Here is a 60948-nt window from a genome sequence, read left to right as displayed (position 1 = left end):
GGAAGACCAAAGTGTAGATGCTTCAGAACTTCTGAGAAGAGGAACAAAAATCCTCACAGGAAGAAATATGGAGACAAAGCATGGAACAGAGACTGAGGGAAAGGCCATCCAGAGACTGCCCTACCTGGGGATCCATTCCATATACAGACACCAAACCCAGACAATATTGCGGATGCCAAGAAGTGCATGTTGACAGGAGCCTGATATAGCTGTCTCCTGAGAGGCTCTGCCAGAGTCTGACAAATACAGAGGCAGATGCTTGCAGGCAACCATTGAACTCAGAACTTGGTCTCCAATGGAGGAGTTAGAGAAAGGACTGAAGGAGTTGAAAGGGTTTGAAATCCCATAGGAAGAACAACTATATCAATCAACCAGATCCCCCCCCCAGAGCTCCCAGGGACTAAACCACTCTCCCAAGAATACACAGGGATGAACCTATGGCTCCAGCCACATTTGTAGCAAAGGATGACCTTGTTGGGCATTAATGGGAGTAGAGGCCCTTGGTCCTGTTAAGGACCAATGTCCCAGTGTAGGGCAGGAGATGGGAGAAAGTGGGTGGGTGGTGAGGGAACACCCTCATAGAAGCAGGAGGAGGGGATATGGGATATCTGACTTCTGGAGGGGAAACTAGGGAAGGGGATAACATTTAAAATGTAAATAAAAATATCCAATAAAAGAAAAAAAAGAAATTAGAGATAGCAATGTTTGCAAATATATAAATAAAGAAACCTTAAAAGTGGGATTGTGAGATGGCTTAGTGGGTAAAAGTGCTTGCTGCTAAACCTGATAACCTGAGTTCAATCCACGGGTCCCACATAGGACAAGGAGAGAAAAGATTACCATAAGTTTTCAAACACACACACACACACACACACACACACACACACACACACACGCATGCACTTTTGCTCATACAGGTGGGGGGAGGGGGTAAGAAAAGTAGAAAGAAAAAAGAAAAAGGAAGGAAATAGAGGGGTGAAGGATGAAAAGGGAAGGAAAAGAAATTTCTGCTGCACGTAGAAATATTAGTATAGTCACTATCGTAATCTGTATGGAAGTCCTCCGCAAACTTTTTTTTCCCAATATGTAAGTCTTTTATTGTCCCCAAAGAGCCAAAATTGTACTGGTGATCAGGATCTTGTTTCTGGAACTAGGAAACTGAGGTCTCATTCATCGGCCTGCTGCACAGTTCCCTTCTCAGAAACATAGATGCCATCCAAAAACTTTCTGATATTCTTGTTTTTAACTGTTTAACTGGCTTGCTTAATCAGAGCCGCTGAATTTGAAACAAGTTCAATATCATTTCCTTCAAGGATTAGTTCATCCTTCTGGGCTTGAGAGACAGAATAAGCCACCACACCTGTACTCATCCGAACCCTGCGGATGTATTTTTCATCCAAGAAATTTTGGATTTCAACCAAAGACCCATTCTCCTGAGTAACGACATTGATAGGGAAGTGAGCATACACAGACCTCATCTTGTAATGGAAGCCCAGTGTCATACCCTTGATCATGTTCTGAACACGACTGCAGATGGTTCTGACAGTGGCCAGTTCCTTTCCGTTACCCCACCACTTGTCAACACGGAGCCTTTTCTTTTTCTTTCCAAGAAGACTCAGCTCTACATTGATGTGATTGAAGTCCCTTCGCAGAGTTCCCTGGGGCCCTTCACAATGACTGTGCGCCCTTTCAGACTGATGTCGACATTTTCCGGAATGTTGACAGTCTGCTGAGAATGGTCTTCGTTCTCACAGTAGATGGGGCAAAGAGAGCCCTCCACAAACTTAAAACTGGAAACTACCTTACCATCCAGCTACACTGTCTTTGGATACATAAAATCCCCCACCCCTCACATTCACTGCTAAACTTACAGTGCAGACTCGGTTTCAGGAAATCTTGCTATTTACACTATGTCTCTATGCTCTTTACTCCAGATGTTGGCAAGACCATGATGAAGATGAACTGGCTGGAGCCAGTCACTTCAGTTAGAATAACAGCAGCACTGGAATCATCCTAAAGGTGTCAATCTTAAAATAGATAGTGGTACAAACCACCTCAATAAAGCAGCCTGTCATTCCACATGAGCTAGTTTCATTTTCTCCTCCAAATTTCTTTCAGTCCTTCCATCACACCACACTTCCCCAGGCACAAGGAAATGGTCTGTGCTCTCTTGGTGAACATGCATCAAAATGCTTATGGTTTCACTCCCATTTGACGGATGCCTCTGGAAACAACTGTCAAGCTCTCAATTAAGAATTAAAATCTAGAAATAATTTCTTTGTTTTATAGACAAGGAAAAGAATTGCATAAGACTTTTAATAAAAGACATTTAGAGATAATATGTACCTGTTTCTGGTAATGGTTGAAAACATGTGTCCAAAAGTCATTTCTTGATAAGGTTATTTAGAAAATGTAATATCCATACGATCAAATAAAGCACAGTAACTAAATGCTAAGTGGAAATTCATTCTCACCAAAGAAAAGAGAAGTGAGAAATCGGAGACCTTTCTCATCATACCTTGAGTGATGTGCTATGGTGATTTTGGTGATGACCAATATAATTCTACCCCCATTCTTTTTCTCTCTTTGTCTAAACAATGTATATATTATCATTAATTTCTCAGTACAGTGTAGAGTTGCAACAAGATTATAAAATCAAAGCTAGTCAAACTCGAGAGATAATAATTGAGCTTCTATTTGGAAATGAATTAACTCTTAACTGAAAGTGTATTGAATAGAATCACCTACCTAGAGTACAACCATATTGTATTGATCCAGTGAATTAATTACTTGTTGATCTCCAAATATTCTATTCTACATTGAGAAATGATGCATATATTTAATGCATAACATGATGTTTCTATATAAGTAAATATTGACTAGTGATTCAAAAAATCAAGATAATTATCATCACCTGAAAGTTATGGGCAGGAGAGAGAGAGGGAGAGAGAGAGAGAGAGAGAGAGAGAGAGAGAGAGAGAGAGAGAGAGAGAGGGAGAGAGAGAGAACTCAAGGAGAAGGTTACATTATGGGAAGAGGGACAGTAGTATACAAGTGAAATCGAGATGGAGAGAGAAATCATGGGGGATAAAGATTTTAACAGAGAGAGGAGTTAGAGAATGGGGAAGTGAGATAGGTGGAGGTAGGATTAATCAAAACAAGGTTGGTATATCAAAATCTACTGTCTGGTAGCTCAATTTAAAAATGTAAAAGAAAGAAAGACACACCAAAAGGCTAGCCAATGCCCATCAGAGATGTAATTGATCTGTCTCACATGTGTCATATTGCTATGTGAATTATTGATTATGGGGGAAAGCCGCCCTCAATATGGCCACATAGCTAGTTGTGGTGGATAACTAAGCCCTTTGGTTGAAAACACCATAAACCTTGAATTTAAGATATAGAGAAATTAAGCTGTAACCAAGCTCAAATCTTCTGCCTTATTGTCTAGCACATAAGGTATGATATGGGCTGTGAGGGGGCATGAGAATAAAATTATGATCTTATCAGGTTGGAAACTCTATGAAATGTAATACTAACCCATCAGGTAAGATATGCCTATTTGTGTAATAGTGGTGCAACCAATAAATTCCTTATTGGATCTGAGTCCTGCTTTACATCAGGGAATCATGTTGAGTATTGTAATACTGTGCCTACTGGCACACACACCACACAACTTGTATCCACCTAATAGTGAGCCATGGATAGGGAAAGAACAAGTCAATGCCACTTACTGCTAATTTATGGATAACAGATACCAGGAAATGGAGAGGCATAGTATCCAGTTACATACTCACTAGTAAACATGTCTGTCTATGATAAATAGAAGTGTTCTAAGTCCAGAGAAACATAAATGACCCTGTGGCTTAAATAGAAAATAAATGATCCTTAATTTGTGGGACACAAACAAAACAAAAAGTAATGAATGTAGGAAAGAGATTTGTAAAGATGGGAGAGGCCTGGTAAAAGTGGAAGGGAAGTAAGAGAGGGTGGAAGGGAGAGAGTAATAGATAAATGAATTTATTGTATAAATAAATTATCAAAGAATAAAAATTTTGATGACAAAGCAGAGCATTAAGATATACTTGTTGAGATAATTTCAAATTTAAAATACATCATTATTAGACAAACTTAGCAATAGGTAAAATGTGTTAATTTTTTTCTTTTTGGTGCTGCTACAAAGCACCATAACCAAAAGGTACTTATGCAAGAAAGAATTTATTTGGGTTTATAGTTTCGAAGGATAGCTTCCATAAAAGTATGTTAGAAAGCATAACACCAAGTGGCAGGCATTCTGGTAGGAACAGAACTTGACAGATCGCATCTTCAGCAACAGATATGAGATGGTGAGAGTAATCTGGGAGTAGACTGAAGCTATGGCTTCTCAAAGCCTATGCCCAGTGATGCACTTCCTCCAGCTAGGCTACATCACTTCTCCAAACAGTATCACCAACTGGGCACCACTTGTTCAATTAACTGAGCCTATGGGAGACATTTCTCATGCAAACCATCATAGACTCATTCATTTTATAGTTAAAGGTATCTTTGACCCAATCTCTCCTCTTACCCCTCTAACATCTTTGAAAAATTCATTTTGTTCCAAGTTCAACTACTTTTAACATCCCACAAGAAGCATATCATGCAATATTTGTCTTCCTGTGTCTATATTACTCCCTTTGGCACCAGGTAATCACAAATGGCAGGACTTCCTGTTTCTAAAGGACAAATAGTATTGCAATGTAAAAAAATCGATGGGTTAATTTTAACCTTCAATTTATTCTTTGATGGGTCAAGGCTGTTTCATATATTGGCTATTAGCATACAGTAAGTTTTTAATTCACCGAAAAAACAAATTGACATTCAAATGCTTGTTCACTTGAGAAAATGTTGTCTTGATCTTTCAGCCAATGGGAAATAGGATCACTATTTACACTGCTTTTGTGATAACTTTAGAAGTCAGCTCTGAATAGTTTCCTCCTTCTTGTTATTTTTAGTGCAAATAGATTGGGCTTTTACCCTTAGAGAACTGAGATTTGACTTGACATTTTGAAGTATTTAGGAAGTGGCTAATGATCATACATTGAATGGTGTGGATATAAAAATTGCTTGGGATATGAGGGGAAGGCTGGGTGAATTTTCCTAAATCATTTGAAATTTCGGCAAATTATAACATGTTTGGTCTGTTGTATTATTCAGTTGACTAGAATTAATATTTAGCTTGTAATTCGAAGAACCTGAGGTTGGAAGAAAAATATTTGAGGTTGGACTTTATTTGTGTGAAATTTCTTTTTATGAATTGTGAAGTCAGCATGAACACATGAGCTGAATTCTAATAACAACACTCGCTCCTCTCTTCCCACTGATTCTCTTCTCAGACCGTTTTCATGACCAAATGAATGGATCACAAGCAGTTATTTGTATTTTTACACATTTAATGTGTGTGTGTGTGTGTGTGTGTGTGTGTGTGTGTGTGTGTGTGTGTGTGTATGTGCCGGTGTGTGTGAAAATTCTACCGTGCATCTTCTGAGATGAGATCTATGCTCTAAATGCAGTTACTAAGTAAGGGCAAGTTTATCTTTCTTGTGGTCAGACATTTGATGTTAACTGCAGCAAGGAGGAAGAATGTTGACACTGCACACAATGAAGCTGAATTGACTTTCCTAAGCTTATAGGACTCATGACTTTCCTGTTTACACACGAATGATCAAAAGAAATCAGAACTAAGAGGCAATTTCTATAATTAATTGTTTTTATTGAAATGATATTTTTCTAGGAGTAGATTCTTCAAATGTCACAGTAGGCTTAAAGGGAAAAATGCAAGAGACAGGAAGGGATTAACTTGCTTTTCAGCTTTAGCATACCCACCCTCCCCCTCCCACATCAGAGTCCTGTTGGGGCTAAATTCTCAGGTAGTTATCTCTAAATCACAGAGCCCCATTTCTCTGTAGCTTCATATTTTGCTTAACTGCACTGTAACTCCAGTAAAAAACCAAAAATCAAACAACAACAAGAACAGCAAAAACAGAAAACAAACAAACAAAAAAAATAGAAATCATCATCAAATAAAACACACAAAAAGTTTTGTTTAACTTCCCTCCACTCTGTGCCTGGCACTATAATCTTTCCAATAACCCATTTCTCCTGGGAACAGCACTGCTCACCCTTCCATGGATCTGCAACTCAAACTCCCCCTTTAAACCAGACTAATATAGATGCAGATGTACACAGCCAAACATCAGACAGAGTATGGGGACCCCAATGGAGAAGTTAGGACAAGGACTGTAGGAGCTGAAGGGGTTTGCAATCCCATAGGAAGAACAAGAATATCAACCAACCCGACCCCCCAAAGCTCTCAGAGACTAAACCACCAACCAAAGAGTACACGTGGCAGGGGGTTGGAGGGGGGAACCCATGGCTCTAGCTGAATATGTAGCAGGGGATTGTGTTGTCTGGAATCATTGGGAGGGGAGTCCTTGGTCCTGTAGAGGCTAGATGACCCAGGATACAGGAATGCTGGGATGCTGAGACAGGATTTGGTGGGCAGGTGGGGGAGCACCCTCGTACAGGTGGGAGGGGATGTGGATTTATGGAGGGGAAACTGGGAAGGGGAATAACATATGAAATAAATAATATAATCAATAAAAAATGAAAAAAGAAAAGCATATTTTAGTTGGCTTACGATCAAGTGGATTTTGATAAGTCTTCTTAATATAATCCTTAGTTTTAGTGAACATTTTTATATGTGTAGGAAAATAAAATTATATATGTATCTTTTACCATGTATAAAAATTGATTCAAACCAAATTAAACACAAGAAGAGAAGACTTGCTACCCTAGATTATCTGAGGGAGGAATAAAGAAAATACTTCATGATGTTTAAATGCATAAAGATTTTTTTTTTGTAGAGGGATTAAAGACACCAGCAACAAACCAAACCAAGATTATATTAAACTTTTAAAAATCCACAAATGATAGAGTGAAAAAAGTAATGAGACAACATGTAAAATAAGACATAATAATGTTTTACATCCATACTCTTATGTTTGCTGGTACAAATTTAATCTATACTATATACATGTTTATAGACATGAGGTTTGTTCCCTTTATCCCAGAGAGATTTGTAAGATTAGACATTATTTCATTTCTTAGATATTAGTTTTTCATCAGTGTAAGAAAATACCCGTCAGGAAACTTGAAGAGAAAAGAGGTTTACTCCACTCAGTTTGAGAAGTTGTGCCACATTGGAGCAGATGGCCAAGACTAGTTTTGGCAGAAGAAAGAAGTTGTGTGTCCACAGAGAAAGGCAGAAAGAAAGAGAAGTCGTTGGGGGATACTTTTGTGGTTGCTTTTGGTTTCCTACAGATAGTGGGACTATGTAGCCCTGATAAGCCTGGAACTTGCTATATGGACCAGGCTGGTCTCAAACGCAAAGAGATCAAACTCAAAGTGTTGATCATCTACTCGACCCTTTCTGGGGCAAGAGCTGTAGTCAATGGTACCTGACACTCCATTAATTCTTGCTTCCAGTAGCTTATGGTAAGCAGGAAAGCTGAGGTTTTATTGCATGGAACCTTTGGGAACAGTGAGAAGGTAAAAGATACCCCCCCTTTTTTTAACCAGAGGAAAAAATTTATTGTTACCTTCCAAAAAACCTAAATCCTCTTTGGTCCAAAATATATTTGCAAAATACAGAAGGGTACTATGGGAAAAGCAACCAATTGCTTACCTAGTATTTTATTTATTTGTTTGTTGTTTGTTTGTTTGTTTATTATTTATTTATTATTGGATATTTTTATTTACATTTCAAATGTTATTCCCTTTACCAGTTTCCAGCCATAAGCCCCCTTCCCATCCCCCTTGCCTTCTTCTATAAGGGCCTTACCCAACCACCCTGACATTCTCTTACACTGGGGTGTCCGGCCTTGGCAGGACCAAAGGCTTCTCCTCCCAGTGGTGCCCAACAAGGCCATCCTCTGCTACATATGCAGCTGGAGCCATGGGTGTGTCTATGTGTATTCTTTGGGTAGTGGTTGAGTCCCTGGGAGCTCTGGTTGGTTGGTATTGTTGTTCTTATGGGGTTGAAAGCCCCTTCAGCTCCTTCAATCCTTTCTCTAATTCCTCCAATGGGGAACCCATTCTCATTTCAATGGTTTGTTGCTAGCAATTTCCTCTGTATTTGACATGCTCTGGCTGAGCCTTTCAGGGATGGCTATATCAGGCTCCTGTCAGCATGCATTTCTTGACTTCATCAATATTATCTAGTTTTGGTAGCTGTATATAAATGGGCTGTATACCCAGGTGGGACAGGTTCTGAATGGCTATCCCTTCAGTTCCCGCTCCAAACTTTGTCTCATAGCCCCTCCTATAAATATTTTTGTTCTCCCTTTTAAGAAGGACTGAAGCATCCACAATTTGTTCATCCTTCTTCTTGAGCTTGATGTGGTCTGTGGATTTTATCTTGGGTAATTCGGGCTTTTGGGCTAATATCTACTTATCAGTGAGTGCATACCATGTGTGTTTTTCTGTGATTGGGTTATCTCACTCTAGATGATATTTTCTAGTTCAATCGATTTGCCTATGAATTTCATGAAGTCACTGTTTTTGATAGCTGAGTAGTACTCCATTGTATAGATATACAACATTTTCTGTATCCCTTCCTCTGTTGAAGGGCATCTGTGTTCTTTCCAGTTTCTGGCTATTATAAATAAGGTTGATCTGAACATAGTGGAGCATGTGTCCTTGTTATATGTTGGAGTACCTTTGGGTATATGTCCAGGAGTAGTGTAGCTCAGACCTCAGGCAGTTCAATGTCCAATTTTCTGAGGAACCTCCAGATTGATTTCCAGAGTGGTTATACCGGCTGGCAATCCCATCAACAATGGAGGAGTGTTCCTCTTTCTCTACATCCTTGCAAGCATCTGCTGTCACCTGATTTTTTGATCTTAGGCATTATAACTGGTGTGAGGTGGAATCTCAGGGTTGTTTTGATTTGCATTTCCCTGATGACTAAGGATGTTGAACATTTCTTTAGGTGCTTCTCAGCCATTTGACATTCCTCAGCTGAGAATTCTTTGTTTAGCTCTGTATCCCATTTTTTAATAGGGTTATTTGGCTCTCTGGAGTCTAACTTCTTGAGTTCTTTGTATATTTTGGATATTAGACCTCTATCACATGTAGGATTAGTAAGGATCTTTTCCCAATTTGTTGGTTGCCATTTTGTCCTAATGACAGTGTCCTTTGCTTTACAGAAGCTTTGCAGTTTTATGAGGTCTCATATGTTGGTTCTTGAAAAGATACCCCTTTTAAGTCAGTAGCATAGGTTACATTTATAGTTTAGGCCTGGTTCCAAATGCACATGTCATGTCATAGAACTGTATCCCACAGATTGTTTAGTGATAGTCTTTGACAACTTTTATATCTTAGCTCACTGTGCCTTTCTTATTCTTGTTTTGACTTCTCGCACTTTCTGTAAATACAGTGTATCTACCCACATCACACATACTTGGTCATCACTGGCTCTGCAACAGTAGACTATTAAGTATTCTAAGTCACAACACAGGGTGGAACACTGTCACCCCTTTCATACAGCGATGTTCTTGAATAAGAGCTGTCATGGTGTGTAGCACGTCATAAACAGTATTTTTAACCATTTCTCACTTAGTCTTATACCTTATTTTGTGCCATTTAAATCAAAACTTCAATATAGTTGTGTATTTCCTCTAATGTATTTTTGTATTCTGATACCCACAGAACAGAGTTCCAGACGTTCAGCTGTTGAGCTGAAATATATGAAAACATCTAATTTTAATAGCTATTACTAGTGGATTCGCAAACCACTGCAAGTTATTTGCATTTCATATTTCTTTAACCATACCTATGCCATCAATATGTGTGAATACTGATCACTTTCAGGATTTCTGTCAGTTGTTAGTGAAAACTCTTCAGAGGCAGTTAGTTACTAAGTGGCCCTCAGTAGGTGGAGATAGGAGGGAGTGATGGTGAATCTTGATCCTTGGCTTGATTGTGGCTACTGAGGCAACCAGCTCTGTGGACTGAGCTGCTGCCTAGTTCTCAGGTTTTTCAGCATGCAGGCAGTTCTTAGACTACCCAGTGCCCGTCACTTTACCTCTCTTTGTTTATCTCTCTCTGTGTCCATTCCTCTCTCTCACTCTCTATCTATAGCTCTCTCTCTCTCTCTCTCTCTCTATATATATATATATATACATACATGCATATATATATATATATATATATATATATATATATAAAACTGAGAGATATGGAAATAATGTCTCCTTCCAACTTCCAAACCTCACAGGCATATTTCATTTTGAAAGTGAGTTTTTCACGAGTTCATTTATCAGCAAGCAACTGATAAAAATCTAACTCTTTCTCTAAGCCTGAAGTTCCCACTTGGGGGTTAATATCCATATGTAGGTGAGGGCAGGTGCACGATAAAGCAAGGTCTGTGATTGGACAGTGAAAAAGAAAGGTGGGATGAGAGAGATGGGACAGAGAGGACCAAGAGGGGAGAAGAAAGGAAGATGAAGGAAGAGGACGACCTAGATCTGTGTGGCTTTAAATGGTCACAGGTATCGAGGAATGTCTTATAAGTGATGGATAATTACACAGCAGAGAGCTAGCGAATGTTTCCTTAAGAGATGTTGATTACAAGAATGGTTGTATCAGTCTGCAATCCCACCAACAATGGAGGAGTGTTCCTCTTTCTCCACATCCTCCCCAGCATTTGCTGTCACCTGAGTTTTTGATCTTAGCTATTCTCACTGGTGTGAGGTGAAATCTCAGGGTTGTTTTGATTTGCATTTCCTTTATGACTAAAGATGTTGAACATTTCTTTAGGTGTTTCTCAGCCATTCGGCATTCCTCAGCTGTGATTTCTTTGTTTAACTCTGAACTCCATTTTTTAATAGGGTTATTTGTCTCCCTGTGGTCTAACTTTTTGAGTTCTTTGTATATTTTGGATATAAGCCCTCTATCAGTTGTAGGATTGGTAAAGATCTTTTCTCAATCTGCAGGTTGCTGTTTTGTCCTAACCACAGTGTCCTTTGCCTTACAGAAGCTTTGCAGTTTTATGAAATCCCATTTGTCGATCCTTGATCTTAGAGCATAAGCCATTGGTGTTTTGTTCAGGAAATTTTCTCCAGTGCCCATGTGTTTGAGATGGTTCCCCACTTTTTCTTCTATTAGTTTGAGTGTATCTGGTTTGATGTGGAGGTCCTTGATCCACTTGGACTTAAGCTTTGTTCAGGGTGATAAGCATGGATCGATATGCATTCTTCTACATGCTGACCTCCAGTTGAACCAGCACCATTTGCTGAAAATGCTATCCATTTTCCATTTGATGGTTTTGGCTCCTTTGTCAAAAATCAAGTGATCATAGGTGTGTGTGTTCATTTCAGGGTCTTCAATTCTGTTCCATTGGTCTATCTGTCTGTCTCTGTACCAATACCATGCAGTTTTTATCACTATTGCTCTGTAATACTGCTTGAGTTCAGGGATAGTGATTCTCCCTGAAGTCCTTTTATTGTTGAGGATAGTTTTAGCTATCCTGGGTTTTTTGTTATTCCAGATGAATTTACAAATTGTTCTGTCTAACTCTTTGAAGAATTGGATTGGTATTTTGATGGGGATTGCATTGAATCTGTAGATCGCTTTTGGTAAGATGGTCATTTTTACTATATTAATCCTGGCAATCCATGAGCATGGGAGATCTTTCCATCTTCTGAGGTCTTCTTCAATTGCTTTCTTCAGTGTCTTGAAGTTCTTATTGTACCGATCTGTTACTTGCTTGGTTAAAGTCATACCAAGGTATTTAATACTATTTGGGACTATTATGAAGGGTGTCGTTTCCCTAATTTCTTTCTCGGCTTGTTTCTCTTTTGTGTAGAGGAAGGCTACTGATTTATTTGAATTAATTTTATATCCAGACACTTTGCTGAAGTTGTTTATCAGTTTTAGTAGTTCTCTAGTGGAACTTTTGGGATCACTTAAATATACTATCATATCATCTGCAAATAGTGATATTTTGACTTCTTCTTTTCCAATCTGTATCCCCTTGATCTCCTTTTTTCGTCTGATTGCTGTGCCTAGAACTTCAAGAACTATATTGAATAAGTAGGGAGAGAGTGGGCAGCCTTGTGTAGTCCCTGATTTTAGTGAGATTGCTTCAAGTTAATCTCCATTTAGTTTAATGTTAGTGACTGGTTTGCTGTATATGGCTTTTACTATGTTTAGGTATGGGCCTTGAATTCCTATTCTTTCCAGGACTTTTATCATGAAGGGGCGTTGAATTTTGTCAAATGCTTTCTCAGCATCTAATGAAATGACCATGTGATTTTGTTCTTTCAGTTTGTTTATATAATGGATCACGTTGATGGTTTTCTGTCTATTAAACCATCCCTGCATGCCTGGGATGAAGCCTACTTGTTCATGGTGGATGACTGTTTTGATGTGCTCTTGGATTCGGTTTGCCAGAATTTTATTGAGTATTTTTGCGTCGATATTCATAAGGGAAATGGGTCTGAAGTTCTCTTTCTTTGTTGGGTCTTTGTGTGGTTTAGGTATAAGAGTAATTGTGGCTTCATAGAAGGAATTCAGTAGTGCTCCATCTGTTTCAATTTTGTGGAATAGTTTGGATAGTATTGGTATGAGGTCTTCTATGAAGGTCTGATAGGTTTCTGCACTAAACCCGTCTGGACCTGGGCTCTTTTTGGTTGGGAGACCTTTAATGACTGCTTCTATTTTGTTAAGAGTTATGGGTTGTTGGACATTGAACTATCTGAGGACCCGCTATACCTGTCTTGGACATATACCCAAAAGATGCCCTAACATATAACAAAGACACATGCTCCACTATGTTCATAGCAGCCTTATTTATAATAGCCAGAAGCTGGAAAGAACCCAGATGCCCTTCAACAGAGGAATGGATACAGAAAATGTGGTACATCTACACAATTGAATATTACTCACCTCTCAAAAGCAATGACTTTATGAAATTCGTAGGCAAATGGAGGGAACTGGAAAATATCATCCTGAGTGAGGTAACCCAATCACAGAAAAACACACATGGTATGCACTCATTGATAAGTGGATATTAGCCCAAATGCTTGAATTTCCATAGATGCACAGAACACATGAAACTCAAGAGGGATGACCAAAATGCGAATGCTTCACTCCTTCTTTAAAAGGGGAACAAGAATACCCTTGGCAGGGAATAGAGAGGCAAAGATTAAAACAGAGGCAGAAGGAACACCCATTCAGAGACTGCCCCACATGTGGCCCATACATATACAGTCACCCAATTAGACAAGATGGATGAAGCAAAGAAGTGCAGGCCGACAGGAACCAGATGTAGATCTCTCCTGAGAGACACAGCCAGAATACAGCAAATACATAGGCGAATGCCAGCAGCAAACCACTGAACTGAGAACGGGACCCCCGTTGAAGGAATCAGAGAAAGGACTGGAGACCCCATATGAACAACAATACCAACCAACCAGAGCTTCCAGGGACTAAGTCACTACCCAAAGACTATACCCTGGGCTCCAACCTCATAGGTAGCAATGAATAGCCTAGTAAGAGCACCAGTGGAAGGGGAAGCCCTTGGTCCTGCTAAGACTGAACCCCCAGTGGACATGATTGTTGCGGGGAGGGCGGTAATGGGGGGGGGGTTGGGAGGGGAACAGCCATATAGAAGGGGAGTGGGAGGGGCTAGGGGGATGTTGGCCCGGTAACCGGGAAAGGCAATAACAATCGAAATGTAAAATAGAAATACTCAAGTTAATAAAGATAAAAAAAAAAACCCAAGATGTTGATTAGCGTATGATTTAATTCAAAGACTGGTTTATTTGCTTTTGGAATAGATTTATATACAGAGTTTTTCTGAATCACATGGGAAATTTTGCCCGCAGTTTGGAACTAAGATAGGAAAAAGAGAATTTTGTGGCTCCAGGTTGAGAGCATAACAGATAGATGGTATACTGAATTCTACAGGAAACTCATATTCTTTGTTCGTGGGCTCCATGAAAATTTTGGGTTAATTTCCTAACATGACAGACTAGAAAAAGCCTAAGAATAGGCTCATATAGGATTTTAGTTTATTTCATTTTCTTTGGATTGTTTTAATTTTCAAAATGGGTGTGATTTTGAATTTTGTGGTTATATTATTTCTTTGGGTGAGAATGCAAGATACAAGCTTTTCTGGTTGCCGACTAAAGGATATGTTGATTTGGGGGAAAGGTTTTGTCTTTGAGTTTTTAGAAATGGTGATTAGATTCCACAGCTATATAGATCAGATTTGATAGAGGGAGATCCCCAGAAGATCTAGATTCAAGAGAATAAAACCAAAAAGGAACAGAATTTTATCTTAACCAGTCTGTATTCCCGACATGGACTGATACAGTCCATACACATATCTTGATGATACTAAAGTTTGTTTTGAGATTTATATATTACAGAGTGTACAGCTTTGGTCAGTCTCATCATCAGATGTGCGGAAGTGACCTGCTTGAACTCCTGATTCAATTGAACAAAAATTGTTGATGTGGCCTTCTTAAGTCCAAGCAACTCTCCCATTTCCCCTACCCCCCTCTCGATGCCTATGTACAGCTTGAAGAAATTATGAAGAATTGTTGACCTAGTTCACAAAACTTTGGGAGGGTGGAGGTGGTTATTCTAGGGTTGTCTTTCTGGAGAAATTAGAAATGGTCAAAATTGAAGAGGGAAGAATTAGCTAAAATTTATTATACAGCCATAATCTCTCATTTGGTAGAAATCCTTATAATCATTACTAAGTTGAATCTATAATTTCTTACTTTGGTACAGAATTTGTTTTGATTGAGAATCAGGGTTTTCATTAACATCTATTTCCTCTATTGTTACAAAATTTTAAAAGTAGAAGGTTAGATTTGATCCTTCTATTAATGCCATTACAAACTGTCTTTAGATGATTAAGCAAGGGCCAGATAGCAAATTCTTGGCTCAGAGTTAATTGCTAGGGGTGCTTGCTAGATATTTTATTTAGAATATAAATAGTAGTAGAATATAAATGACAGTAGATAACAGACACTAATTCAGATTACTTTACATAGATAGTTTTCAAAAATGCCAGAAATGCACAGAATGTGACATTTGACATTACCTATCATTTGTTGAGACATATGTGCTCCTAATGGTTCTCCTTTCAAGGATTCAAAGAAGAAACTAAGCATCCACCTTCAGGTGAAGTTATACATCACAGCAAGGTAGCCAGTGGGCAGACATTGCCTATTTCATTTACAAACAAAATACCATCAAGAAAAAGGACACACCATGCAGAATAGTCAGCTAATAATCTTTGCCAAGTCAGGGTAATTCGTCCTTCAAAATTCTTTATTACAAAGGTCTGCCAGATGATCCTGGGCCAGAAGACTGAAGACTGACACCCCAACTACCTGACCTACAGGGGCTGTATAGGTAGGCAGCTGTCTCTACAACTTGTCTCAGTTCTGGAAACTGTGTTAGGTTTCCTATATTTTCAGATAATATTGATTTTTTTCAGATTTCTAATGGGGTTGAAGACTAATTATAGCCTCATAGCCTGTGTAGTCTGTTTAACATTGAGAAAGCATATTTAATTGGTTAGTTTTCAGATAGCATACAAGCTACCCAGGCTATAACATACAGAATTTAAGCCTTGCTTAAGTTAGGATAAGTAACAATGTGTTCTATTTAATTGAAAAAAAATGATGAACTTGGTGTTAGGCATTTTTATACTTTATAAATTACAGAATGGTAATAGTTATGCTCAGTTTATATTTGAGAGGAAAGAGTCTTTTAACTGGACAAAAAGAGAGGAAATGTGGGGTAATGTTTATATGCAGGTGAGGGCAGGCACAAGATAAGGCAAGGCCTGTGATTGATCAGTGAAAGAGAAAGGCAGGCTGAGAATTTTAGAGATGGGACAGAGAAGATAGAGAGGGGAGAAGAAAGGTAGATGAAGGAGGAGACGTTTGACCCAGATCCATGTGACTTTAAATAGCACAGGTAGCTATGATTATCTTATTTTTTTAACATTTTAATGACATTTTAATTTTATTTACTCCCTCAATATTTCTAACCAATGTCCCATTAGAATTACAGCTTGTCTCAAATCAGCTATTTCACTGTCTCACTATATGTTCTTTTCTGTAGAGTCCAAAGTTCTGTAGAATGCCTATGCCAGTCTCTAATTAACCGGCAGTTTTAATGTCTTTATGAAATGCCAGTCCAGCTGTAGCAGCAGTGACAGTTAATGCAATTATTCCCAGAATTACAGCAACAATCAGTCCAACCATCCAATGAGTACTTCTTAATATTCTTTCAAGGAGCTTCTGTACTAGAATCATCACAGGTTGAGTCTTGCTATGACCTTGACACCTTCACCAGTGTCCAGACTGCTGGACTTGCTCTAAGGATGTACAAATTTCAGAAGTTATAGCTAAAGACATATTAGTATTAACATAAGTATGAAGAATACAGAGTTCACAAATGATACTATAATTATTAGGGTGCCACTATACAGACCTTTTCAGTAACAAATAGGTACACACACTGCAAACGATTGACTTTAATTTAAACTAAAAGACAAAGCATACTTACTGTATACTTTGTACACAAAGTAGGACTTACTATCATTAATGTTTACTTTTCCTTTCCATGCTTTAAAGGGGCAAAAGGCACTTGCTAATTTCCACAAATTAGTTTACTGAATTGTAAAATTTCAAGAGAGGCTTTGACATTCCAACTCCATGTCATTCAATAAGTTCATAAACAATAAAACTAATTTCCACAGTTTCATTTAAATTATACCACTGCTATCTCAATTCTTGGTGAGAATATTTTTCTGGAACCTATAACAGCTCCAATCAAAGACTTCTCAGTGGGAAACATTAGCAAGCATGGAGGGTTCTCACTTTTATATTGTTGACAATATATCCAGCTAGATTCCTTGTTGGTAACCCACATCTCACAAAATCTCTTTCTCTTAAAGCCAGATGCATAAAGCATACAAAATTTATTATGAAAATCCTGGGTAGTATTAACTATAGATAACCACACTTTGGAAAGTTGTATTTAAACATTGAGTTCCATTACCCATATGTCTTAATTAGGGTTTAACTGCTGTGAACAGACACCATGACCAAGGCAATTCTTATAAAGGACAACATTTAATTGGGGCTCACTTACAGGTTGAGAGGTTCAGTCCATTATCATCACGTAATGAGTATAGCAGCATCCAGGCAGACATGGTGCAGGAAGAGATGAGAGTTTTACATCTTCATCTGAAGGCTGCTAGTGGAAGACTTACTTCCAGGCAGCTAGAGTGAGGGTCTTAAGCCCATGACCATAGTGATACACCTATTCTAAGAAGGCCATACCTCCTAACAGTGCCACTCCCTGCATATACTGACCATCACACCATACAAATAGGAATTCTCTTGCACTCCCAGAGTATAAGTTTTGATGTCCTTACCCTCCTCCATAGGTTTTAGCAGGTCCTCAGTGATGATAAGGACTAGGTAGCCAAGAAAATCCATTAACTATCACAGGGGTATTCATATCTCCTCAACTTACTCCTATGTTAAGTGGAGGATTAGGAATATAGGTCCAATGTGTATGGTTGGTCCCTGTTATGTGTTACCTTAACAGTTACCACAAACAGCATAGCAGGGAACAAAGTTCTAGCATTACAAGGTTCTCTTGGCCAATCAACTTATTCTTTCCTCTTTATCAGACAATTTCTTAAGCTGTCTGCAAGTAGGAAGATCAACAATATATTTCAAGTGCTTTCATATGATTATCTTATAAGGGATAGATAATTATAGGACAATTTGTCTTATCTAGATGGGCAGTTTATATCAATATCAATTGCCTCTGAGTTTATTGTGTGAACATTTTGTGAGGTAAGAATTTACTGATACAAATCTGATTGATAAATTACAAGCCTGTAGACTTTTGATTTCACTGGGGCACAGGGATTTGTGACAGCTAACTGCGAGATAGGCAGTCATTGCATGGGGTTGGCATGGCAGAAACCCAGCCTGGGAACATAGTGAGTCAGGTAGAAACATTTTGAGAACAAAGGGTCAGAGATTCTGTCAAGATGAGAACACCTCACTGGTGCCATGTGGCCCACCAGTGCACAGCATAGTGTGGAATGGTAAATCCATTTTTTATTATTTCATGCTACACCCACTCTCTGACCCTAAAGTTGTTACAAAAGAGATGCAACAACAGTGACATCAAGGTCCGGAGTGGATTCTCCTTTAAGTTATTATGGTGAATATATTATGGGCATGCTGTGGAATGTTAATCCTGAAGGTATGAGGTTGGCACCCCCAGACTCTTATATCCTATTTCTAAAGTGGCAATGCCTGTACCACCTTTCTTACCTATAAATTTAACTTGCTAGTCTCCTTACTAATGTGAACTTATTTCTAATTGACGAGTATAGTGCTATTTTGGAGATTTAGATCTTGTAATTTAAAGTACTGTTTGCGTTTGCTTCACAGATGTGAGCACTAAACAGTCTCTTACAGTGGAATGAGTTTGCTATGTCAAGAATCCTTGAATGTTAGCTAATGAAAACACAAAATATCTCTTGATCAGTGTGAAATAGAGATAGTTCATTGTAAGGCAAATAAATGACCTGGGACATGGATTAGATCGTCCTAAATGATTTGTTTCACTGTGGAGGAGGTTAAATGCATTTTTATAGTCACAGTATAACTCACAAGTCAATACACTTGCCAAATACATTGGTGGGAATGCCAGCAGGTGGGTTCCTGCAGCCTGGTTGGGGCTTTGCTATGGGTTTCTATGCTGTCTGCTGACTTTCTCAGCTTTTGTTTAGTGGTACTGGTACTCTGCTAAGTTAATGGATTCCAAAACTTTTACCTAATATTCCAAGACAAAACTTGAGGTTGGCAATGCATGGTTATGGAGGGAGTGCTCAAAATTGAGTATGGTTCTTGCTCTGCAACATCTACTCTCTCTATAGCTGCCATGTTCTAATCTTCCGGATGGTCTGCAGAATCCTCAACACACATGAGGGTTTTATTTCTTCTGTGGAATTTAAGTTCACATTAAGTCCTCAATTACAAGTCAAAGGTAACACACACATAGCATATTGCTCATAGTGAATACTTTAAATATAATAAGGACAGTATTGTTGGTACAAGTCTGTAACTCGTTTTTCCTACATTTACAAAAAGCAAATGGAAACAAAAGGGAAAATACATTTCTCTATTTTAGTAAATATTTAAAGTCATGGTAGTGTCACCTCTGATAACCAGAGCTATAGGATGGGAAGGTAAGAAAGAGAGAGCAGAGGGAGCAATAGTTGGAATGTCCATGAACTCATGAGCCCTAGTAAAACATGTAAAAAGAGTGGTTTATGAATATTATGTTTGCCACTATGAGCAAATACAAACAATGGACAATGCCATTTCCTGTGTTTGTTGTATTTTCCTCCCTGAAGACATTCACTTAGGATTTAAAATACTCAGGGGTTTACTTTAGGTGGTGGTAATAAATACATGTTTTCACAGCCCATTTCATAGTTCAAGTAAGAGTCTGAAAACAGAGCTAGAATTTGGAAATAGCTCAAGGGATACCTTTAATTATTGAACTAAAAATGTAAGATTAATTTGAAAAGCATCTGTGGGAATACATGGGTAAAATAGCTCCCCAGGGATGAGGGAATGGCTTTGAATACCATCCATTCAGTTGTTTTGGTTTCAGACAGTGATCGGAGCTGGTTATGGTCACTGCCACTTTGATAAATGACTTTCCCATCATATTCTCATTTTGTGGGTTTCGGTCAGACATCATATTGTAACTTGGTTGGTGTGGAGGCTTGTGCTTTACTGTATTTTTAGAACATTTAGACTATTTAGAAAGTTTACATAATTCTGGTCACAGTGACTAAGGTGACTAGGGTTAAAAGCAGACAGATTTGACAAAGGAAAATTTTTTAGCATTAGAATAGGGTGACACTTACCAGTGTGTCATTCAAAGCCATTGACTTCAGTGCTTATGCAAAAAAAAGGTGCCCTTGAAGAAGAGAAAGCATTGCCACTTTCCCTGCTGTTTGTAGGAATGTAATGCTCCGAAAGACAAAGGAAAGAGACATCTACTTGATGTCATGCAGAATTTCTTGTGTTTTGCTAACTCTGAGGAATCCATATCAGCTCATGTAGAGGAGTGCATGCCCTTGTCATTGAAAAGTGAGACAGGCTGAGAAAGAAATTAGGGAAACAACACCCTTCACAATAAATAGTCACAAATAACATAAAATACCTCAGTGTCACTCTAACCATGCAAATGAAAGATCAGTATGACAAGAACTTCAAGTCTCTGAAGAAAGAAACAGAAGAAGATCTCAGAAGATGGAAAGATCTCCCATGCTCATGGAATGGCATGATTAATATTGTAAAATGGCCATCTTGCTAAAAGGAATCTGCAATTTCAGTGCAATGCTCATCAAAATTCCAACTCAATTCTTCATAGAGTTAGAAAGAGCAATTTTCACATTCATTTGCAATAACAAAAAACCCAGGATGGTGAAAACTATCCTCAATAAGAAAAGAACTTCTGGGGAAACCAGAATTTCTGATCTCAAGCTGTATTACATAGCAATAATGATAAAAAACTATATGGTATTGGTATAGAGACAGGAAGGTTGATCAATGGAATAGAATTGAAGACCCAGAAATGAACCCAAACACCTCTGATCACTTTATTTTTGACAACGGAGCTAAAACCATCTAGTGGAAAAAAGACAGCATTTTCAACAAATGGTGCTGGTTCAACTGGAGGTCAGCATGTAGAAGAATGCAAATCGATCCATTCTTATCTCCCTGTACAAAGCTCAAGTCCAGGTGGATCAAGGACTACCACATAAAACCAGATACACTCAAGCTAATAGAAAAGAAAGTAAGGAAGAGCCTCGAACACATGGGCACTGAGGAAAATATCCTGAACAGAACATCAATGGCTTATGCTATAAGATCAAGAATCGACAAATGGAACCTCATAAAATTGCAAAGCTTCTGTAAGGCAAAGGGCACTGGCATTAGGACAACATGGCAAACAACAGATTGGGAAAAGATTTTTCCAATCCTATATCTGATAGAGGGATAATATCCAATATATACAAAGAACTCAAGCAGTTAGATTCTAGAGAATCAAATAATCCTATTAAAAAATGGGGTAGAGAGATAAACAAAGAATTCTCAGCTGAGGAATATCAAATGGCTGAGAAGCACCTAAAGAAATGCTCAACATCTTTAGTCATCAGGGAAATGCGAATCAAAACAACCCCGAGATTCTTCCTCACTCCAGTCAGAATGGCTAAGATCAAAAATTCAGGTGACAGCAGATGCTTGCAAGGATGTGGAGAAAGAGGAACACTCCCCCATTGTTGATGTGATTGCAAGCTGGTACAACCACTCTGGAAATCAGACTGGCAGTTCCTCAGAAAAATTTGACATAGTACTACCTGATGACCCAGCCATACCACTCCTGTGCATATACCCAAAAGATGCTCCAATGTATATCAAGGACGCATGCTCCACTATGTTCATAGCAGCCTTATTTATAATAACTAGAAGCTGGAAAGAACCCAGATGCCCTTCAACAGAGGAATGGATACAGAAAATGTGGTACATCTACTCAGCTATCAAAAACAATGACTTCATGAAATTCATAGGCAAATGGATGGAACTAGAAAATATCATTCTGAGTGGGGTAACACAATCACAAAAACCATACATGGTATGCACTCACTGAGAAGTGGATACTAGCCTAAAACTTGAATTACCAAAGATACAATTCAGATACCACATGAAGCTCAAGAAGAAGGAGGACCAAAATGTGGATGCTTCAGTCCTTCTTAGATGGGGGAACTAAGATATTCATATGAGGGGATATGGAGTCAAAGTTTGGAGCAGAGACTATAGGAATGGCCATTCAAAGCCTGCCCCACTTGGGGATCCAGCGCATATACATACAGCCACTGAACCCAGACAATATTGCTGATGCCAAGAAGTGCATGCTGACAGGAACTTGATAGAGCTGTCTCCTGAAGAGGCTCTGCCAGACCATGACAAATATAGAGGTGAATGCTCGCAGCCTACCATGGAAATGAGAATGGCGTCCCCATCGGAGGAGTTAGAGAGAGGATTGAAGAACCTGAAGGGATTTGCAACCCCATAAGAACAACAATATCAACCAATCAGAACTCCCAGGAACTAAACCACCATCGAAAAATTACACAAGGACAGATCTATGGCTCTACCTGCATATGTAGCAGAGGATGGCCTGAGTACCACTGGGAGGAGAAGCCCTTGGTCTTGCCAAGGCTGGACTCCCCTCCAGTGTAGAGGAATATGAGGTTGGGGAGGCGGGAAGGGGTTCGGTCGAGAATACATACCCTCCTAGAAGCAGGGGGAGGGGTGATGGGACAGGGGAGTTATGGAAAGGGAAACTTGGAGAGGGGATAACATTTGAAATGTAAATTAAAAATATCCAATAAAAAATAAAAAAGAAAAGTAAGACATGGTGAAGCAGAAGTGGGTGGGTGGGGAACACCCTTATAGAAGCCGGGGAGTGGGGATGTGATGGGGGTTGTGGAGGGGAATCCGGGAAAGGGGATAACATTTGAAATGTACATAAATAAACTATCCAATAAAAACAAAACAAAAGACAAGTAAAAAACGGTAGAAAGGAAATGCAATGTACAAACCATGCAGATGAACTGTGCAATGTTAGAAATGCTCAGGTTTAAATTGGACATTGAACTGTCTGAGGATCCAGCTATACCTTTCTTGGGCATATACCCAAAAGATGCCCCAACATATAAAAAAGACACGTGCTCCACTATGTTCATAGCAGCCTTATTTATAATAGCCAGAAGCTGGAAAGAACCCAGATGCCCTTCAACAGAGGAATGGATACAGAAAATGTGGTACATCTACACAATGGAATATTACTCACCTCTCAAAAACAATGACTTTATGAAATTCGTAGGCAAATGGATGGAACTGGAAAAAACCATCCTGAGTGAGGTAACCCAATCACAGAAAAACACACATGGTATGCACTCATTGATAAGTGGCTATTAGCCCAAATGCTTGAATTACCCTAGATGCCTAGAACACATGAAACTCAAGAGGGATGATCAAAATGTGAATACTCCACTCCTTCTTTAAAAGGGCAACAAGAATACCCTTGGCAGGGAAAAGAGAGGCAAAGATTAAAACAGACACAGAAGGAACACCCATTCAGAGCCTGCCCCACATGTGGCCCATACATATACAGTCACCCAATTAGACAAGATGGATGAAGCAAAGAAGTGCAGGCCGACAGGAACCAGATGTAGATCTCTCCTGAGAGACACAGCCAGAATACAGCAAATACATAGGCGAATGCCAGCAGCAAACCACTGAACTGAGAACAGGACCCCCGTTGAAGGAATCAGAGAAAGAACTGGAAAGCTTAAAGGGGCTTGAGACCCCATATGAACAACAATGCCAAGCAACCAGAGTTTCCAGGGACTAAGCTACTACCTAAAGACTATACATGGACTGACCCTGGACTCTGACCTCTTAGGTAGCATTGAATATCCTAGTAAGATCACCAGTGTAAGGGGAACCCCTGGGTCCTGCTAAGACTGAACCCCCAGTGAACTAGATTGTTGGGGGGAGGGCGGCAAAGGGGGGAGGATGGGGAGGGGAACACCCATAAAGAAGGGCAGGGGGAGGGGTTGGGGGATGTTGGCCCGGAAACCGGGAAAGGGAATAACACTCGAAATGTAAATAAGAAATACTCAAGTTAATAAAAAAATTTCCATAAATAAATAAACAAACAAATGAAAAAAGAAAAAAAAAAGAAATGTTCAGGTTTGCAAACTGCCCCACAAGGCATCTCCCCATGTTCCTTAAACTGAAAAGACTGTCAGCAAAATACCTGAGAGTTACATATTACAACATGAATCTGTACTAGAGTCAAAGGAAGAACAATAAATGTATTTTCACTTGGAAAGAAGAAGGAGAGAGAGAGAGAGAGAGAGAGAGAGAGAGAGAGAGAGAGAGAGAGAGAGAGAGAGAGAGGTGAACCACATGAGAAAAGAAAAATAGAAGAACTGGGATAGATGTGCTATGTCAGATACCATTGTGACTGCTGGGCCAGGAAGGGCTCCTCAGTGTTGTTCTAAATTGAGTTTAAGGGTCTAGACATTTTAACGCCCATTCATCAACGGTTAAATGTGAACTCTTTCTAAAACGGAACACAACAGTGGATAAAGCAGGTTGTATCAGCCAGAAACACTTCTCATTTGATCAACTGTCAGGGGTTAGCACTTCCGACAACTTGGAAAATGAATGCTGAAGTGGGTGTCTTGGTTTGAGTTGGTACAGGAAAAATGCCATCAACTGGATGACTACAAAGCAGAAATTTACTTCACACTTATGGAGACTTAGACGATACTGACGTAAGGTTCCCAGTGAACGCTTTCTTTCTGAATTATAGATGACTAATTTCATCATTTTTTCAAGTTACAGGAAAAAAGATAGGCAAGTTCTTTTTTGTATTTTTGTGTAGGCATGTTATCTCATTCGTAAAAGATCCACATTCATGAACTGATTGATTATGAATGTCCCTACCTCTTCACTGTAGTACCTTGGGTTTTCATGTTCTAAGACTCTGACTACCATGCCACCCAGAACATTGTTCCTGAAGTTGCTTTTTGTTTGTTTGTTTGTTTTATTGTATCAATTGGGTAAGTGTATGTCAAAAGATGATCCAGTGGTTCATCTATAGGCCAAACTTATTTTTCCTTGCCTGTAAACTATAACTGCAATCCTGGGTCTTCCTGGTGCTCTGGGGTGACAATACATTATCCCTTTGCATTGTCAGCTTTTCTCTATCACAGGGGTTCTTCAGGGACTGACCAATGGCCATAGCTTCAGCTCAGTTAAATTCTGTCTTCCCAATAGAGTGAAGCATTCCCTACCCTTTCAGTCCTGCAATTCAACCTGTTTATGTTCCATAAAATCCTCTTTGCACTAATTGCCAAGAATAATTGCTAATTGTTCTTGGGGAATATGCAAACTGCAGGCTCAGGAAAGGTTCTATTGCTGTGAGGTTGGCCATCTTGTAGCTGCAGGAACCAGATCAGTGTTTTGGACTCAGAGCTTTGGTTTCAAGATGAATTCATTCTTGAGGTCATTACACTGGTACTTAGTGAGTCGGTGGATTGGATGGTTGAGGTCAACTGGTTATGTACTTCAGTTTACTTTGTATTTAGCATTTTTGTATCTTCCCTGCTGGTATCAATGTTTTTCTTCAGATTAAATGAACAAGAAAAAAGTTATACGAATTACCCAGTATACAATTTTAAATCCAAGGTGAGAAAAAATAGCCTCTGCTTTGATTCATTGGACCTTGCATTTGGTTTGGACAGAAGCATTTTTATTACCCTGCTGCTATATGCTCCTACTCTAACCATTTGTCACTTTGAATCTCTGCATTAAAAGCCAACTCAGTCTTTTTGCCCAGCAGTCCTCAATATCCTTGGGTTTTCCACTTTCCCATTGGCAAAGACTTAAAATCCATTGCAGACATTTATGGAAATGACAACTGTGTGCTGTGATGTCGTAGGGTCCTCAATTCCATCTCTGCTTATGCTCGATAGGTTTGGGTGAAAAAAGCTTCCATTTCCTGGACCACTATAGATATTATTACACTCTAATAAACATCTTTGCTACTCGTGGTTGCCTCTCTAGGCCATTGTTTATTGTGATGCAAATGCCTACCTAGATTTGTGTGACTAAGCCAGCCTCTTGGTCTCTACTGTTTGGAGATGTTTCTGTAGTGAAAACTCCAGTCTTAGCAAAGCAAGAATCTTAGTAATGCTGGTGCATATTTCATGAGAACCCATTATTCTAATACAGTGAGTACCTATGTGACTCTTCTTTTTTCTTTTTTTTTTCTTTTTTTTTCTTCTTTTTTCTTTTTTTTGGAGCTGGGGACCAAACCCAGGGCCTTGCGCTTGGTAGGCAAGCGCTCTACCACCGAGCTAAATCCCCAACCCCTATGACTCTTCTTTATAGTAGAGATTTTTAACTGATAGCTTTAGCCCAGCCTTCCACAGTATATCCACTCTGGAATGCCTAATTCTCTGAACTTTTCCATTCCTTTCTCCTTTCCAGTCATGGAATTCTGAACTTTTTATTTTACTTGATGGTGCTATTGATTGTTCCAAGCATCCAAGAGCAATTCTAAGAACATGCTGATTGCTTCTTGGAGATTTCAAGATTGAATAGTGAAATGTAGAGACGTATTTTCAAATGAAAGCAAGACAAACTGTCCCTTATCCAAATTAGGCTCTGAACGACTTGAACCAGAGCCTTCAGAATCCAGTTCCAAGAACTTTTAACCACATTCTCCCTACATACATTTGGGCGTTTTATTGAAAATTAATTAACTCTGTTGACTGATATAGGAAAATAGAGTCCTTTTAGTAACAACTTAGTTTTCTTTATTATTTTAGATTACTAGAATCATCCTATCAAAACTTATACATAACCTTCATGAGGCAAATTATGAAATCTAGAAGTGGGTATGAGGGAGAATACATTCAGTAAAAACTACACATGTATAAATATTTTTAAAATTTTCAGTTTAAAAGTCATAGTCACTGACAAGTTCTCCCTGACCTACTTATTCTATCGCATTATTGCAGTTTTAGTTGTCACCAAAAGCGCCTGCCTTGAAACTGTCAAAATGATTAACTGACTTTTGTTTTATTGATCCATCATTACAATCTTAGAAAAACTTATCTGATTCATTATTTATTACTATTGATGTGTTATTAAGTATATATTCTTAATATTTGACTTAATTACTAGTAGTCTGCCTTTTTGCAAGAGCATAGTTATGCCTCATTTTTCCTTGAGTGTTGTCTTAGTCAGGGTTTCTATTCCTGCACAAACATCATGACCAAGAAGCAGGTTGGGGAGGAGAGGGTTTATTCAGCTTACACTTTCACGTTGCTGTTTCATCACCAAAGGAAGTCAGGACTGGAACTCAAGCAGGTCAGGAAGCAGGAGCTGATGCAGAGGCCATGAAGGGATGTTCCTTACTGGTTTGCTTTCCCTGGCTTGTTCAGATTGCTTTCTTATAGAACCCAAGACCACCAGCCCAGGGATGGCACCGCCCACAATGGGCTGGGTCCTCCCACCCTGACCACTAATTGAGAAAAATGCCTTACAGCTTGGTCTCATGAAGGCATTTTCACACTGGGGCTCCTTTTGTGTGATAGCTCGAGTTGACACACAAAACTAGCCAGTACAAATGTGTAGAATAAAATTGTCTGGGTTTGATGTTTTCTTTGTGGAAACTTTTCTGTGGACTTTGAATCATCTTTACTCGGAAAAAGTATGCATCCCACTAAATATTTTAAGACCATGAAGGACTAGCAGGTGAATCACCACAGTTACCAAATCATACCAGCATTACTGTCTGTGAGAAGGAAAATGCTTCTGCATTTCTACAGATAGAGGCTGGAGAACGGAATGTTTGTTTTCAAGGCAGGATCACTGGCATCTCACGAGAAACTATGTCATGAACTATCAGCAAGTAGCACAGTAATACTTTACCAATTTATGCTTAAATCTGGAGTTGCAAAACAAGGGTATTGAGAAGATAAGTTTCCTTGGTGGCAAAGTGTGTGATGTTAATCCTTCTTCCGATCAGTCTCCAGTCACTCAGACATGCCTGTATATGCCTTTCTTTCCCTGCATTGTCCTCTGATGTGTCCTTCCAGATGAGGTTACCTCAATGCCGGCCCATGCTCTTCATGCTGAGGCTCTGTCAATTCTCCCATTGACACTTGATTTTGCTGGGATCTGCTATTCTGATTTCAGTGTCCAGCCTACATGTAATGAATTTGAAAGTTGTCACTCTTGTAACAAGAACACAACACTCAACATTCTTCTTAGATCTTCCCCAAAGCAAATTTCTGCTCCAAACACCTGTTCAAAAGAAAAAAGACATTGCACTCAAAACCGAGGTGCAAGTGGCTGGCTAGAAACCTTTGGCAAGAACTTTTAAAATTATAATTGTTGATTGCCAGAGGCTCTGTATAGATAAACCTAGAAACTAAAACTTCCAGGAGCCTGTCTGAACACAGTGGTAGAAAACTTGGACCACACCTCTCAGGACTGAGTTTGAGGCTGGCCAGAGCTAGAGAAAGAACAAAGATCAAGTTAAAAAGCAAACAAGCAAAATGTTCTCAAGATAATTTGTGACAGACTATGTCATGCTAGTTTTTGGTATGCTGAACTAATGAAATAGAAACAGAATTAGCAATCTCAGGGGAGTAAGTAGCATGTATTTAGTATGACAAAAGCATAATGATTTTTAAATTTGGCAACTTCAATGTCTCTCTGATCAGAACATGGTTTTTCTTTTTAATGAATATGAGTAGAGATTTGTAGTTACTCTATCCTGGGTCTTTGTATTAAAGAAGGAAATCACAATATACAAGATTATGTAAAATGGGTGTACATAGGGTACAAACAAGTTTTTTAAAGACAGTTAAGGAAGATTCTCTAGTTTCTAGTCCAGGTTCTAGATACAGCCAAATAGGTAACTTTAATGACTTGGTCTAAATGGTCTTCAATGAGAAATTTTCCAGGACTACCCACCTGGATGGAACTGAAAGTTGGAGTGGGAAGTGGATAGGGAGAAAAGTCTGTAGTAGGAAACACATGGGGGAGAAAGCTAGGCCATCAAGATGATAGCACATAAAGGTGAAGTGGAAATTTCTGGTTTCTTTGGAAACTCAGTTATGTCATATGATGTTTTCCCAGGGAAGACAGGTAAAAGAAGATCTTGCTGAAACAGACACAGGTGATATGTTTTGCTAGGTGATATGCAGACTCGTGAGAGGACGAGTGATGTTTTGAAGAGTATAACTGTGTCTCCACAGGCAGTGGCATTAAATCACCGTGCTCTTCCTCCCTGGTCTTGTCTCATCTTACATTGCAGTGCTGATCTTCATTCGCCATGACTTCTTATAGAGCAACTCACCAAAGAACTCATGATATTCTGGTGCTTTCTTGTCGCTTCTGCTGGCTCAGGCTGATCGGCAGTTTCTTCTGGATCAAACTTCCAGAACCGCCAGAATTGCCATTGCTGATTCATGAGTGCTGATTGCTGACTGGACTAGACTTCAGCTGCTGACTTGTGTTGGTGTTTTGCTAGAGGAGTGGTCTGCCGAAAATAAAGATTGGAATCGCCCCAAAGACTTATTTCTAAACAGGCCCACAATCCCTGTTCCCTATTAACTTTTCTTTTCCACTACTTTGGTGGGTGGTGGGCTAGAAGGGGGTTGACATATTAAAGAACCATAATTAAAGTAGGTTTTGAAAAATCAAAGTCTACATAAAGGTGCACCAAGTGTCACAACCTGAGTTTGATCCCTGAAATCCACATGGTGGAAGGAGAGAATCAACTCCTTAAGATTGTCCTTTGAACTCTGCGTGCTTCCCCAAGAAATACAGACAGACAGACAGACAGACAGACAGACAGACACACACACACACACACACACACACACACACACACACAGAGAGAGGTTGAGAGAGAGAAATTGAGAGAGAGAGATTGAGAGAGAGAGATTGAGAGAGAGAGAGAGAGAGAATCAACTTGCTAATTAATGTGAAAAGAAAGGCAATGTTTTACAGATGATGCAAATAGACTGAACCATAGTATGTAGGCAATTACAGAAGGGAAAGTTCAGCTTCAAATGCCTGATAAGGGAACATACCTAGTGAGTGAGTGGCCTGAACTACTCAAAGCTCTTAAGTCACTTAGGGTTTTGACTTCCAAGTTTCTTTGAGATAAATATTGAGTGGTGGCTATCTAAACTGTTTTAACTGTTAAAATACCTTAGTTATTTTTTTATAATTTCTGTGATTCTACCAATTAGTGAAAGGTTTTTTTCTCGTTTCAGTAAAAAGAATCACATGTAAAAACATAAATGAGGAATGTGGCTCATGGTCTCAAAGGTCTGTGCTGCCAGGCCCAATTGTTTAGGAGCTTGTGGTGAAGTATCATACCTCAATGGAAAGTTATAATGAAGCAAATTTGCTCACTTGATGGCAGCCAGGAAACAAAGAGACTAAGAAAAAGCCAGGGACAAGATCAAGCTTGTCTTTCAAAGACATGATTTCAGTGACTTCCTCCAAGAAGATGCTATTTCTAATGCCCTGTCATGCTGAGTTCATGAATAGATTAGTCCATTAATAAGTTAGTACCTTTATGATCTAATGTGGCTCTAATTTTTACCTACATTTTAGCAATCACTGACTTCTCCAAATCTATCTATTATTCTGAACATAATATGATGATTCTGATTAAACATTCCTAGTAAACTTCTCAACTTTGGCTTACAAAAGTAACTTCTGACACCTGTTTAAAAGAAAGGGAAGTTTAAACACAAAGTGACAGATAGGATAAGTTGCTTAGGAGTAAAAGACCAGCCTTGTTAGGAGATCTGTGGAACCCTCTGTACTTATAGAGGATGTGTATCAACACCAGCCTTTGCTCAGCTGTGTTCTCTATCACTGCAGAGCTTTTTAAAACACAGCTTGGTGATGCCCACTTTCAGCTCTGGGTCTGCTCATGAGCCCCCACTACAGAAGTCTGTGCTTTCCAGTGGATGTCCTCCAAGAAATTGTCCTACTACATTACAGATTTGTTTGAATTACTCTGGGAAGGCAATTGACGCATAGGCCAGGTTTCCTGTAAATCCCTCCTCCTCGAAGAGTGGATGGTTCCTACGATATCTAAGAAAGCAAGGCCTATGGAAAGTTTTGGGTGATTTATTCAGCTATATCTCAAAGAACTATATTATCACTTCAGCTTCCAACTTGTAAACCCCAGGGCAGACAGTGGTGAAGCCAGTGGCTATGACAAGGAATCAAAGCACCACCATGAAGACCACAGACTTATCTCCCCGGAGTCTTTTTTCCCACCATTCTTCTGAGAATCACTTTCAAAGAGAACCTAATGAAATTAAAGTGGAAACAAGTGGTCTAATATCTAATCCCAGAGATAAAATATAACTTGGTTGAAGCAGCATTATTTAAGATTTAAGGGTTCACATCTTAAAGCCAAGATCAACAACTTCCTAGGCTTCTCAGTGAAGCAAACTTTGAATCTAAGTAAAAGTTCTTTCATTTGTGAAATAGAGAGAGTGCTGTCTTTTTCCAATATGAGAACCAAATGAATTATGGCATAGATTACACACAGATATTATACACAATATATAGCAGCATTGCTATGTGTGCATCGCTCCCCCTCTCTTGTCACTATTTTTATCTGAATTTATTGAGCTCGTATTGCTTCTGAGTACTGTAAACTTCCTCTGATGAAGACAAAGTTCTCATAGACAAACCCGCAGAGGGATGTGAGTGTTCCTGGGTTCCCAGAATTCAGACACTGGAGGTCTACTTTCCCTCTCAAGAGGAGTGCTTGAGGAGGTGAGAATCAGTGATTTATCTCTGATCCAGATGTTTATATTACTCTTTTCATATAGATCCTCAGGCTTGGAGTTTCTATTTGGCATTCATATAAATAACTGAGGATATGTTGATCTCAAAGAGTGAGTCAAACACTGAGAGATTTTGTACATTCTTTGTGTGTTTACATGCTAAAGAAAAGCTTCTTAGAATGTGTCAGCCAGTGTGCATACAGTGAACTGGCTACCGCATGATAAGAATTGTGAACTCTCCTTCTTCAGCGCTCCTATAAGACAGTGCAAAGTATCTACAGTATTTCCAAGAAATCCAAACAAACGACACAAACAAAACCAAACCTAAGGAGAGCAAGTCTGAATGGTTCTTTGCTGCCTAATTCTTCTTGCTATACCCCTTAAATACAACTTGCCTTTTCAAAAAGGTTCACACTACAAATGGTTTTTCTGAGGAGTATTGTCAATGCAGTCCTAATGAAAGCAGGACAGAAAATGTCTGAGAGCATTAGCAGGATGTTGGAAACAGCTCAAGCCAGCAGCTACAGCTTATCCACCACATGGTTGGCCAAAACCACAGTGCTGAGGTCACAGCAAAGTGGACGGAAGCACTAATTTTATCAGTGTCAAAATGCAAGTATCTCCTTCTGAAGGAGGGTGGGAGGGAGGGAGGGAGGGAGGGAGGGAGAAAGAGAGAGAGAGAGAGAGAGAGAGAGAGAGAGAGAGGCATTGAGGCATTTTTTTTACTGGCTAATTTGTTATTGCAATTAAGGTTAAAGTCACACTTCCCTTTGCAACAAGAGAAGACCCAAACAGCATGACCAAGAAAGCGCTGTAAAGAACTTTTCCAAGATACTGTTTTTCTCCTGGAAAATGTGGTTTATCTAATTGATGACTGAAGAAAACCATCTTTTTAAACTTCCCACTCAGTGAGTCACCCTGGGGTGTGTCTGCCATGCAGCATCCTGTGAGATCCAGTAATCTCAAGTGGCATGACCAACGCAGCCCCAAACTCCTGCGTCAAGAGGAGTTATGGGTGCTGGGAAACCAGAGTGAGCCGGTTTCCTAAACAGAGTGGTTAGCAAAATTACATGTTATAAAATGAGGCTCCATCCTTTAAAGGATCATTACCTATTTTTAAAAGAACCTGTCCAATGATTCCTCTCAATACGCAAATGTGCACAGTTGGTAAAGGCCAGGTGACTTTCTCCTGAAGGATGAGAACAGCTACTATATCCTTAGAGTTTCTCCCTGTTCACTCAGAATATTTCCATGCCATGGCCAGTTTGAAAGATGGAAATGAAATGGTAAACTTCATGAAGTTCTTTTTTTGATGTAATTTGAGACTCTGAAAAAACAGCTTAAGAACTGAGACAGGGAACATCAAATACTGGGGGAAAAATTGCAGAAAAGTCTGAAACCTTTCATATTGGACCAGAACCTTGCCTGTGCAATAATGATGCATTTTTTGATGCCTAGAATTTGTAGCCATGAGAAAGTTAGAGCTGTAGTTTATAAAAGCATGAAGCACATGATAGGTCATGGAAAGTAGAATGAGGACATTAGGTTTTCCAAAGGGTGAGGATGTGTAACTAGGCAACTTAAGGATAAGAAAGATAAGAAAAACAAAGGCAAAAGGATTGAAAATAAAGTCAAGCTATATTTGCTTTAATATAGCCTATCCTCTTTGTTGTAGATAAGTCAGGGTAGATATCTAGGCACAAATGTGATAGGCCAACTTTTAGATTGTTTAAAATTAATCAAACTTTCAGTGTGTTCTTTGGAATAAACCATAGAGGGAACAGAACAATTGAACAGTACACAAATTTCTCCCCATACTGAAAAGCTTTACTGTAGGCTTTAAGACTGAATTGGTCTTGAGGAGAATGAGCAACACAGCAGCCAGGTACCAATGTAACTTAGAACAGTAGATCTGGAGTGCTCAGGCCTAAGAGGAAATTCTACTTTGGGAAGTACAGCATAAACGTTTTTTGCCTCCCTTACATAAATATAATACTAAGGACCAACAGGAGGTAACTTCTAGGCTACATAAAGGTAAAGAAATGCTTTAGTGCTATTCAGACAGAAGAGGCAAGATGGGGACCAGTCTCATTAATGGGACGAGTTATGTAAGGTTAGCCCAATGTGAGGTTGCCCTTGAGGGGAGAGTTCTGAGCATGCTGAGGATTTAGAATGATTACCTTGTTCCAGATTCACAAGGGCTCTCAGCGGTCAAGGCCTCAGTTGTGCAGACATTTCTTGGTTTTATTTTGTTTTGATTATTATGACTGCTCATTGGCAACAGTGTACATCCCACTGCTTACTCTCCAAGGGACCTCACAGTTGCATATCCACCTCATGATAACCGGCTCTGTGACAGAGGTAGAGAATTGCAGTATAAGAGACTATGACATTCCTGGTTGGCACTTAAAAGGAAGGTGGAGAACCAGCCAGTCATTCAACCAGACAAACATTTTATATTATCTGTTACATTTTTTCTTCTTACTTTCTAAAAGTCCTGTCACTGTCACTTCAGATGATCGGTATTTGGAAAACATGGTATGTCCTGCTCTAAACACTGTAACAGGATAAGATTAAAACCAATGGTCAACTGACACGATCATTCAGCTGGGAAAGACACTTTCTGCCAGGCTTTCTTATCCCAAGGACTCACATGATGGAAGGAGAGAATTAATTCTTGAATTTGTCCTTTGAACTCAAAGTACTCCATGGCAAGCACAGTCTGTACACAGACTCTTGGACACAAAGTAAATATGTGAGTGTAAGAACAAAAGGTAATAGAATGAGTTTGGATAGTATCTAAACAGAGGGTAGTAGTTAAATACCAAAACAATAAAGCTGTGTAGTTATGTCAGGAATCACACTCAGGGAAAGGATATTCTGAATTATTCTTCCTATTAGATATATTACACAGCCAGTCAGAAATCGATTGGTAATCAGAATATTAAAGTCAGAAGGACCTGATAAAATGAGTCTGTTGGTTCATTTTTATTATCAACTTAACATTATCTAGAGTTATGTGGGAGGGAAATATCGGAGTTCACTTAAGATCAGACCTTGACAAGCCTGGCTATGGTGGGTCTGTGTGAGACAGTGTCATGATTGATGATTGGGGGAGGTTGAGCTACTGTGGATGGTAGCATTTCTGAGCAGGTAGATTTGGGCTGTGTAGTATAGGAAGCTTGCTGAGTACGAGCCAAAGAGCAAACCAGCAGGCAGCATTCCCCCATGATTTCTGTTCTAGGCATGTCTGTTCCAGGTTCTTGCTTTGAGTTCCTGTCCTGACTTCTGTCCTTGATCAACCTGGAATTGTAAAATGAAATAAATCCTTTTCTCCATGGTTTGCTTTTGTTCGCAATGTTTATCACAGCAACCGGAAGCGAGCTAGGGCAATGAGCAAAGCTGAGAATTAACGTGCCACCATAGATGCCTTCCCTACAAGTGAGCAAGCGTGTCTCATGGTAAGGAACTCAGAGTTCCTAGTAACTTCTCTAATGAGTCAGTGCATTGTGGAGGGTGAGGTTAACAGGTGTCCAATTTTTGTCCTGTGAACTGGACAAGCTTTAGAAAGTACACCTTTCCCAGGGGTAGCCCCACATTATTGTCTCTGTGTATTTAATACAGACTCTATTTAAGGATATATTCTACTAACAGAAGTGCACTTTGCATGTCTCCTGAGTATCTAAGCAACCTGAATCAGGTCATAAGGGTCGCACGCACTTAGTGGTGTCATATAAACACAATTAAGACAACAAATCACTAAAATAGATAAAGGACTTTACTGCCCATATCCCAAATATTAGAACCGTTTCCATCTAGTTCAAGCCTGATAGAATGAGATTGGATGGGAACGAAAGGAGACAAATATAGAACTGTTACTTTTTTAAGAGATGTCTAGCAAACAGTGAGTCATTTCCTGTTTTCCCTGCCTCACTTGCTCTCTTGTGCCCTCCCATTCTGCACTAGACAGTTTGGTTGGGTTCTGCCATTCAGAAAACATCATATAGATGGTGGTGCTAAAGGGTAACTGATGCCAGCTTGTTGGTCTGAGACAGCCACTAGAAGTTGCTGACCAGAAAAACTTTTATGGACTATAGAAATATGAAAGCTTCCTTTTTATTTTGTGAATCTAATATAAATGACAGAAAGAAGACCACTGCTGAGAGAGACAACATGAAAAATTTTAACTATTGTGTTGAGTTCTTTAATATAGAATGTTAGCAGAAAATATTAGACAAAAGTTTTCAAAAGATGTTTCATACAGACGCTGTTCCTTGAAGAAAATGAGGTAAGCTGCTAATAGAGAAGCTTTTCTTTAACATGATGGGAAACATTCGTAACTAATCTTCAGCAATACTCTTTGAATAATGAAGTACGGAGACACCCCTGTTAAAATTGGGCATAAGCTGTGAACATAGGCTCTGACCACAGCTTCACTATGATTTAATGGTTCTGAGGAGAGCCATTATGGACTCTTCCTAACTGTGGAGGTGAACACCCTCCCCCATGTACCAACTTATGATTGTGTAGCTACATTATTACAGAGGAGCTCTGTTCTCCTTAAGCCAATTCTCTGGTCTCTCATGGCTTTCTGAAATGTAGGAGGTGCTCAGGATCCCTTGGAATTCAGCAAGGGTGTTTACAGAAGACACTGAGGGGAAGTTACTGTGTGCTGAGACTAAAGTGTAGCCACAGTGACCTGGTAACGATGTTTGGTTTTACATGTTACAGACCCTCTCCAGGCTGTAGCAGAGCATCAGAAAAGTCCCCATGCTACTGGAACCCACTGGAATTATGACTCAGTGTCCTAGTTCTCACTGTGCTAGCTGTAGGATGCGTTGGAGACATGGAAACAGTTGAAGGATAATTTCTGGGGGAAGCTCAATGTTTCTTTCAGTATCTTTACATATGGGTGTCTGGCAGGGGAAAGAGGACTTGAGAAGCATTGTCAGTAGTGGGCAGAGAATGTGACCCTTTGGTTAGGAGCACTTGGCTCAAGATCATCCAGTATTTGTCATCAAATATTGAATAAGTGAATTATGCTTTTCCTCAGATTTTGGTTGGCTTAACAGCAGCCTCAAAAACAAAAATGTCCAGGATTTAATGGGATGGAAAGCCTCTAGTAGTTGAAATACTGCATTATAGTATTTCTGAAAAGTCAGGAGGCTGTCACGTCTCACACTTTGTATTTTGTCATTGCAATGCTACCAGAACTTTCCACCACCTAGTAGGCCTGGTCAGAGCTGGAATTGCTGAAGCTGATGTGGTCTGCTGTGTAAAGCCAAAGGGCTGCATGGGCTGGGATCTGCAAGTTATGTGGGGAACTATCAGAAAGTCTAAGAGTATAATGCTAAGATATTTATAGGCCACGTCAAAGATGGCTTTGTGTCACCATATTGTTTCCTATAAGGACTAGTCCTCACAAGCATAGCAGTGGTGATGAAGTAGTGGCTGTCTTTCTGTGTGGTACAGAACTTTCAGCTTCAGCACTTTCAACTCTGAACCTCTAGCACAAAATTCCTGATAACTCCTTACTGCTCCCTGGAATTGAAGAGTAGAGGCAGACTTACAGCACCAGTAGCCTCTTCTGATTGGAAACAAAGGAAGCATCAGAGATTGTTTATGTTGCTAACGTAGGGAAGATCCCGTTTTGAGTGGAACCGTTTCCCTACATTTACATACTGCCTTTTACTTTACCATCTCAGCAACTGTGTCCACCTCATTTCCCAGTGACTACCACAGAAGCAAGATGCAGTGTGCATACAGCTGAAGAGAACTTTTTACCAGGGTTTGGTTGATAGACCAGATCCTTGAGGTTTCTGTCAATTGGACTGCTCTTAGCACCTACTCTAATAATCCAATCTTTCAGTCACAGACAGGAGAATTTGATCATTTAAACATTTATTGCAGGGAGTGGTAAGGGCAAGTAGTAGGAAATGACTTCAAGATATATGACAATTTTAATTTTAGGAACTTTCTGAATAAAGAATGATTATCATAAATAATATTAATGACAAAAATCAATCAAGCTGAATGTAAATAACATTGAACTTTGTATAGTTTTGTCAAAGTTAAAATCTGGAAACATGAGAGGTGAAAGGTCAGCCTGTCTCCTACCTCTGCCCCTGCTTTCTCAGCTGCTGTCTGACTGGGCCACCAGACTCAGGACAGACTCTCAGTACCATCGAGGTGAAGCTGACTGAATTTTGCTGCCTGTGCTACTGTAACTTGGGCTCAAGCACAGCTCTGAATCCCCGCTGCACTTGGGCCTGGGCAAGCCCAGCGCTGTGTTCCTGGGGTCCCCGGGGGCCCCTTCTCAGCCAGGCAGAACATCCTCCAGCCCTCACTTCTTTACCTGCCAGTCACAGCTGCAGCTACAGCACTGAGGAGCAGCCCTAGCAATGCCAGAGAATCAGAATGATCATTCTAGAATTTTTTCTAATCCCATCAACTGGGTCGGGACTTGATTTTAAGCCTCCCTTAATCTGGGCCTGTTTCGACAAAGTGTTTAGTATCGCTGAGTTCTCTGAAGGGGCGAAGCAGGTTTTTGCTTATGTATCTACGTTGCTGTCAGAGTGTAAATTTAATCTATTGGAAGGACTTGTAGCCAAAGAGGTGTTGCAAGTATTAAAAGAAAAAGGCACTTCATTGCCTGATAACCATAAGAATGCACTTGCTGCAGACAGAGATGAAATTGTCTACCCATCAACAGGCGACATCTCTGTATACTGTGATGAGAGAGGGAGTTCATTAGCATCCTGATGTGCTTTTGGTGTCTGACTAGTGCCCACATCCCCAGTGAGTCGTTAAGTGGAGCCAATGTGTTCCAGGTGAAGCTAAGCAGCTGCTTAGAGCAAGTTATGAATTTCAGAGGGAATTTACACACGGAGTAAAGCCTGACTAGACCACTGCACGGATTGAACATTCAAAGTTACTGGAATAATCTTTCTTGGAAAAAAAATCTGGGAGTGAACTCTTAATAATTGCTGTGAAAAACTAAGGAAGACAAGTTTCTGGATGATATGATTTTAACTTAATTACGTCTGTAGATTGCTTTTATATTATTTGGAAATACTCAGTATACTGACCTAATACCATAAAGCATTTTCTACAAAAAAAAAGGTCCGAAAACATGTGTACAGCAATTAAAACTTTTATATGTTTGACCATTATTTCATCCTGTGGTGACATGTTTATTTTAATTGGTTATAATCTTTTTAAAACCAATATGCCCATAAAGTTAGTATTTACTCTTTGAAAAAGTCACTTTTACTATTCTGATGTTAGTAAAACTACTTCATTTTAAATTCAGTATTACTACAAAAGATAGTTTAACTTAAAAATGTTTTCATACGCTGCAAGTTATTTTTGATGTAACAGTTCCACTCTGCGTTAAATATTGCAGCATTTCCCCTGTGCCATACAGGACAAAATAATGTTCTACTTCAGGAGACTGAGAAAGTATATGAATCTGGGGGACACAGCTCACCAATAAAGAGGTTCACAGTATGGGAAAGCCCTGAGCTCAAAACACAGCATGGTAATCACTTAAAATAGAAGATTCGTTTTTAACATACTGGTCATGTTTAGGAGGGTAAGTTTACGTGGAGTCTGTTATTTAAAACATAGTTGGCAAGATTTGTGCACATCTGTCAGAATAAAAAGCTTGTAAGTTGCATTATTTTGCTTTAATTTTTCTTTGCTTAAATTTTTAAGTAAAAAAGTACTCAGGCAAATGCAAATCAAAATGATCCCAAGATTCCACCTTAACCAATCAGAAAGACTATGATCAAAAATTTCAAGCAACAACACATGTTGGCAAGGATGTGGTGAAAGAGGAACACTCCTCCATTGCTGGTAGGATTGCAAATTGATGCGACTATTCGTAAAATCAAGCTTGCAGTTCTGTAGAAATTTCGAAATAGTTCTTTTTTTTTTTTTTTTTATTAACTTGAGTATTTCTTATATACATTTCAAGTGTTATTCCCTTTCCCGGTTTCCGGGCAAAATCCCCCTCCCCCCTCCCCTTCCTTATGGGTGTTCCCCTCCCAACCCTCCCCCCATTGCCGCCCTCCCCCCATAGTCTAGTTCACTGGGGGTTCAGTCTTAGCAGGACCCAGGGCTTCCCCTTGCACTGGTGCTCTTACTAGGATATTCATTGCTACCTATGGGGTCAGAGTCCAGGGTCAGTCCATATATAGTCTTTAGGTAGTGGCTTAGTCCCTGGAAGCTCTGGTTGCTTGGCATTGTTGTACTTTTGGGGTCTCGAGCCCCTTCAAGCTCTTCCAGTTCTTTCTCTGATTCCTTCAACGGGGGACCTATTCTCAGCTCAGTGGTTTGCTGCTGGCATTCGCCTCTGTATTTGCTGTATTCTGGCTGTGTCTCTCAGGAGCGATCTACATCCGGCTTCTGTCGGTCTGCACTTCTTTGCTTCATCCATCTTGTCCAATTGGGTGGCTGTATATGTATGGGCCACCTGTGGGGCAGGCTCTGAATGGGTGTTCCTTCAGTCTCTGTTTTAATCTTTGCCTCTCCCTTCCCAGCCAAGGGTATTCTTTTTCCTCATTTAAAGAAGGAGTGAAGCATTCACATTTTGATCATCCGTCTTGAGTTTCGTTTGTTCTAGGGATCTAGGGTAATTCAAGCATTTGGGCTAATAGCCACTTATCAATGAGTGCATACCATGTATGTCTTTCTGTGATTGGGTTAGCTCACTCAGGATGATATTTTCCAGTTCCAACCATTTGCCTACGAATTTCATAGACTCGTTGTTTTTGATAGCTGAGTAATATTCCATTGTGTAGATGTACCACATTTTCTGTATCCATTCCTCTGTTGAAGGGCATCTGGGTTCTTTCCAGCTTCTGGCTATTATAAATAAGGCTGCGATGAACATAGTGGAGCACGTGTCTCTTTTATATCTTGAGGCATCTTTTGGGTATATGCCCAAGAGAGGTATAGCTGGATCCTCAGGCAGTTCAATGTCCAATTTTCTGAGGAACCTCCAGACTGATTTCCAGAATGGTTTTACCAGTCTGCAATCCCACCAACAATGGAAGAGTGTTCCTCTTTCTCCACATCCTCGCCAGCATCTGCTGTCACCTGAGTTTTTGATCTTAGCCATTCTCACTGGTGTGAGGTGAAATCTCAGGGTTGTTTTGATTTGCATTTCCCTTATGACTAAAGATGTTGAACATTTCTTTAGGTGTTTCTCAGCCATTCGGCATTCCTCAGCTGTGAATTCTTTGTTTAGCTCTGAACCCCATTTTTTAATAGGGTTATTTGTTTCCCTGCGGTCTAACTTCTTGAGTTCTTTGTATATTTTGGATATAAGGCCTCTATCTGTTGTAGGATTGGTAAAGATCTTTTCCCAATCTGTTGGTTGCCGTTTTGTCCTAACCACCGTGTCCTTTGCCTTACAGAAGCTTTGCAGTTTTATGAGATCCCATTTGTCGATTCTTGATCTTAGAGCATAAGCCATTGGTGTTTTGTTCAGGAAATTTTTTCCAGTGCCCATGTGTTCCAGATGCTTCCCTAGTTTTTCTTCTATTAGTTTGAGTGTGTCTGGTTTGATGTGGAGGTCCTTGATCCACTTGGACTTAAGCTTTGTACAGGGTGATAAGCATGGATCGATCTGCATTCTTCTACATGTTGCCCTCCAGTTGAACCAGCACCATTTGCTGAAAATGCTATCTTTTTTCCATTGGATGGTTTTGGCTCCTTTGTCAAAAATCAAGTGACCATAGGTGTGTGGGTTCATTTCTGGGTCTTCAATTCTATTCCATTGGTCTATCTGTCTGTCTCTGTACCAATACCATGCAGTTTTTATCACTATTGCTCTATAATACTGCTTGAGTTCAGGGATAGTGATTCCCCCTGAAGTCCTTTTATTGTTGAGGATAGTTTTAGCTATCCTGGGTTTTTTGTTATTCCAGATGAATTTGCAAATTGTTCTGTCTAACTCTTTGAAGAATTGGATTGGTATTTTGATGGGGATTGCATTGAATCTGTACATTGCTTTTGGTAAAATGGCCATTTTTACTATATTAATCCTGCCAATCCATGAGCATGGGAGATCTTTCCATCTTCTGAGGTCTTCTTCAATTTCTTTCCTCAGTGTCTTGAAGTTCTTATTGTACAGATCTTTTACTTGCTTGGTTAAAGTCACACCGAGGTACTTTATATTATTTGGGTCTATTATGAAGGGTGTCGTTTCCCTAATTTCTTTCTCGGCTTGTTTCTCTTTTGTATAGAGGAAGGCAACTGATTTATTTGAGTTAATTTTATACCCAGCCACTTTGCTGAAGTTGTTTATCAGCTTTAGTAGTTCTCTGGTGGAACTTTTGGGATCACTTAAATATACTATCATGTCATCTGCAAATAGTGATATTTTGACTTCTTCTTTTCCGATCTGTATCCCCTTGATCTCCTTTTGTTGTCTGATTACTCTGGCTAGAACTTCAAGAACTATATTGAATAAGTAGGAAGAGAGTGGGCAGCCTTGTCTAGTCCCTGATTTTAGTGGGATTGCTTCGAGTTTCTCTCCATTTAGTTTAATGTTAGCAACTGGTTTGCTGTATATGGCTTTTACTATGTTTAGGTATGGGCCTTGAATTCCTATTCTTTCCAGGACTTTTATCATGAAGGGGTGTTGAATTTTGTCAAATGCTTTCTCAGCATCTAATGAAATGATCATGTGGTTTTGTTCTTTCAGTTTGTTTATATAATGGATCACGTTGATGGTTTTCCGTATATTAAACCATCCCTGCATGCCTGGGATGAAGCCTACTTGATCATGGTGGATGATTGTTTTGATGTGCTCTTGAATTCGGTTTGCCAGAATTTTATTGAGTATTTTTGCATCGATATTCATAAGGGAAATTGGTCTGAAGTTCTCTTTCTTTGTTGTGTCTTTGTGTGGTTTAGGTATAAGAGTAATTGTGGCTTCGTAGAAGGAATTCGATAGTGCTCCATCTGTTTCAATTTTGTGGAATAGTTTGGATAATATTGGTATGAGGTCTTCTATGAAGGTTTGATAGAATTCTGCACTAAACCCGTCTGGACCTGGGCTCTTTTTGGTTGGAAGACCTTTAATGACTGCTTCTATTTCCTTAGGAGTTATGGGGTTTTTTAACTGGTTTATCTGTTCCTGATTTAACTTCGATACCTGGTATCTGTCTAGGAAATTGTCCATTTCCTGAAGATTTTCAAATTTTGTTGAATATAGGTTTTTATAGTAAGATCTGATGATTTTTTGAATTTCCTCTGAATCTGTAGTTATGTCTCCCTTTTCATTTCTAATTTTGTTAATTTGGACGCACTCTCTGTGTCCTCTCGTTAGTCTGGCTAAGGGTTTATCTATCTTGTTGATTTTCTCAAAGAACCAACTTTTGGTTCTGTTGATTCTTTCTATGGTCCTTTTTGTTTCTACTTGGTTGATTTCAGCTCTGAGTTTGATTCTTTCCTGCCTTCTACTCCTCCTGGGTGTATTTGCTTCTTTTTGTTCTAGAGCTTTTAGGTGTGCTGTCAAGCTGCTGACATATGCTCTTTCCTGTTTCTTTCTGCAGGCACTCAGCGCTATGAGTTTTCCTCTTAGCACAGCTTTCATTGTGTCCCATAAGTTTGGGTATGTTGTATCTTCATTTTCATTAAATTCTAAAAAGTTTTTAATTTCTTTCTTTATTTCTTCCTTGACCAGGTTATCATTGAGTAGAGCATTGTTCAATTTCCACGTATATGTGGGCATTCTTCCCTTATTGTTATTGAAGACCAGTTTTAGGCCGTGGTGGTCCGATAGCATGCATGGGATTATCTCTATCTTTCTGTACCTGTTGAGGCCCGTTTTTTGACCAATTATATGGTCAATTTTGGAGAAAGTACCATGAGGAGCTGAGAAGAAGGTATATCCTTTTGCTTTAGGATAGAATGTTCTATAAATATCCGTTAAGTCCATTTGGCTCATGACTTCTCTTAGTCTGTCGACATCACTGTTTAATTTCTCTTTCCATGATCTGTCCATTGATGAGAGTGGGGTGTTGAAATCTCCCACTATTATTGTGTGAGGTGCAATGTGTGTTTTGAGCTTTAGTAAGGTTTCTTTTACGTATGTAGGTGCCCTTGTATTTGGGGCATAGATATTTAGGATTGAGAGTTCATCTTGGTGAATTTTTCCTTTGATGAATATGAAGTGTCCTTCCTTATCTTTTTTGATGACTTTTAGTTGGAAATTGATTTTATTTGATATTAGAATGGCTACTCCAGCTTGCTTCTTCTGACCATTTGCTTGGAAAGTTGTTTTCCAGCCTTTCACTCTGAGGTAGTGTAAAAATATGGAACGCTTCACGAATTTGCGTGTCATCCTTGCGCAGGGGCCATGCTAATCTTCTCTGTATCGTTCCAATTTTAGTATATGTGCTGCCGAAGCGAGCACTCGAAATAGTTCTATCTGGAGACCCAGCTATACTATTTCTGGGCATATACGTAGAAGATGGTTCACCATATTGAAAGCACATGTGCTCTACTGTGTTCATAGTATCCATAATAACCTGAAGTTGGAAATAACCCAGAGGTTCCTCAACTGAAGAACTGACACAGAAAATGTGGAATACTATTCAGCTATTTAAAATGAGGATAACAATTTCATAATTTCAAAGGTAAACGAACAGACCTAGAAAATATCCTAGACCCAAAAGTACATGCAAAGTATATACTTATTAATAAGTGGATATTAGCCAAAAAGTACAGAATACCCATGATACATGCCACAGACCCTAAGAAGTTAACAGAAAGAAAGGCCCAAGTGAGGATGCTTAAATCCACTTAGAAGGAAGAATAAAAAATTATGGGAGGCAGAGGGAAAGGGGGTACCTGGGTGGGAAAGGAGGGAGGGAAAAGGGAAGAGCAAGGTCAGGTACAGGGGGCAGGAGAGAAACACAGAGAGCCAAGAAAATGAATGCAGCTGCTAGGGGTGGTGAGTTGGGGTGAGGGTAACTTCTAGAATGTCTCAGAGACCTGGGAGGTGTGAGGCTTCTAGAATTCAATGGAGATTGAAGGAGCTGAAGGGGATGACAACTCCACAGGAAAACAAGCAGTGTCAACTAACCTGGACCCTTGGGAGCTCCCACAGACTAAGCCACCAACCAAAGAGCAGACATGGGCTGGTCCGAGGCCTGTGGAAATTATGTAGCAGAGGACTGCCTTGTCTGACCTCAGTAGGAGAGGATGTGCCTAATCCTGTAGAGACTTGATGACCCACGGTAGCAGGATGCCCTGGGAAGGAGACACCCTCTCAGAGGCAAAGTGGACAGGGGATGGGGCAAAGAACTCTGGGAAGGGGGACAAGGAGGGGAGACAACATTTGGAAGAAATTAGTTAGAAAAGTAAAATACTACTTTTACTAGCAGTACAAAAGATCTCTTCATTATATTTTCTTCATGGAAATTTGACAATAAGCATATTTCATTATACACTCTTGATACATTTTAATATTTAACATATTTTACAAATAATATTTATCAGAAGTACTCCCATTATCCCAATACAGAGTGAGTTCAGATGTCTCCCAATGGTTTACAAAAACTATTTTCAATTACAGGGCCTGATGCATTAGGAGTTTCCTATACCAGAATCTTAGACAGGAAGACCATGAGGCATCAGACACAGGTCCTGCACACAGGCTTAGTTGTAAGAAACCATCCTTACATGATTACTGGAGTTGTCTACACTGAACATCAACTTCCACTGACTTAATCTATTACTTCTTTTCAATCTAGAGCACGTGAAAAATTAAGTCTCAAACCGAATCTCTGCTACTGACAGATTTGTTGTGACCAATGAAATTTTTCCCAAGAATGAACACTAGCACAGGGTTGAGTTGCCAGATGGAAAGCATGCTATGTTCTCTGCCGGATTTTATCAGAATTGAATGCAATCACTTTGGCACAAATTAGCTACTAACACTCAAAATTTGTATATTCCCTTCAGCTTCTGTCTTGTATTTGCCTGGGGAGTATACTCTTATACAGATAATCCTGACAACAGTTTGAATGTGTTCCCAGTTTTATCCAGGATGTAGAAATCAGAAGTAAAAGCCCAATCAGTGACAAAGGATGTGCCAGTCGTTCCTGCATCTATTTTCTCTCCTGGACACTATTACAGAGATGTGAGATCTATGGGACTCATCCACAGGAGACTGAGCTTTGAGTAGCATCTTTGTCCATGTAATCCAAACCGTAAGTCCCATAAGCCACATCCTTGTAAGGAATGGCTTTCTGCCTCACTTTTCAATGGTTTTAGAAAGGTCTAACTCCTATTAACATTGTCCTTTGCCTTATAGAAGCTTTGCAATTTTATGAGGTCCCATTTGGCAATTCTTGATCTTAGAGCATAAGCCATTGGTGTTCTGTTTAGGAAAGTTTGCCCTACGCTTATATGTTCAAGGTTATTCCTCACTTCCTCGTCTATTAGTTTCAGTGTATTTGGTTTGATGTGGAGGTCTTTGATCCATTTGGACTTGAGCTGTATACAGGGAGATAAGAATGGATCGATGCTCATTCTTCTACATGCTGACTGCCAGTTGAACAAGCACCATTTGTTGAAAATGCTGTCTTTTATCCACTGTATAGTTTTAGCTCCTTTGTCAAAGATCAAGTGATCATAGGTGTGTGCGTTAATTTCTGGGTCTTCAATTCTATTCCATTGATCTACCTGCCTGTCTCTGTACTAATACCATGTATTTTTTTTATCACTATTGCTCTGTCATAGAGCTTGAGGTCTGGAATGGTGATTACCATTGGAAGTTCTTTTATGGTTGAGAATAGTTTTCACCATCCTGGGTTTTTGGTTATTCCAAATGAATTTGCAAATTGCTCTTTCTAACTCTATGGAAAAATTTTCCATCTTCTGAGATTTTCTTTTTTCTTTTCTTTTTTTTTTCTTTTTTTTTATTAACTTGAGTATTTCTTATATACATTTCAAGTGTTATTCCCTTTCCCGGTTTCCGGGCAAACATCCCCCTCCCCCCTCCCCTTCCTTATGGGTGTTCCCCTCCCAACCCTCCCCCCATTGCCGCCCTCCCCCCATAGTCTAGTTCACTGGGGGTTCAGTCTTAGCAGGACCCAGGGCTTCCCCTTCCACTGGTGCTCTTACTAGGATATTCATTGCTACCTATGGGGTCAGAGTCCAGGGTCAGTCCATGTATAGTCTTTAGGTAGTGGCTTAGTCCCTGGAAGCTCTGGTTGCTTGGCATTGTTGTACTTTTGGGGTCTCGAGCCCCTTCAAGCTCTTCCAGTTCTTTCTCTGATTCCTTCAACGGGGGACCTATTCTCAGCTCAGTGGTTTGCTGCTGGCATTCGCCTCTGTATTTGCTGTATTCTGGCTGTGTCTCTCAGGAGCGATCTACATCCGGCTCCTGTCGGTCTGCACTTCTTTGCTTCATCCATCTTGTCCAATTGGGTGGCTGTATATGTATGGGCCACATGTGGGGCAGGCTCTGAATGGGTGTTCCTTCAGTCTCTGTTTAAATCTTTGCCTCTCCCTTCCCTGCCAAGGGTATTCTTTTTCCTCATTTAAAGAAGGAGTGAAGCATTCACATTTTGATCATCCGTCTTGAGTTTTGTTTGTTCTAGGGATCTAGGGTAATTCAAGCATTTGGGCTAATAGCCACTTATCAATGAGTGCATACCATGTATGTCTTTCTGTGATTGGGTTAGCTCACTCAGGATGATATTTTCCAGTTCCAACCATTTGCCTACGAATTTCATAAACTCGTTGTTTTTGATAGCTGAGTAATATTCCATTGTGTAGATGTACCACATTTTCTGTATCCATTCCTCTGTTGAAGGGCATCTGGGTTCTTTCCAGCTTCTGGCTATTATAAATAAGGCTGCGATGAACATAGTGGAGCACGTGTCTCTTTTATATCTTGAGGCATCTTTTGGGTATATGCCCAAGAGAGGTATAGCTGGATCCTCAGGCAGTTCAATGTCCAATTTTCTGAGGAAACTCCAGACTGATTTCCAGAATGGTTTTACCAGTCTGCAATCCCACCAACAATGGAAGAGTGTTCCTCTTTCTCCACATCCTCGCCAGCATCTGCTGTCACCTGAGTTTTTGATCTTAGCCATTCTCACTGGTGTGAGGTGAAATCTCAGGGTTGTTTTGATTTGCATTTCCCTTATGACTAAAGATGTTGAACATTTCTTTAGGTGTTTCTCAGCCATTCGGCATTCCTCAGCTGTGAATTCTTTGTTTAGCTCTGAACCCCATTTTTAATAGGGTTATTTGTTTCCCTGCGGTCTAACTTCTTGAGTTCTTTGTATATTTTGGATATAAGGCCTCTATCTGTTGTAGGATTGGTAAAGATCTTTTCCCAATCTGTTGGTTGCCATTTTGTCCTAACCACAGTGTCCTTTGCCTTACAGAAGCTTTGCAGTTTTATGAGATCCCATTTGTCGATTCTTGATCTTAGAGCATAAGCCATTGGTGTTTTGTTCAGGAAATTTTTTCCAGTGCCCATGTGTTCCAGATGCTTCCCTAGTTTTTCTTCTATTAGTTTGAGTGTGTCTGGTTTGATGTGGAGGTCCTTGATCCACTTGGACTTAAGCTTTGTACAGGGTGATAAGCATGGATCGATCTGCATTCTTCTACATGTTGCCCTCCAGTTGAACCAGCACCATTGGCTGAAAATGCTATCTTTTTTCCATTTGATGGTTTTGGCTCCTTTGTCAAAAATCAAGTGACCATAGGTGTGTGGGTTCATTTCTGGGTCTTCCATTCTATTCCATTGGTCTATCTGTCTGTCTCTGTACTAATACCATGCAGTTTTTATCACTATTGCTCTATAATACTGCTTGAGTTCAGGGATAGTGATTCCCCCTGAAGTCCTTTTATTGTTGAGGATAGCTTTAGCTATCCTGGGTTTTTTGTTATTCCAGATGAATTTGCAAATTGTTCTGTCTAACTCTTTGAAGAATTGGATTGGTATTTTGATGGGGATTGCATTGAATCTGTAGATTGCTTTTGGTAAAATGGCCATTTTTACTATATTAATCCTGCCAATCCATGAGCATGGGAGATCTTTCCATCTTCTGAGGTCTTCTTCAATTTCTTTCCTCAGTGTCTTGAAGTTCTTATTGTACAGATCTTTTACTTGCTTGGTTAAAGTCACACCGAGGTACTTTATATTATTTGGGTCTATTATGAAGGGTGTCGTTTCCCTAATTTCTTTCTCGGCTTGTTTCTCTTTTGTATAGAGGAAGGCAACTGATTTATTTGAGTTAATTTTATACCCAGCCACTTTGCTGAAGTTGTTTATCAGCTTTAGTAGTTCTCTGGTGGAACTTTTGGGATCACTTAAATATACTATCATGTCATCTGCAAATAGTAATATTTTTACCTCTTCTTTTCCGATCTGTATCCCCTTGATCTCCTTTTGTTGTCTGATTGCTCTGGCTAGAACTTCAAGAACTATATTGAATAAGTAGGGAGAGAGTGGGCAGCCTTGTTTAGTCCTTGACTTTAGTGAGATTGCTTCAAGTTTCTCTCCATTTAGTTTAATATTAGCTACTGGTTTGCTGTATATGGCTTTTACTATGTTGAGGTAAGGACCTTGAATTCCTATACTTTCCAGAACTTTTATCATGAAGGGGTGTTGAATTTTGTCAAATGCTTTCTCAGCAACTAATGAAATGATCATGTGGTTTTGTTCTTTCAGTTTGTTTATATAATGGATCACGTTGATGGTTTTCCGTATATTAAACCATCCCTGCATGCCTGGGATGAAGCCTACTTGATCATGGTGGATGATTGTTTTGATGTGCTCTTGAATTCGGTTTGCCAGAATTTTATTGAGTATTTTTGCGTCGATATTCATAAGGGAAATTGGTCTGAAGTTCTCTTTCTTTGTTGTGTCTTTGTGTGGTTTAGGTATAAGAGTAATTGTGGCTTCGTAGAAGGAATTCGGTAGTACTCCATCTGTTTCAATTTTGTGGAATAGTTTGGATAATATTGGCATGAGGTCTTCTATGAAGGTTTGATAGAATTCTGCACTAAACCCGTCTGGACCTGGGCTCTTTTTGGTTGGGAGACCTTTAATGACTGCTTCTATTTCCTTAGGAGTTATGGGGTTGTTTAACTGGTTTATCTGTTCCTGATTTAACTTCGATACCTGGTATCTGTCTAGGAAATTGTCCATTTCCTGAAGATTTTCAAGTTTTGTTGAATATAGGTTTTTATAGTAAGATCTGATGATTTTTTGAATTTCCTCTGAATCTGTAGTTATGTCTCCCGTTTCATCTCTGATTTTGTTAATTTGGACGCACTCTCTGTGTCCTCTCGTTAGTCTGGCTAAGGGTTTATCTATCTTGTTGATTTTCTCAAAGAACCAACTTTTGGTTCTGTTGATTCTTTCTATGGTCCTTTTTGTTTCTACTTGGTTGATTTCAGCTCTGAGTTTGATTCTTTCCTGCCTTCTACTCCTCCTGGGTGTATTTGCTTCTTTTTGTTCTAGAGCTTTTAGGTGTGCTGTCAAGCTGCTGACATATGCTCTTTCCTGTTTCTTTCTGCAGGCACTCAGCGCTATGAGTTTTCCTCTTAGCACAGCTTTCATTGTGTCCCATAAGTTTGGGTATGTTGTACCTTCATTTTCATTAAATTCTAAAAAGTTTTTAATTTCTTTCTTTATTTCTTCCTTGACCAGGTTATCATTGAGTAGAGCATTGTTCAATTTCCACGTATATGTGGGCATTCTTCCCTTATTGTTATTGAAGACCAGTTTTAGGCCGTGGTGGTCCAATAGCACGCATGGGATTATTTCTATCTTTCTGTACCTGTTGAGGCCCGTTTTTTGACCAATTATATGGTCAATTTTGGAGAAAGTACCATGAGGACCTGAGAAGAAGGTATATCCTTTTGCTTTAGGATAGAATGTTCTATAAATATCTGTTAAGTCCATTTGGCTCATGACTTCTCTTAGTCTGTCGACATCACTGTTTAATTTCTGTTTCCATGATCTGTCCATTGATGAGAGTGGGGTGTTGAAATCTCCCACTATTATTGTGTGAGGTGCAATGTGTGTTTTGAGCTTTAGTAAGGTTTCTTTTATGTATGTAGGTGCCCTTGTATTTGGGGCATAGATATTTAGGATTGAGAGTTCATCTTGGTGAATTTTTCCTTTGATGAAGATGAAGTGTCCTTCCTTATCTTTTTTGATGACTTTTAGTTGGAAATTGATTTTATTTGATATTAGAATGGCTACTCCAGCTTGCTTCTTCTGACCATTTGCTTGGAAAGTTGTTTTCCAGCCTTTCACTCTGAGGTAGTGTCTGTCTTTGTCTCTGAGGTGTGTTTCCTGTAGGCAGCAGAATGCAGGGTCCTCGTTGCGTATCCAGTTTGTTAATCTATGTCTTTTTATTGGGGAGTTGAGGCCATTGATATTGAGAGATATTAAGGAATAGTGATTATTGCTTCCCGTTATATTCATATTTGGATGTGAGGTTATGTTTGTGTGCTTTCATTCTCTTTGTTTTGTTGCCAAGACAATTAGTTTCTTGCTTCTTCTAGGGTATAGCTTGCCTCCTTATGTTGGGCTTTACCATTTATTATCCTTTGTAGTGCTGGATTTGTAGAAAGATATTGTGTAAATTTGGTTTTGTCATGAAATATCTTGGTTTTTTCCATCAATGTTAATTGAAAGTTTTGCTGGATACAGTAACCTGGGCTGGCATTTGTGTTCTCTTAGGGTCTGTATGACATCAGTCCAGGATCTTCTGGCCTTCATAGTTTCTGGCGAGAAGTCTGGTGTGATTCTGTTAGGTCTGCCTTTATATGTTACTTGACCTTTTTCCCTTACTGCTTTTAATATTCTTTCTTTATTTTGTGCGTTTAGTATTTTGACAATTATGTGACGGGAGGTGTTTCTTTTCTGGTCCAATCTATTTGGAGTTCTGTAGGCTTCTTGTATGTCTATGGGTATCTCTTTTTTTAGGTTAGGGAAGTTTTCTTCTATGATTTTGTTGAAGATATTTACTGGTCCTTTGAGCTGGGAGTCTTCACTCTCTTCTATACCTATTATCCTTAGGTTTGATCCTCTCATTGAGTCCTGGATTTCCTGTATGTTTTGGACCAGTAGCTTTTTCCATTTTACATTATCTTTGACAGTTGAGTCAATGATTTCTATGGAAATTTCTGCTCCTGAGATTCTCTCTTCCATCTCTTGTATTCTGTTGGTGAAGCTTGTATCTACAGCTCCTTGTCTCTTCTTTTGGTTTTCTATATCCAGGGTTGTTTCCATGTGTTCTTTCTTGATTGCTTCTATTTCCATTTTTAATTCCTTCAACTGTTTGATTGTGTTTTCCTGGAATTCTTTCAGGGATTTTTGTGACTCCTCTCTATGGGCTTCTACTTGTTTATTTATGTTTTCCTGGAATTCTTTCAGGCATTTTTGCGATTCCTCTCTGTAGGCTTCTACTTGTTCTCTAAGGGAGTTCTTCACGTCTTTCTTGAAGTCCTCCAGCATCATGATCAAAAATGATTTTGAAACTAGATCTTGCTTTTCTGGTGTGTTTGGATATTCCATGTTTGTTTTGATGGGAGAATTGGGCTCCGATGGTGCCATGTAGTCTTGGTTTCTGTTGCTTGGGTTCCTGCGCTTGCCTCTCGCCATCAGATTATCTCTAGTGTTACTTTGTTCTGCTATTTCTGACAGTGGCTAGACTGTCCTATAAGCCTGTGTGTCAGGAGTGCTGTAGACCTGTTTTCCTCTCTTTCAGTCAGTTATGGGGACAGAGTGGTCTGATTTCGGGCGTGTAGTTTTTCCTCTCTACAGGTTTTCAGCTGTTCCTGTGGGCCTGTGTCTTGAGTTCACCAGGCAGCTTTCTTGCAGCAGAAAATTTGGTCTTACCTGTAGTCCCGAGGCTCAAGTTTGCTCGTGGGGTGCTGCCCACGGGCTCTCTGCAGCGGCAGCAACCAGGAAGACCTGTGCCGCCCCTTCCGGGAGCTTCAGTGCACCAGGGTTCCAGATGCTCTTTGGCTTTTTCCTCTGGCGTCCGAGATGTGTGTGCAGAGAGCAGTCTCTTCTGGTTTCCCAGGCTTGTCTGCCTCTCTGAAGGTTTAGCTCTCCCTCCCACGGGATTTGGGTGCAGAGAACTGTTTATCCGGTCTGTTTCCTTCAGGTTCTGGTGGTGTCTCAGGCAGGGGTCCTGCCACTCCTGGGCCCTCCCCCACGGGAGCCCAGAGGCCTTATACAGTTTCCTCTTGGGCCAGGGATGTGCGCAGGTGTGAGCATTGTTGGTGGTCTCTTCCGCTCTGCAGCCTCAGGAGTGCCCACCTGACCAGGCGGTTTGGTCTCTCTCTCACCGAGATTTTCTTATATAAAGACCTTTCACTTGCTTGGTTAGAGTCACACTGAGGTATTTTATATTATTTTTGGTCTTTGTGAAGGGTGTCATTTCTCTAATTTCTTTCTCAGCCTGTTTATCCTTTGAGTAGAGGAAGGCTACTGATTTATTTTAGTTAATTTTATATCCAGCCCCTTTGCTGAAGTCACTTATCAGACTTAAAAGTTCTCTGGTGCAATTTTTGGGATCACTTAAGTATACTATCACATCATCTGCAAATAGTGATACTTTGACTTCTTCCTTTCCAACTTTTATTTCTTTGACCTTCTTTTGTTGTCTAATTGCTCTGGCTAGGACTGAGTAGTTAGGGAGAGAGTGGACAGTCTTGTCTAGTCCCTGATTTTAGTGGGATTGCTTGAAGTTTCTCTCCATTTTGTTTGATGTTAGCTACTAGTTTGCTGTACAATGCTTTTACTGTGTTTAGGTATGGGCCTTAAATTCCTGATCTTTCCAAGACTTTTAGCATGATGTGGTGTTGAATTTTGTCAAATGCTTTCTCAGTATCTAATAAGATGATCATGCAATTTTTTTTTTACTTTGAGTTTCTTTATATAGTGGATTACATTGTTGTATTTCCAAATATTGAACCATCCCTGCATCCCTGGAATGAAGCCTCCTTGTTCATGGTGAATGATTGTTTTGCTGTTTTCTTGGATTTGGTTTGTGGGAATTTTATTGAGTATTTTTGCGTCAATATTTATAAGGAAGATTGGTGTGAAGTTCTCTTTCTTTGTAGGGTCTTTGTGTGGTTTAGGTATACATGGCAACCAACAGATTGGGAAAAGATCTTTACCAATCCTATATCTGATAGCGGGCTAATATCTAATATCTACAAGGAACTCAAGAAGTTAGACTCCAGAGAACCAAATAATCCTATTAACAATAGGGTACAGCTGGAGCAGATTAATATTTCACTGCCAGAGGCTACATTTCTCCCCTTCATACCCCCTTCCTCTTCTCCTTAGACCACTTTTTAAAATTGAAATCTTTGCAATTCCAAATTTATCTTCCTTGCTTACCACATTGTTAATCTGATCCTTCCATGGTTATTTGTGCTGTGTTCCTAGTAATAAATGCTTTTTACGCTAAAAAAAAAGGGTACAGAACTAAACAAAGAATTCTCAATTGAGGAATACCAAGTGGCTGAGAAGCCCCTAAAGAAATGTTCAACATCCTTAGTCTTCAGGGAAATGCAAATCAAAACAACCCTGAGATTCCACCTTACACCAGTGAGAATGGCTAAGATAAAAAACTCAGGTGACAACAGATGCTGGCGAGGATATGGAGAAAGAGGAACACCCTTCCATTGTTGGTGGGATTGCAAGCTCGTACAAACACTATGGAAATCAGCCTGGATGTTCCTCAGAAAATTGGACATAGAACTACCTGATGACCCAGCTATACCACTCCTGTGCATATAAACAAAAGATGCTGCAACATATAACAAGGATACATGCTCCACTATATTCATAGGAGTCTTATTTATAATAACCAGAAGCTAGAAGGAACCCAGATGTCCCTGAACAGAGGAATGGATAGAGAAAATGTGGTACATTTACACAATGGAGTACTACTAGTTATTAAAAACAATTACTTCATGAAATTCTTAGGCAAATAGATGGAAATAGAAAATCATCTTGAGTGAGGTAACCCAGTTAAAAAAGAATACACATGGTATCCACTCACTGGTTAGTGGATATTAGCCTAAAAGCTCGGAATACCCAAGATACAATTCACACACCATATGAAGCACAAGAATAAGGAAGACCATAATGTGGATGCTTTTTATTATAAGTTATTCTTAGAAGGGGGAGCAAAATACTCATGGGAGGAAATACAGGGACAAAGAGTGGAGCAGAAACTGAAGGAAAGGCCATCCATATACTGTCCCACCTGCGGATCTATCCTACAAGCAACCATCAAACCCAGTCACTATTGCTAATGCCAAGAAGTGCTTGCTGACCAGAGCCTGATTAGGATGTCTCCTGAGATATTCTGCCAAAGCCTTACTAATATAGATGAGGATGCTTGCAACTAACTATCAGACTGAGCACAGGGACCTCAATGGAGGAGTTAGAGAAAATATTGAAAGAGCTGAAGGGGCTTGCAACCCCTAGGAAGAACAACAATATCAACCAGCCAGACCCCCTCAGAGCTACCAGGGACTAAAGCATCAACCAAAGAGTACACATGAAAGGACCAATGGCTCCAGCCGCATATGTAGCAGAGGACAGCATTGTCTGGGGTCAGTGGGAGGAGAGGCCCTTGGTCCTGTGAAGGTTCATTTCCTCAGAGTAAGGAAATGCCAGGTTGTTGAGGTGGAAGTGGGTGGGTGGGAGGGGGGCCATCTTCATAGATTAGGGTGTGGGGGATGGGAGACATGAGAACTGGGAAAGGGGACAACATTTGAAATGTAAATACATAAAATATCCAATAAAAGAGAGAGAGAGAGAGAGAGAGAGAGAGAGAGAGAGAGAGAGAGAGAGAGAGAGAAGAGAAAGGTCTAACTCTAGCTTGGAGGCTTTCCTCTTTTTAACATTAAATCCTAAATGCAAGGGGAAAACATGTCTGTACTGAGTAAGACAGCGCTGGAGAAATAATCATATCAAAAGAGAAATTGATCTAAGATGACAGAAATCAGAGAGAGAAATTAGTGTCTATAATGATCAAGAGTGGCTGGGATGGTGTCAGGGTTTTATTGCTGTGAAGATACATGACAGTAACAAATCTTATAAAGCAAACATAATTTGTAGCTGGATTACAGTCTCAGAGGTTTAGTCTACTGTCATCATGTTGGGAAGCATGGCCGCATGCAGGCACACATGGTGCTGTAGGAACTGAGAAAACTAAATCTTAACCTAATGTAGCAAGAAAAAGTGAGCTACACTGGGTGTAGCTTGAGCATAGGAGACCTCAAAGTTTGCCCCACAGTAACACACTTCCTCTAACAAGGCTGCATCTCCTAATAGCACCGCCCCCTAGGGACTAAACATTAAAACAGCAATGAAGCTCAAGAAGAAGGAGGACCAAATTGAAGATGTGTCAATCCTTCTTAAAAGAGGTAACAAAAATATTCAAAGGAGGGCAAAGTTAAGAGCAGAGACTGGAGGAATGGCCTTTCAGAACCGCCACCACTTGGGGATACAGCATATATGTATGTATATACATACATACACATAAACATATATACACATATGTATATATTCCACCAAAACTAGATAATATCTATGAAGCCAAGAAGTACATGATGACAGGAGCCTGATATAGCTGTCTCCTGAGAGGCTCAGCCAGAGCATGGCAAATACAGAGGCTAATGCTAACAGCAAACCATTGCACTGAGAATGGGGTCCCTGTTGGAGGAATTAGAGAAAGGATTGAAGGAGCTGAAGACACTTGCATCCCCATACGAACAACCTTGCCAACCAACCAGAGCTCCCAGGGACTAAACCACTACCCACAATCTATTCATGAACTGACCCATGGCTCCAGCTGCATATGTAGCAAAGGTTGGGCACCAAAGGAAGGAGAAGTCCTTGGTCCTGCCAAGGCTGGACCCCCCCAGTGCCGGGAAATGTCGGGGGGGGGGGAGGCAAGAATGGGGATTGTTTGTGGAGGGGGAGCACCCTTATAGAAGAAAGGGAGGGGCATGGGAAAGGGGGTTTATGGCTGGGAAACCAGGAAAGAGAATAACATTTGAAATGTAAATTTAAAATATCCCATAAAAAAAGTGTAGAATATTCAGGGACACCCTCACAAAAGTTCTTTAAGAAACAACAGAACCATAATGTGATAAATCTATAAAGGTGGCTGCTCAGAGCAATAGATGCTCTAGTTGACCATGCCTGTCAAACAGAGGGATTATAGTTTTAAGGCAATTGAAACTATCAATTACTTAAAGGCACAATACCATTTCAATGAAGTACTTATAATTGGAAAATCTCCTATGGAGAACTATAATAGTGGAATTTTTTTTGTTTTACTGTATCCATAAATAGATGAAATCTATTATTTGGTATTTTTAATTGGAGAAGAAGCATAATAGTATGACTTTTCATTAAAAGCTGTCTTACCATACCTCATATCTTAGACTAAATAAAGCAAGAAAGGAAGCTCACTCAGTACAAATATCAATTAATTCACGTTCTACCTTTGTTGTTGGAGATACAATACTCAATAAAAGTATCATATATATATGATATATATATATAGTACATTATATAATGTATATATATTGCATGTTATCATGAACTGCTATAATAGAATATTTACAAGTTTTGGAGATATATATCTTACAAAGCATTTAAAATAAAAATATTTTAATAATTAGTATTTGTCAGTGAGCATGGATACAAGGTTTGTAGAAAGAAAGTTAAGTAAAACGAAGACCTAAAATAGAAACAAATCATTGTACAATTTTATTCCATTTCCCATTTTGTGGCTGTAACTTTAAAATATGCTGTTGTTATAGAATAAATAAACAGAACTTTGTCATAAAAAAGATGTTGGATATCTAGTTAATAATAATCTTCAAAAATTTGTGTTGAGGAGATGGAAATGATACCCAGAAGCAGCATAGGTCCCGAGGAGCCCAATCAGATAAAATAACAAACCATGGATAAATGAGACTGGAAGCCATCTGATGGTATGATTTAGCTGAATGAATTCTACCATCTTATATTTTTAAGGACCCCCTTCTTGTACATTAAATAACTTCCGTTTATTAGCATTTCAGTAATATATATGAGAACAAGTGGTGTTCTATTTCAGTCTCCTTTCCTCAGCCATGCTGTGGTCTACCATGTTTGTAGAGCAAAATATGTTTATTTCAGGCCATTTGGCTTTAGATGAAGTTACCTCTTTCCAGAAATTCATCATTGCCGTGCTCGATGTTCTTTGTTAGTGTAGACTCAGTAACCAATTTATCACTTTCATGTTTGTCTCCTTATCTTCCCTGGGCAAAGAGAGCTCGATATTAGCACAAGAGAACAAAATCTGTCTGCTTTTTCTCCTCATAAGAATGTAACAGCCATCCAGAGACTGCCTCACCTGGGGATCTAGCCCATATACAGACACCAAACCTAGAAATTATTGCAGATGCCAAGAAGTGCTTGCTGACCCAAGCCTGATATAAATGTCTCTGGAGAGGCTCTGCCAGAGCCTGACAAATAGAGATGTGGATGCTCACAGCCAATCATTGGACTGAGCATGGAGACCAAAACGGAGGAGTTAGAGAAGGAGCTGAAGAGGTTTGCAACCTATAAGAAGAACAACAATATCAACCAACCAGACCCCCAACCCCAGAGCTCATGGGGATTAAACCGCCAACCAAAGAGTTGGTGAACCCATGGCTCCTACTGCAAATGTAGCAGAGGAAGACCTTATCTGCCATTAGTGGGAGGAAAGGTCCTTGTTCCTGTGAAGGCTCAATACCCCAGTGCCAGTGTGGCAGGGTGGGAATGTGTGGGTGGGAGAAGTCCCCTGTAGAAGCAGGAAAGAGGATGGGATTGGAGGTTTGCTGAGGTAAAACCAGCAAAGGGGGATAACATTTGAAATGTAAATAAGTAAGATAGCCAATAAAAATTATTTCTGTTTAGAAAACAAACAAACAACAACAACAACAACAAAACAACAACAACAACAACAACAGCAACAACAGTATGTGTTGGTCTGGGTTTTGCCTGAATTGAGACATTGGAAATGATAATCAACTAGGTCAGTATCAGGAGCAACATAATAGCAACTAGGCTGAATTTTTTTCTACTGTCACTGAGTTTTAACAATAGCATCTTTTCTATTTGGAAGGCCAGTGAAAAGAATGTCTTGAGATATATTTTTTCCTCAAAATTAATCTTTTTAGCCCATCAAAATATCAGTGTTCTGATAGCTGTCTTTGGAGAGGCTCTGCCAGAGCCTGACAAATACAGATATGGATGCTCTCAGCCAATCACTGGACTGAGCACAGGGACCCCAATGGAGGAGTTAGGGAAGGAAGAACATCCCCAGCATATCAAAGGCTTCCTTTACTGTCCTGCACTGTCACCTTGTCCCTTAAATACGATGCATCCTGCTAAAATAAGTTTGTTGTGTCTGGCTTGAGGCTGTTAAGCCCTCCATAGTTTTGCTAAAGACCTCACCTTTCAGGAGTTCTTAGTTCTGAGCTGAAGGAACTTTTGACTCATATGCTGGTAGGTATCCCATAGACAAAGAACTCAAAACGAAAGCATGGTTTTCAGTAGCATTGGCTAATATCTTTCCAAGCACAGTTGTGTTAGAAGGCTTGGTTCCTGGAAAAATGGACAATGAAACTACCTGTCATTTCTAGTTATATGTACTTTCAATGTCCTGCTTGGAGAGACAGGCTTCCAGGCCAGTCTTCAGATCCTTGACAGTGTTCTAGCAATAGTAGGCTTGTTATTTGAAGGAGTTTGAGAAGGTCATGAGCCTTGCGCATAGTCTTAAGATTAGTATTGTTCTTAAGTCACTAATTCCTTGCTCAATCCCCCAATGCCTTCCACTGAACTCTGAAGAACACCCATGACCTTTAAACTGGCTTTTCCCCAGAACAAATTGGTTTTGTTGTCCTTGAGGCAGCTCGTGTTTGTGTTTGTTCTCTGTTTCAACTGCTGCTGCCCCAGCCCTCACACTCTAGCTTACATCTTCTCTTTGAATCTCACTCATCCTGATTTTTTGAGAAGCTGCCTCTCTGTATGAGTCACATACTCTTTTATTTTTTATTCCACTTTCATGTACCTGCCAAGTAAGGAGACAGGGTCTCCAAGGTTAAGAAGCCATTGTCTGTATATATCTTGGGTTCAGACATGGATTTTGCATCTTAGAAATCATGTTTTCTGAATCACAGCTGCTTCCCCAGTACTTCTGCAGAGCAGTTAAACTTTCACCTTCATAAGTAATGAAAATGCCAGCTTGTTTGTGAATACTTTTCAAATGCAAGGAACACAATATTGTTTTGCATATGCCAAGTGTATATATTTCTATTGCTTTTATCTTCATAGTCTGAAGCCCTGTGTACAGAGTAAAAGCAATCACCTTCCTGATACATCTTGGAAAGTCAATGCTACTAATGTCATACTAACATCTGTACTTAAATGAAAAATTCAAGGATAGAATACTTTATTATTGGCAACTATTAGTTGTCTCTCAATAGTTGGTAATGAGGCTTCTTATGCTGTCCAGGCATTTGATGTGAAAGAAAATACACTAAATACCTTTCTATCTACCATGTATCTGATTTGTATTTAGTTATCTTTAGGTGCTCTGCTGGCTAGTTTTATGTCAACCTGACACTAACTAGTCATATTTTAGAAAAGAAAACCTCAATTGATAAAATGTCCCCACAATATTTTTCTGTAAGGAAATCTGTGGTACATTTTCTTGATATTTGATATGAGAAGGCCAAGCTCACTGTGGGGTCATACAATGTCTGGGCTGGTGGTCCTGGGTCTATAAGAGAGCATTCTAAGAAAACTACGAGGAGCAAACCAGTAAACAGTAGTCTTGGTCATGATATTTTATTACAACAATAGAAACAGTAATCATGGGTTTCTTATAGATCTAGTATTTTTTTTTAATTTCAAGAAAAATATATAAATTTGTAACAAATTACAAATGTGAATAATTATTTTAAGAACATTGGTAGTGAGCCAGTTATGGTGAGTCACATCTGTATTTCTTACACTTGAGAATGTGGGACCATAGGAATTTGAAGTCAGATGTGAGACTCTGTCTTTTTAAAAAGTGAAAATATCTTATTGAGATTTAAAATGCATATGCTAAAAATTCAAAGACTTCTTTAATTCCCTTTCTAGTCATTGCTGCTTGTAAATATATTATCCTCTTAAGATGGGTGGTTTGTGCCTGGCTGTAAACTATGTGTGCATTAAGTTATACATTTTTCTCTGTCTTATTTACCATACATTTTATTTTAAGGAT

At 39.6% G+C, this 60948-nt stretch overlaps 1 non-coding gene and 2 pseudogenes across 1 annotated transcript; 1 reads left to right on the top strand and 2 right to left on the bottom strand.

Annotated features, from left to right (window-relative positions):
• Positions 1-1166: 1166 nt before the first annotated feature.
• On the bottom strand, positions 1167-29250 carry Rpl9-ps1 (ribosomal protein L9, pseudogene 1; annotated as a pseudogene).
• A 7730-nt stretch (positions 29251-36980) lies between these two features.
• On the top strand, positions 36981-38546 carry Maip1-ps1 (matrix AAA peptidase interacting protein 1, pseudogene 1; annotated as a pseudogene).
• A 5380-nt stretch (positions 38547-43926) lies between these two features.
• On the bottom strand, positions 43927-44033 carry LOC120098033 (U6 spliceosomal RNA). The gene has a single exon (XR_005495962.1). It is a non-coding gene; the product is annotated as a U6 spliceosomal RNA (small nuclear RNA).
• Between the last annotated feature and the right edge of the window lie 16915 nt (positions 44034-60948).

This window comes from Rattus norvegicus, chromosome 17 (genome assembly GCF_036323735.1).
Source record: "Rattus norvegicus strain BN/NHsdMcwi chromosome 17, GRCr8, whole genome shotgun sequence".
Lineage (NCBI taxonomy): Eukaryota > Metazoa > Chordata > Mammalia > Rodentia > Muridae > Rattus > Rattus norvegicus.
This window is presented reverse-complemented; position numbering and strand designations above follow the sequence as displayed.